The 71,928-nt window shown below is 47.1% G+C and overlaps 1 protein-coding gene and 1 pseudogene across 2 annotated transcripts; both read left to right on the top strand.

Moving 5' to 3' along the window:
• The first annotated feature begins 51,649 nt into the window (after positions 1–51,649).
• Positions 51,650–60,252, top strand: CXCL14 (C-X-C motif chemokine ligand 14). Its single transcript, XM_053566861.1, has 4 exons — positions 51,650–52,299; positions 52,468–52,573; positions 56,033–56,146; positions 59,083–60,252. The coding sequence occupies exons 1-4, from the start codon at positions 52,233–52,235 to the stop codon at positions 59,096–59,098; spliced, it is 303 nt and encodes a 100-aa protein (XP_053422836.1). The 5' UTR covers positions 51,650–52,232; the 3' UTR covers positions 59,099–60,252.
• LOC128568888 (uncharacterized) lies at positions 59,120–60,252 on the top strand (annotated as a pseudogene). Its single transcript, XR_008375240.1, has one exon. The product of XR_008375240.1 is annotated as an uncharacterized LOC128568888 (transcript).
• Positions 60,253–71,928: the final 11,676 nt, after the last annotated feature.

Genomic DNA, 71,928 nt, shown 5'->3' with positions numbered 1-71,928 from the left:
TGCTGTGGAAGTCTAACTATAGGTTCAAGCATGCTGTGAGATAAAAAAGGTTGAAAAACACTGCTCCAGATTGTCCTCATAAAAGGAACGTGGTTCCTGGCATGACCAGATGCCTCATAAATGTGGCTGGACCTACCCTTGGGAGAGTTAACCCCACACAGGCTGAGACAGTGTCTTCCATGACCTTGCTAAAGAGCCATCAGCACTGCAGAAGAGGGAGGCCCATGGGAGAGAGGCTACAATGAAAGTCATGGAGCCATCTTGACACCAAGAACCCACCAGCTTTACCACAAGCCGGAAGGTTCTTCCAGCAAAAGCAGCTGAGTGACAATCTGAGTTGGCCAACACGAAAGGTCTAGAGACTCAGCTCAGTCACCTCTTCCCAGGGCCTCCATGTTCAGCCCTGCACCAGGCTGGCTACAAATGCACAAAGAGCTGACAGGGCCCCACTCTCACAGAGGTTGCAGCTGTTCTCAGCTTTTTCCCCATCGCCCATCAGGAAACAACTAAGAAACATAATTGAGCAGCTATGGCTGTAAAAGGAACCTGTTTCAGAACAATATGCTGTGTCCGGCAAGGATGTGCTGCAGTCAGCTGATGGGACAGCTAACACACGTGATGGGGAGAAGAGGAGCCTGCTCAGTGCACTCCAGACGTTCTGACTGTTCTCCCTCCACTTCCCCACCTGTGTGCCAGGGTTCAGGAGTTGCTTTGCCATTTCCTCCAGCTCCCATTGGCCTGGGTCCCCTCCCTGGTAACCTGTGTGTGAGGTGGTCTCTTGATTCCTTTGTAGAGGCCCTAAGTGAGGTGCTCAGCTTCACGGATGCCATCCCCCCATTTCTGTCTGCTCTTGAGCAAGTGCCCATCAGAAGCCACATTTGAATCAGGACTTGCCAGCAGAGTTTTCTTCCCATCCTCAGTTTCCCTTTTGTCTGGATCCACTCACTGTGGGTCTCTGTGAGCGTGTAGTCACATTTGACCAAACTATTCTTACACATGTGTTGTTTTGAAAAATTAGCACAGAATCCAACACAATCCAATTCCCTTGGATTCCTCTTCTAAGCCAACAGAGAAACAGCTATTTCCAAAAAATAACACATTATTAACCAATGAATGAGAGCCAAGAAAACAATGTAGCCAACATATTTATTCCAAACAGCTTGTTTAGAATGCAAATTACAAACATATCTAATTCTACCAGGCTCTTTGGGGAACTATGCTGAAGACCTCTGACAGCCAGGAGAACTAAGAAAGTCACCTTGGTGCTCTGGGCCCTGCCCACCAGTCAGTGGCTGCCCAACACAGAGCCATCCTGGGTTCCAGATCAGAAGAACTTGCTCCATGCCAAAGGGCTCACTCTCAGAGCTCTGCTACTTCTCACACCTTCCACTGGAGAGCAATACAGCTTCACCCTGTGTTCTGCCATCACCTTGAGAGTAGCCATCTGGCCATAGTCATCACCACTACCCAAGAAGCTCCTCTCACAGGGGTGTCCAATCTGCCACCGGCGGGACTACATGCTAATTTTGTGAGGATTTTTTTTTTGCTTATCTGTGGTGTCAGATATCACAAAAAGTATGCATGGACCCTTTTTTGGCTAACTAGCTTTTGTTAATGTTTGTGTGTTTAATGTGTGGCCTAAGACAACTCTTCTTCCAATGTGTGGCAGAAAAGGGAAAAGGTTGGACACCCCTAAACAAAGGCAGTTTCTCCATGAGAAGAGAAAACTGAACACGGCTGTGACAGCCTCCATTAATAGATGTCAGAACTGGCCCTTCAATTTGTGAAGCTCCAAACCAATTTGATTTATGAAAAACAAGCAAACTTTCCAGTAGGCTTGGCACCTCCGCAGCATTGGAGAAAGGTCTTAATTATACTGTCTCTGCTCATTAAACAGATAAAATCTTAGCAGAGACAAGCTATGTTTTGTCTTCAGAAAAAAAATGTAAATCCATCTGTCTCCATATTTTATAGCAGTCATCAATGGCCTGAGGCCATACAAAATGTCCAGAGTTTTCATCTTCCCAGGTCTGGGGATGGAACAAGACATCCACATAAGAGCTCTGGGGCTGGCAGCACAGTGATGATAGTGGTGCATTGGAGAATTCCTGTCTCTACAGAGCCCCTGAGCCAAATATTGCGTGTGGACTAGATGAGACATCAAAGCCGAAAAAGCCAAACAAAGGAATGGCTCTGGAGTTTATCACAGAAATGCCTCCTGTTGGGCAAGCAATGGAAAAAAAGATCCATACTGACCCCTCTCTCAGATCACTGGGACCGATTCTAGGCACAAGCCTCTGAGTATTTACCGTCAGTCCTTGAACCTCATTTTTCTCTCTATCCTGATTCCTTAGAGGATTTCCTTGATCCAAGGGTTTTAAATGTCTTCTAAAATCTATTACTACATTTATATCTCCATGAAAGCCTTCTTCTACAAACGCTGGATTTTAGACACAACTGCCAACCTAGCATCTCAAACTTAACATGTCCCAAAGCATGCTGCTGGTTAATTTTGCATAGTGACCTGTGATGCTGCTAGATTAATCTATTAATTCTAGTATATTTTTCTACAGGTTCTTCAGGGTTTTCTACATAAAAGATTGTTTTGCCTCTGAATAAAAATAGTTCTATTTTTTTTCTGATTTATACAATAATTTCTTTTTCTTGCTTTATCTCACTGGCCATGACCTCCAATGCAATGTTGAATAGAAATGTTAAGAGTGGACTTCTTGTCTTGTTCCTGATCTTAATGAAAAATATTCAGTCTTTAATGATTAAGTGTAATGTTAGCAGTAGGTTTTTCATAGATGCCCTTTATCAGACGAAGAAAGTTCTCTTCTTAGTTTACTGAGTTTATTTTTGCTCATAAATGTGTATTGAATTTTTGTCAAATAATTTTCCTGCATTTTTTGAAATGACCACATGCTTTTTTCTTTTTTGTTCTTCTAATATGGTGAATTATGATGATTAATTTTTAAATGCTTATATTTCTGAAATAAATCCTTGTTTGTTGTAATGTTTAATACTATTTATATATTTCTGGGTTCAATTTTCTTATATTTTGTTATGTTTTTTTTTTCTGTTTCTCTATGTTCAGAGAGATATTTGTCTTTAGTTTCCTCTTTTATAATCTTTTCATCATGTTTTAGTATCAGGTGAAATTCTTTTTCTTTTTTTTCATTTGTTTTGAACAGCTTGACTATGATGTGCCTTAGCATGGGGATTAAAAAATGAATCCTGCCGGGCATTTGCTAATCTTTTGGGGACTGGGGTTGAAGTTTTCTGACAAATTTGGAAATTTGGGGACTTTTGAACCAATATTTCTTAAAGTATATTTCTACCCCATTCTCTCTCTTGTCCTTCAAGGCTTCCAGTTATTCACGTTAGGCTATTTGCTGTTGTCCCATAGAGAAATGAGTCTCCCTTCAATTTTTACACGCTTTATTTTCTCTGTTCTTCAGACTGAAACATCTCCAATCTTTTGTTAATCCAATCCAAGGAAATATTATACTTTTCCATTTTAAATTTCCATTTGTTTTTATAGTTTTCATTTATTTACTCATTAAGTCCATCTTTTCCTTTGAGAGACTGAACATATTTGTAATAGCAGTCTTTAAATCCCTGTCTACTAATTACACTATCTGAGTTGTCCAGTGGTTTTTATTTTTTATTGATTTACTATTTCTTTTTTTTTTGTAGAGACAGAGTCTCACTGTACCACCCTCGGGTAGAGTGCCGTGGCATCACAGGGCTCACAGCAACCTCTTAACTCTTGGGCTTACGCGATTTTCTTGCCTCAGCCTTCAGAGCAGCTAGGACTACAGGTGCCCGCCATAACGCCCAGCCATTTTTTGGTTGCGGTTTGGCCGGGGCCGGGTTTGAATCCGCCACCCTCGGCATATGGGGCCAGCGCCCTACTCACTGAGCCACAGGCGCCGCCCAATTTACTATTTCTTAATATGTCCAATAATTTTAATTGTGTTCCTGACTCTGTCCCTACCTTATGAGAGTCTGAATAATGTTGTCATCCTGTGGCCCATGGGCCATCTCACAGATTATGTGAAAACTTTTTGCTTATCTATGGTGGGGGATATCATGAAAATCACGCATGGAACTTTCTTTGTGCTCATCAACTGTCTTTACAGTTCGTATATTTAATGTGTGGCTCAAGATAACTCTTATTCTTCCAAAGTGGCACACAGAAGCCAAAGGTTGGACACCCATGCAGGGTATTACTGTTTGTTCTAGAAAAGACAATCAAATCATTCATGGATCCTCTTGATTCTATTGCTTTTTATTTTATTCTTTGTTAGGGCTGCTACAGTTCTGTTTTGTTCTGTTTTTTACTTAGTCTCAGGGTAGGGAACTGTAGAGCATGGTCCTTATTCCTAAGACATGATCTTTCCAGGATATCAACTGAATGCTAGAGATGCTCATTGAGTTCTCCCCATTCTGGCTTGACTATAATCTATCTTCCAGCTCTTTGAGACCTCTTATATTTTTATTCAGCTCTCAGACCATGAGCAGCCACTCTCTGCCAGGCTTTGTAGAGTCTCAACCTATAAATAAATGTTCCACGCCTCCATGAAGGATCCTCTAAGACTCCCATTTAAATTTCTAAACAGATTTTCTCCTAATACTTTACCCCTACAGCATCTCGAAGTTCTGATTTCTGCCTCATTTGTCAATTTGGGTTTGCTATGTTTTATTTTTTAAGCTGGTAATAAGTTTTGTGGAATATAAAGCTTTCTGAACAACACAGTACTGTGAAATTGGAAGTTTTTATTGTCTGACCTCTCCCTGGCTATGCTGTAGCCTTTAATACCCCAAGGTGACTTTTTTCTGGATCTTAGGTCTATTAGAAAAGGCAAAGTTGGTAGGTATTTGGCAGCCCTGGCCTTGCCAAATAACTCTTGCCTGAGAAATATATTGAATGGGATTTTCATACCTGCTGTTAGCATTTTTGGGAGCCCCACATTTTCCTTATTCTAGCTGGTTGTTTGATCACCTGATTCTACTTAAGATCATTGACTCTGTCAACCCAGCTTAAAATTTATGTTATCTAATCCTTTTTGTTAAAGAAATGGGTAGATTGAGAAGAGGATAAGAGCAGAAATTTGAACAAAATCAGAGTCATTTAAATTTAAGGTTGTGTTTTGTTATTGAGAGCATGGTACCCCATGTACCCCATCACTGGCTTTCTTGGCAAGATGCAGAGGAAAGGTCCACAGAGTACTTATGTAGAGTTGAAGCAAGGTGCTCCATGATTTCTACAAACAATGATGTGTGCGGATTTTGGGCGTTCATTAACAGTATGATCATGTGATTGTAATACATTATTATTTTTGGAACCTCAATTAAACTATGACTTGATACCTTATCAATAGCCAGGTGCACATAAACTCAGTCACTTTGGGGCGGCGCCTGTGGCTCAGTGAGTAGGGCGCCGGCCCCATATGCCGAAGGTGGCGGGTTCAAACCCAGCCCCGGCCAAACTGCAACAAAAACAAAAAAAATAGCCGGGCGTTGTGGCGGGCGCCTGTAGTCCCAGCTGCTCGGGAGGCTGAGGCAAGAGAATCACAAAAGCCCAAGAGCTGGAGGTTGCTGTGAGCCGTGTGACGCCACGGCACTTTACCAAGTACAGTAAAGTGAGACTCTGTCTCTACAAAAAAAAAAAAAAAAAAACAAAACTCAGTCACTTTAAAATTATCATCCTATCCTTGAGGATTTCATATTTCTCTTGCCTTTAGTAGCATGACTTAGCAACTGAAGCACAACTCATGCACACAACTCAGTATCAAAACGAGCACAGCTTTATCCACTTGTGGCTAACTTCCTTTCTTAGGCCTTGTAAAGTTTCGTTACTCAGTGTGTGGTCTGAACCTGCACTGACTAACCTGGATGCTGGTGCCAGAAAAGAACCACCGGCACCCCTCCCCCACCAACTGAATATTTTCAACAGGATTTCCAGGTGACTGGTTTGCATATTAAAGATTAAGCAGCATTTTCATAAAATACTTGGTTATTGTTTTGCAGGAAAACATGGAGTTTTGGTCATTTCTCCAGTGACAAATATTTGTTTCATTCTCAGTTTTATAAACCTCTGCTGGTTTTGCTATTGCTCCAATACTAACGTATGCTTTTTCTAAAACATTATAAATGTCAATTAAACATAACACATGTAGTAACAAAGTACACACAACTTTATAACTCAATTGTAGTGAACATATCAACAGCTAAGACCAAGTCTCTACACACATAGACAATGACAACTATGTCCTACTCGGCTGACACTAACTGTGAAATACCATTAATTTCATAAATGTTAATGTGGAAAATAAGGGGGAAAATGCATCCTAAAATTGGTGAAATAGGATAAGGGACAAAAAAACATACTCATTCTTGATCTAGATTTGAGTTTTTTTGGCACCAGGAATCAAGGCACTTGGTTTCAACAAGTGCCATGTAAGCGTGCAGCGCTCCCCCTGTCTGTGTGGCCCCCCTGCTCCATGGAGAGCCTCCCACTGCCTTCCTGAAAACTGACAGGAGGCTGAAGGTGCCTCCTCACAAAGAACAGAGGTCGAGCCCTGTCACCCACTTTGTAACCAGGCAGACTGTGCTGCTGGTGGAAGTGATTTTCTTTGCCTTGCTGCCTACCAGGGTCTTCAGCGCTCTCCCATTTCTCTCTTGATGGAAAGATTCATTTGCCAAAGAAGAAGACTTCCACCATATTATATGAAATTGCTATTCTCCTCACCTTGATTTTTAGCATAAAAATACTAACCAGTTAGGAGCCATGAATGAATGAAGCCCTCCCCAATTTTTCATCCAATTTTCCCTGACTGGCTTCAACTTCCTTAAAGAGCAAGAGTGATATCTCGCTCTTCTTTGTGTCCCTGTGTGCTTGGTAAGTGTCGGCTGAACATCCCTTTCCAAAGGATACCGGGAGAGGCAGAGGAGGTGGAAGAGGCAGGGGAGGCGGGAGGGCAGGACAGAGAGCTAATTAGGATCTGGCAGCATTCACTTATTGACGCAGCCTTCCCCTCCTGCTTCGACTCCAGCAGGAGGATATGCTTTCACGGCGTGAGTTGTTTTGCCACTTCATAGCCAGCACGTGATAGAAATTTTACTTGTTGGTTATTTGTATTGACCATATTCATGATAAATTAGAAACTGTGAAGGTCAGAGATGGGGTTAGTTTAACTCACCCTGTATCAACTCCAAATCCAAATGACTAGTAAACAAATGCCAGTGATTGCATTTGTTCACAGGAGCTGGCTTCTAAAGGTCATCTTTAATATTTCCACTCTACTCCTAATAGATGCTCACACTTCCTCCCATCCCTCTGCACTAAGCAGTATAGAAGCTGGAAAATTTTTCCTGGATCCCATGGGAAGCAGACCACACTTCAGCTGAGACACAGGACATGGCCTGGCTTGGCCAGCAACAGCCCACACATTTCCTGGTATGTGAATATGGCATTGCTCAACCTCAGGGGTAATGGAAGTCGAAAATTGGCACCCAGAGTCCAACATCCAAAGACTTGTCTATTGTACGTGCAGTTTTTACAGAACATATTTCTAATACAAGAACTGTAAGCTTGTTCTATTCCGCATACTAAGCTATTGACCAAGATTAACAACAGTGCTGTTAAATCTGCTGCCAGTCACTGAAACATGGGCAGATAAGGAAGCTATCCAGAACTTCATGGGGAAAGTGCTGTCTGCTCTAAGGAGTCAGCAATGCTAATCGGTCCCTTTCCATAGCACAGACACCAGAAGCAGCAAACCAAAAGCATTGCAGCAACTTACAGATGACTGCCACCAAGGCTGAAAATTTCACGTCATCTTCTTTGACTGTCCCGTCAACAGTGACCTCTTCACAACTGGAAACCCCAGAATACACCCTCTGCGCCTCTCTACTAGAACAAAGCATTTAAATCTTGGCTGACTTCTTTCTCTCATTTACTGAACAGCAAGTCCCTTAGGACCTGAGATGTGTCGCACTCACCATTTCCCACGGTGCTGGCAAAGTACATGCTTCATTGTGATTGTCGAGTGAAGTTAATTAGAAACATAATGAGATAGATATGAAGTGACCTGTGTGGGCAATCTGAAGGTCAGTAGAAGATCATTATCTAAGACAAGTAAATACATTTTTTTTTACTATAATCACTGTCCTCTAATCCTCAAGTTCCTCTTGTTCCTTACATATCTGTAGAAATAGGACCCAGGAATGGGAATTGGGGGAAGGGAAGTACTTGTTAATGTGAAAGTATGACAGATTCTGGCTTGATATAATTTTCTACTGGGCTTATTTTGGTCCTCAAAGGAGGATGAAATCTGACAGGCCCAAGCCAGAAGGAAGGATGAGTAAAGTGATAGTATGTCACTGGAAGTATCCCATAAAAGGCAGTGGTCTGAGGGTCTGGCTCAGACTTTCTCCTGAGAACCATCTGTGAGTGTCTCTTCTCAACTCTGCATTCACAAATATCATGTTGATCACTTGAAAACAGACATGGTGGGACTATTTATACCATGGAAACTGACAAACTACAAGTCTTTCTTTAGCTTTTACCAGCACGCCACTAATTAAAGGTTAAATGGCCAGTATTAAGGAAATTTGTATGTGAGATGCTGCACTGAAACATCTCAGCGAGATAACTTTTAAGGTCTCTCTTGTGCCAAGATCTTAAAGCATCTCTTATTCCACCTGGAGAGAATGGCCCCAGGCCTGAGAGGGTTGTTGTTGTTGTTGTTGCTGGCATCACCACCAGGTTCCCAGGCCTGGTTACCCACCAATTTATCAAGAATTCTTTTGGGACTTAGCTCAAGGTCTGGGTGCCCAACACCAGCACTATCATTACAACCAGACCCCAGCTCAATAAATGGAACTTCAGCAGCTGGCAGGCAATCCCACTCAGAGCACTGAGCTGGCAGACCTCTTGGGATGGTGTCCTGATCTGTGGCATGAGAACTTTTTCTAAGCCCCACTGCAGATGTGGAGCAACCCTAGATTCCACATGCCCGTGCACCAGCAGAGGCCACAGGGCTAGGTCAGCAGGTACCACCATAGACCAGTCCCAGGGATTCCATTCCCCAACAGTGACCCAGCAGGAGGAGGGATGTGTACTGGAGTCAGAGGAGACACAGGCAGAGGCAATTAGCAGTTGTCACAAAACAAAGCTGTAGCAACAGCAGCACTTACTGCCTAGGGGACACTTGGCCTTCCATGAATAAGGAATTCATCTGGCTCCAGTTTTCTTGGTCTTTAGAGCCCCCACTGGTCTGGAGAAATGACTCTTCCCCTATGCAGCTGTGGCTACCAGCTTTCTCCTTTCCATGGGGCATGGCCCAGGACTAGCACGCAGTAGATAGCCATAAAGTATTTGCTGAGTGAGCAAAAAAACTACCTTATTTCCCCAAAACTAAGACATCCTCCAAAAATAAGACCTACTCACAGGAAAGATAAGACGTCCCCTGAAAATAAGACCTAGGGCATCTTTGGGAGCACACCTTAATATAAGACACTGTCTTATTTTTGGGGAAACAGGATAGGTAACCATGGGAGCTCTGCTTTAGGCCTCTCAGATGTCACCAACCTTGGAGGGCCCAAACAAGTCCACCTCCTCCAAAAGGCCTTCTCAGTGTCAACCATGTCATCAACACCCTGAACCCCAAATCACTCCTTTCTTTAGTCAAAAATTTCCCAATGCAAGTCAACCTGTAAGGAGCCTCTTTAGGCTTGTCTCATTACTTTAGGGAAATTGTGAGCTCCTTGAGGGCAGGATCCAGCCTTTCTCTTTCTCTAGTGTCCTTCTGTGGTGTCAAGCTCAAGGTTCCTGAGCTAGACATGGTGTAGAAGCCCCATTGTCCCAAGATGATAGTCACTGGTCAGAACTTCCATTTACCGAATCACAGGTCTGTTCTTTGCCAGTGTTGCCTCCCTACAGGTTAACAGAAAAGGCAGCCACATTGCCACTGAGGAAGCAGCACAGCCTGCAGCCCAAGCACACACAAGCGCCCCCACATCATCAGGTAAGGCTGACTTGGCCCTGCCTTCTTACCTTATTCCTGGAGAGCAAATTGGACTGGTAAAAGGTGGAGCCATGGGCAAGGTACCCCCACAATGGTAGGAGCAGAAAGTACTTAGCCTTGGCCTTCCTCAATTTTAACTTAGTTTCAGAAAACAGCTCAAACTCTGGGAGGAATGCTTGTACTCGCCCTGCTACCAACAGAATTTAGAAGTCATGTGAGGAATATTTTAGCCATTTGCCAATTTAGGATTTAAATTAAGTTTTAATTTTTTTTTAGCATTCATGTTTATGCAGATTCTAAAATTGAGCAAACAAGATATTTGCCACTTTGTTGTAGCAAAAAGAGGAAAGTCTCCCCCCCCCCATTAGACTAAAAATCTAAATCCAGAATGATTTGTTTTTATTCTAATTCTAAACTTGGTACCAAATAAAATGTTGTTTTTAGATCATCTTCACATCTATGTATCTATCTTAGTCTGCCTGGGCTGCCATAACCAAATACCATAGACTGTGTGGCCTAAACAATAGGAATTCCTTTCTTACAATTATGGAAGCTAGAAGTCCAAGGTCAGGAAGCCATCATGGTTCTGGAGAGGACTCTCTTCCTGGTTTGCCGCCAGCTGCCTTCTTGCTCACATAGACTTTCCAGGTGTAAGTACAGGAGGCAGGGAGGGAAGTTTCTCTTGTTATAAGGTCACCAATCCTTTTGAATTAGGACTCCACCCTTACTTATAATTTCATTTACCTTCATTACTTCCTGAAAGCCTACATGTCCAAATACAACCATATTGGGGGTTAGGGCTTTAACATATGAATGGGGGGGTTACAAATACCATTCAGTCCAAAGCAATATCCATGTTGAGTTTCACTGTGCCTCAAGTACAGTGTTCCTTCCGCCAGGGATCTTCCTCATGGGAAGTGTGTCTGTGATTAAACTGTGCAGCCCACTTGCTCACAAGAAACCTATAAAAATAATCCCCATCCACAGTCTGTCATCCTGCATTGCTCAGATCAGCAACACCCCCCCCCACTTGCAATCACCATTAAACCACAGAGATAATTGCTTGTCTGAGGGCAGCAGTCCTCCCACATAACCTGAAGCCATTGCCATTTGTCACAAGGGATCATTTCTTGAACTCTGACAGCCAGCCTCGAAGCAGGAAGAATGCTTATTTCCCTCACCCTGCCAGAGCTTCAGAAAGAACTCAGCTCAAAATAGATGCTATTGAAGCAGGAGGCACACCGAGGAGGCACCAGCCTATCCGTACCTCACGGCTCCCTCCAATCCTATTGACCGTGTGAGAGCCACTGCTGGAGGCTTTGTAATCTAAAACCATCAAGTATTCATGGGGCGGGCAACCACAAAAAGAAAATGAATTGGATCGCTCTCTTTCAAATTAGTATAATGACATTATCTGGGAAATGATGATAAAAAGTGGTTCAAAATATTGGTTTGAATTTTCTTCCCACTGTTCTCACTGTTTTTCACAAAACCTTCCTCCCGGTGTTTTGGAGACCCTTGTGTTCAGTGGCATGTTTCCAAAAATGAGAGAGGTGGAGTCAAACTTGACTTTGCACACCATTGTTTTCTAGCCAGGAGCGAGGCTCTTCCTACTGCATTTCATAATCTAAAATTGACCTCCTAGACATTTCTTGACCGTGCTCTCTTCTGTTTTCCATCCACCCCTCCTCTTTTCCAGGCTGCCACTTCTCTCCCACCTGGGCAAACACACCTGCCCGCTCACAGGTCTGTGCACCTCCCCAGGTTCCTTCTGGAGTCCACCCTCCAAACAGAGCCTGCGTCGGCCTTTTGAGACACAGTAGTTCTTTGCCATTCCTCTCATGAAATGTTCCGGTGGCTCCCCAAGGCCCTTGGGACAAAGCATACACATTGCAGTATGGCAGGCCAGGCTTTGTATGATTTGTCACCCTATAACGATGTCCCACCAGGCCTCTAGAAGACACTGGGAAAGGCAATCAAGCCACCTAAGCTGTCCCCCTGATGTTAGCCTTACATAAACCTCTTTAGTCCTACCCTCAAGAAGCCAGTCATTACCCAGGTGGGGGATCTCAAGAGATACAACTTGTGGCCCTTGTCTCTAGGCAGAAGGCGTCTAAATCAGAGCAGAGAGGGAGTGACACTGTCTCAAAGTTTGCCCCTCCCCTGGATTTGACTTGAAAGCTCCCAGGCGCAGTGGCTCACGCCTATAATCCCAGCACTCTGGGCGGCCGAGGCAGGTGGATTGCTGGAGCTCAGGAGTTTGCAACCAGCCTGAGCAAGAGCAAGACTCTACTCTCCTAAAAAATATATAGAAAGAAAAACAAAAATAAAGAAAGGCACTCCTCTGCCAAGCAGTGCTTTAGATAAAGAGAAAAAATACCCCACAGGAAGTTATACCCATTTAAATTCACACTGATGATAGGATGGAGAAACTTCAAATCATGTGGCTATCTTCCATGTGGGGACGGACTGCAAAGCCACCTCATAGAACCACGCTTTAAATGAATCATCCTCCAAACAGAGTCTCCTCTCCAGAGCAGCTCTATTCCATTCATCTGCAATAACAGTTGTCATTCGCACAACATGAGAATAACTTTGACAGTTATGCTGATCCGGGAAGAGGAAAGGGGACAAGTCGAGCAGGACAGATTAGTTCTGGAAAATCAGGCATTTGCTGGGTCACCCTGGAGCTTTCAGCTTTGAATCTGGCCTCCTGGAGCATTAAGTGGGCCTGAAATCTTTCTAAAATGAGAACCGTTACACTGCCAGTTCCGCAGAGCAATTCCTGAGCTGCCGAACAGATGGGAGCCGTGTGGAGATCAAAGGCTGCACGAGCCACGGCTCCACCTCTGTATCTCTGAACACGAGAATCAGTGTATGAACTGGGCATGCTAAGCCCCCTTCTCAGGAAGCTCAGCAGTCTACGGAGGGACTCACCATAGGAATGTAGAGCCACTCGATGATTTGAATGAGGAAGCCCCGCTCACGGTCTGTTTTTCCCTCCTTTGTTTTCCACTCTTTACTCTCCTGACCAAACTATGCCCAGAACACCACACTCAGCAAGGCAGGCTATAACCATCATCACACTAGCCGCAAATTCTCTCCAAAGGAAACATACATGTGCCCTAACTGGAGGCTTCCTGCTAGAAGTTCAGAGACTACACAAGAAGGCCTGTGCTCAGAGCCCTGATACTTCCCCTGTCTTCTATCCTGGCCTGTCTTTCATACATAAATTGTACAGCAGTGCAGAAATGGTGCTGCCAGCTTCAGGCCAAACCCAGCTCCTGGTGCCCTGGCTGGGTACCCAGCATGCATGCATTGGAGTGCTGCTCAGCCTGACAGTCTCTCCCCTCAACTCTTACCTTCCCACCCTGAGCCCCAGAAGGGAGAGAAATGTTGAATTTCTAAAATTCCATCCATTGGCTTCATCCTAAGATCCTCGGCCCTACTCAAGTCAAGGCTGGCACAGTCTTCACTGGAGTTGTGGATTCCTCACCCCGTGAGAAGGAGCATAGCCGTGGCAGTTTTCTCTTAGTGTCCCTCGGGGTGCGGGGCGCTCAATTCTTAAGGCCAAGGAAGAGTTTAGTTGTTAGGGAGCAGAAGACAGCCTTCAAGGAGGCCTCCAGGGCCTCCAGCAGACTCAGGAGGAAGCTAGCCAAGCCCACATTTCTATCTGAAGGAGTCAGCTGGGCGCAGGAGCACCCTCCACCTCAGACAGGCTGCACATCAGCAAAAATCACTCTGCAGAAAGGTGACGATGGCCCGACTCCCAGAACACTCTACCTGAGTCATTCATTCCTTGGCAGAAGCAGGCTCCCTTCCCAAGTCCCCAGTGAGAACAAAACCCCTGGTGAAGATGAGGGGAATCGTCCACTTGGCTTCCTGGCAGGTTTGGGGTCTTGGCTCCTGTGGCAGTCACTGTTGTCCCCTGCCCATTTCCCCTGAACATGCTGTACTTCTGTCAAGCCTATGGCTTCCAACTGCTTTAGCAAGCTCCTGAAGTCCTCACCCTAGGGTTTTATCTGGCTAGTGGGGGCCACTCGGTCCATGTACAGAACAGGCCAGAGTATGGGGAGGTAACATGCCCACCCCTGGGAGTGGCCCTCCACCACGGTGATGAGGAGTTGAGGGATCAATGCCCCAGCTCCCTCACCCCTTGGCTACAATAACTCTGGGCTCATTCTATCCCGTCTGCCAGAGTTCTCGAGTCTGGGGCATCCTCAGCTGCCACAGAGTTAGCCTGGCAGGTGGCACACCTTTAGTGACTTCCTTCCTTCCCTCTCACTTCCCCACTCCCCACCCTCAAGCTCCAGTATCTCTCAGTACGAGAAACCACGTCTATGTGGCTCCAAAGCTCCCAATCTTTCCACGACACCAGGCTGACAATCACCCCCAACCTTTCTGTACCCGGCGACCCGCAGAGGCAGCTGGTGGAGCAGGGCCGTGTCCTCAGGGCTCACACTGACCCAGAGACAGTCGCTTGTCTGCAGGGGCAGCATTCTTGGCATTCTGTGTCTGTTTTCTGCATTCGGGTTCCAGCCCAGGTGTTTGGCTGTATATCCAAAGTCCAGAAGGTTTCTTTCTTTCTTTCTTTCTTTCTTTAAGCTGGGCTGCTAAAAAAGAAAAAAAAAAAAAGGCTCTAATGGTAGAAACTCTGGCACGGGATGCCCCTCAGATCCATTCTAGCCCCATGTTTCTGTGAAATGATCCACAGCAGCCCAAGGCAGAATTGGAAATAGAATAAAATTTCTCCCCCTTAAAAAACTCACAGTTTAATGGCTGCTCTAATTGTTGGGGACTTTATGAAAAGAGACCGCAGCCTAATTTTGGAAATTAACCTAGCACCAGCTGCAGCTCCTTGGCCCCAGCACCGTGAACATATATCCTTGTCTTCACACATGCGCTCATCTGGTCATGGGTGGCCTCAGGGGGCTGAGGCATGCAAGATGAAATCCCACAAATCTCCATTATTAAATCCATGAGATATTTCAAATCCTGCCCTCCATGTTGGTAATGACACCTTTGACATCCCTCCAAAGTAGGAGGGAGGAAGGAAGGGTGGAAGGGAAAGACGGAGAGAGAGTCTCCCTTTGTTTGTCCCATATCCACCGGCCTCCTTTCTGTCATGTTTGTGAGGACACATAGGGGTGTCCACCCTCTGAGATAGGTAATCTGCCCAGCCCCAAGGAGGGTCCCTCAGTGTTCCACTGACTGGTATAAATCTGCCCAGCTTCCTCTCCCTTCAGTGTTATATCCTCAGGCTGCCTCCAACCAGTCCAGACCGGCTGGGATGATCTCCCCAGAAGACCCCGGGGGCCCACATGGTCCTAGTCCTCTGCCAAGCTCCTCCACTCCAACAAGTTACCTTTGTCGCTCTCCCCACACAGATCTACGGAAGGCAACCTAAATCCCATGTGGGGTTCATCTGAGGATAACTCTGCCCCAAACAGGGACTTGCTTTCTACACTTGCCTAAAACCTCCTAGCATTATCCCCAGGCTCCTCCGGGTATGGAGGGACCCCCTTCTGTAGTGGCAGTGCCTCCACAGAAAGATTTGGAGAGTCTTTACCAAGGTACCATGGGAATTTGGAAGATCAGCAGTTATTGAGAGAAACTGGAAGCCTTAGATTCCGCCTCTAACTTTTGAATCTCTGTCATGAGTAATATCCCTGCAATCAACTCCCTAGATCCTACCCATCCCTCAAAACCCGGCCGAACACCACCTCCTCTAAAAACTCCTGCCCAATTCCCTATGCCAAAGGAGGCCTCCCTTCTCACACCTCTCTGAGCCTCTTCCACGGTGGTGGCACATCACCCTCATTTATGCACTTATACCCAGCTGTCTCAGCATGCAGTAGGTTGGGGCCGGGGGGCCTGTCTCCTTCATCTCAGGCCCCTGTCCCTACTTGCAACATCAGCAGAGTCTTCTTGCTGAAAAGAGATGCCCAGCGAATGTTAAAGGAGGAAGATGGGTACAGGAATAACGGTTCAGGCCTCCTCGTGACAATGCCCGCTTCCTGAGACATGAACACCAACGTCCACTGTGTATGTACAATACAGGAATAACGGGCTGGGGCCTCCACCACTGCTCACACCACAGCCAGCTCACTCTGCAAATGTCAACTTCTCAGCAAAATGGAGAGGGGGACAGAAAGAGCAGGAGCATGAGGAGGAGGAAGAGGAATGCTCGTCCCCATAAGAATCCAGTCCGAGTCGAGTGCTTCAGTAGAAGCTTATGAGGGGAAAGTTCCAGAGAGACTGGAAAAGCAGAAAGGCCAGACAGGGCAAGGGGAGGCCCCCAGAGATGAGCACAGTGAGGAATCTGCTGCCACTCCTGGGCTGGAAGGTCAAAGGAAGGAAGTAGCACCACCAGGGCCGGGAGCCAAAGCCACCAGTCAGGACCCGCGCCCGCAGAGACAGGACCGGGGACAGGAACCACGTGGGAAAGGCAGCCTTTGCCCTGGGCACTGCCGCAGATAGAGGGGAGGAGAAACACCGGCTTCCTCCTTCCTCCTGCCCTCCTACCTCCAGCTACTGCCTCCCACTGGCCAAACACAGCCAGACACCAAAGTCAAAGGGACCTGAGAAATGCACTTGGAGTTGTCGGCCGCCCCGGGGGGGGGGGGGGGGGGGGGGGCAGATGGAGCGGGGATGAGGAGGACCTGAGAGGTGCCGTCTGTCCCAGGACCCGCACTCTTGTCTCATTTCTCCCGCAGTAAGCACCTCTCTCCCTCCTCGTGGTCTGGGGTCCTCCCCCTTTCACAGGCAGGCTCCTTTGTCCATGTGCTCTTCCCACCCCTGTGCCATGAGTGGGGGCTACTTCCCTGAGTCTGTTTCAAGAGGACAACCAGCCGAGCCCAACAGATGGCTGCCCTGGCCTGGCCAGTCTGAGATTGAGGGCAGTGTAGGCAACAAGAATCACACGGGCTTGGTAACAGGCCCGGGGCACTCGGAACTGCCCGGCTCCCTCATGTTCCAGTGGGCCCATTAAGTCAGCTCTCTCGGGGCTCAAGGGAAGGCCCAGACCTGGGGGCACTACCCTCTAATTCGTTTTGAAGAGAAACACCAGAGTGGTTTGGTCCACAAGAGGAAGGAATTAGGAAGCCTGTTCTGCAGAAATGCACGCCCGTGCACATTTTCCCGAAGTTCTCCTTAAAAATGATTATGTTTTCCCCTTGATAAGCCAAGGATATGGCTTGAGGGCCCAATGTTCTAACATGAAAAAGCCACTGTTCAGAAAAACCACTCTTCAAAATCTGGAAGCCAGTGACCAGTAATGCTGGGAACAACTAACTCTGACATTTAAGTAGAGTTCATGCGCCCATGAATGTTTATAGGACGACATGGAAGAAATCCCACTTTTCAGAGAAACAGCTGCGTATATAAAAGTTTTGTTTATATTCAAGCATTTGCCCCAGGAATCTGACACGTTAAATAAACTCATTGCCACCCACCTTGTCTAAACGTTCATCAGAGAAATGGAAAAGGGCTGGTAAGGGCAGGTAGAACTGGCCGCACATCCCTCGGCCCTGGAAGCCTTAGCCTCCCCTCCACATTGGCCTGCCCCTGTCCCCACCCCCACCATCTTGAGATTTTTTTTAACCAAAATTCAGCCTTGGTTTTAAGGTCTTCCATAGGAGAATCCAAGGCATGTCCAAACCCACAGAAGATGGGGCAGTTAGAAACTCAAAAGCCTGTCGTGGCAGGTCAGCTCACATGAAGGAAGTTATTCTTGGGGCCCGTGGATACCTGGGAGTTATCCGCTGAATCAGACGCATTCCAGAAGGTGCCCACACCCACCCTCACCAGGATATGAAGGCTGACCTGTGACACCCTGAAGTTCTCTTCCTGGCATTTGTCACAGCCAGCACTGGCAGGGGAGAGAGTCTAGGGAGGTTTGCCTCCTACATTTCTGCTGCCTTTATCAATGACCTTCTCCTCTGTTCTGTCTGGGGCACCCTAAAGCACATCAAATCCCATCAAGCCTGCTGTTGGCATTTTGGGAGCAGATGACCACCAGCAGGAAACTCTGAAGCCACAGAGCAAAACTCCCAGGTGAGATTGCAGAGTGGGGTGGTCCATGTTAGGGCTCTGCCACTCCATGTCCCACCCCTCAGGGAGTATCCTGTTTTGCCTGGAGGGCCTCATAATATCCCTCAGAGTCTGTGGGAGAACAGTCCCTGGGGGTGGACAAGAAGGACTTGCTCTGTGGGGAATCACGACCCCTCAGACCATCCCAACAACCCTCCAGCTTCTTCTCTGCTGGCCCTACTGCACAGCCCTCATGTGCGGGGCTCCCAGGGCCCCTCAGTGTTCAGAGTTCACAGCGGGGCTCCGTCATGCTGTGCGGCCTCTGTGTCTTTGCCCATGCCCTTCCTCCTCGGGGCTCTTCCCCACCTGGAAAACGCTTCAGCAACCGGGTCAACCATCAGTTCTTCCATGAGGCCCTCCCGGTCTCAGTTTCCTCTACCACATTGGGCAATCCCTCCTTCCTCTCACTTCCATGGCTGCTCCAGGCCTTGTCTGAAGTAAAGAACAGCAGAGACCTTTGAGCACGTGGCTCATTGTCCCCAGTGGACGGAGAGCCCCACAAGGACAGAGACCAGAATGTGTCACCAAACCTGGGCTCGGCACACTTAAAGTCCACAAGTCAGTTCACATGAAAAGAAGCCACAACATTTAATGATATTAGCAATGCTTTGTCCCCTTATTTGGATGAACAATACTATTCCCCACATCTGGCCTGTTGGCCCCAGGCAAAAAAAGGCAGAAATCTCCTTCATCATCTGATCTAGCCAGGAAAATGCCACCAGCCAAAAACATACCCCATCTTTTCTGTGTATCTACACACCAAGACACCCTTGAAACAAGCACCGAGTTGGAAACATTTGATAAATTTTCCTCTGGGTTTGGACTAATTTAATGGATTCTCCATTTTGCCACTACTCATTTAAGAAGACCCATGAAAATGGACAAATTAGAGAGGCCATGTTAAGTTGTAGGAGACTGTGACAGTTGCCAAGCGGTCTTTCCCCTACCCTCTCCCAATTTCTGCCATCATCTATTTACTACCTGTGTTGTTGCATATTTTAAACTTTTCTTCATAGTGACACTGAAATACCTCTCATTTACTTAAATTTAGTTCTACTCTTTCAATGCACTTTATTTTTCTTAACACCCACTAAACCGATCACAAATAAACATTTCTGGTTATTAACAGAATTAACATTTCTAGAAGAGACTCTTTTTGTCTCCCCCTCAGGTCCTGCATGCCCTACTTGGCGGTGGCCTGGTTTGCTCCAGCTGCTGCCTGATGCTGGGATCTCAAAGTTACCACTGCTCCACTCTACCAGGGACCGGCTTGCTTACCTCCTAGGCTCTCAGGATGACTCCTGGAGGGCCTGGAGGGCCTCATAATGTCCCTGCCCAGGTACTGCCCGGGGCCAGCTAAGACAATGACTCAGAGCAGATGACAGAAAGGCAAAGCCAGGCTGTGTGTTCATTTCCGGAATCACCCCACCTGCCTGGCCATTTGCTTTCCATAGAACCACCCCTCCAGACAAGAGAAGGGAGCCCTTTCTCACGCAGATCCAAAGAGCTGTAGCCCTGTTGAGGGTGGCGCTGGGGCTGGAGAAATTTGTCATCTCCTCATAGGCTACCTGGCGGGGCAGCAGCAAGAATAATGACAACTTAATTCCTGGAGGTCTTGCTGCACACACCAAGTTCACTTTGTACAGCACCGGCACTATACGCAGTTGGGTAACAGCTGACCTTCCACAAGGCTAGGGGAGAACAGAAAGGCCGTAATAATGACTGTGATTTATGGGGCACCCTCTCTATGAAAGGATGGGATAAATGCTTGCATACATTTGCTTATTTAAGCTTCACATGGCATCTCAGGGTACTTATTAGCAAAGGGAACATGTGTACAGAAGGGGCTTGAAGCTCAGACCACGGAAGGGAAGGGACAGCCCACAGTCACAGGGACCCTTCATGTTTGGACGGCTGGACGTGTCGACACCCGGCCTACATGGCTCCAACAGCCATCAGCCTTCTGCTGCTTGTCCAAACCAGTCTGAGACCAGCCTTCTCAGACATGTTGGTAGCCTCAGGCAGAGAGACACTCTTGGCCATCCCAAATGGCCAAGACAGATCACACTTTCCCAAGCCTTGAGTGCCACACCAATGGGGAAACACCTTTCCCAGAATCCCCCCCAGCTGTTCTGAGTCAGTGACCCACCAGGTTCCTGAGACTAGAGGAGAGAAAGCTTAGCCTGGGAACTATGTCCACAACCTCAGGGCTTCCCAAGAGCAAGTCCTTTGTATCAATAAAAACCTTTTCCTTTTAAAGCAACAGAACCAAAAAGAGTTGTCCACACACCATATTCCTTTGCTGAAGCATCGTGTTCAGAGGTATTAATAGCTGAACACTGCGCAGTGGGCGCCTTGAGATGCAGGTTTCACTTCTGCCTGATCCAGGCGGTCTGCAGGGAGGGTGCCTGGGAAAGGGTTGGGCCTCTCTGAGAAGCTCTGGCTCCCTGTGAGCCCCCACACACTCTGCTCTCCTGCCTGGTCCTCCTCACAGCCCCTGCCCCTCCTCCCAATCAGGTTCTGTGTGTCTGTTCCGCTTCACTGAGCTTTCTATCAAATCCAGAACCACAGGCTTTTTATTATTACCATTTTTTTTTTAGTAAAACTCATTTCAAAATCTGTTTCCCAGTCTCATCTATTTTATTATCTTTTCACTAACACTTTTCTCATTGCAAATATAACCCACTGGGGAAAAAGAGGGGGATTGATGTGCTCCCACCTAATGGGCACAGTGTAAGGATATGTAACACATCTCCTGGGTGTGGGACACAACTACAACAGGGGCTTTACCTAACGAACGCAAACGTAACCTAATCATTTATACCCTCGTATTAACCTGAAATGAAATTTAAAAAAACCCAAATACATCCCATGGACATTGCCCAAAGTGGGAAAATCTAAAAAGTATAAAGAACAAAAGATTCCTAAATCCAACCATCCAGACATAAGTACCACTAACATATTGGTATAAGGGAAAAATATATACGTATTTTCTTTCTTTCCATCTTTTTCCTATGTCTCTGATTATTTTTAAGAAAAAAAAGTCGTGCTATATATAACGTCGATCCTGGTGTTTTCACTTAATACATTGTGAGCGTTTTCTCATGTCATTTAATGACAGGATTTTTCAAAAACATGATTTCTAATGACCACAGAATATTCATCAAATGGATGGGCCACTATTTATTTAAGTGTTACCATATTGTTGGACATTTCAGCTGTTTCCAATTTCTCCTGTTGAACTAATGCTCCAACAAATATCTGCATACGCACATACCAGTCTGTATGTGAAGATCTGATTCGTCCTCATTCACAGAAGATGAATGCATTGGCCCCTAGATATGGGTACTTTTCAGGCTCTCAGTACAAAGCATTTCAGAAAGCTAGTTCAAAACACTCACCTGTCACCTGACTGTCAAAGTGTCCATATCACTCTGTCCTCAGCGTCACTCCATCTTATAGTTTTTTAAGTACATTCTCTCTTGAAATACAAAAAAAAGATACATTGTTTTAATGTGCATTTTTTTTAATGTTAGTGCAGTTTGGCATTTTTCCATATGCTCACGAGCCTTTTCCTTTCTTCTCTATGGTTTAGTTATTCACGTCCTTTGCCCTTCGTTGTATTGTGCATTCATATTTCCCTTACAAACTATAAAATATCTTACATTAAAAATATGGAAGGTAATGTAAACATTCCCTTATAGTGTCTTTCGCTTTTAGATGGCAATTTTGACATTGATCCCTTTTATTCATCTGGAACATATTTGATGTATGATATAGAACAGCAGTTCCCAAGCACTGGTGGGAATTAGGTATCCTTCCCTGCACCCTGGGGTGGAATATTTTAAGAAGTACTCCAAGGAACCCTGATGCCTGTGAATACACTTTGAGAAACACAGATATAGAGTGAGAACGTAATTTGGGAGTGAGGGATAAGGTATGAATTGCTCAGCATGTTTATTAAATAATCCTTCCCTAACAATTACTGTGAAATTCTGAATAATAAGCTATATTCCTATACCTACTTGGGCTATTGGTAAACTTTATTATTCATTGATTTGTCTTTCAATTCTGTGTCATTTTAAGATTATTAAGACCTTGGAATATACATAACTATATAGACATAGAAATATACCTACTCCTTTTATTTCCCAATATTGTCTTGACCATTTTTGCCAACTTGTTAATTATCGGATAAAACCTATAAGTTTCTTCCAAAAATCCTCTTAGAACTTCGTTTGATATTCCCAGAAACTGAAAACATAGTTTAGAGAAATTACTATCAAAATGACACCCAGTGTCTATTGAGCCATTCCTATGTGGCAGGCACTACTCTAAGCACTTCACACATATTAACATACCTTATCAGGCAGATGTTGTTATTATCTCTGTTTTATAGATGGGAAAATCGAAGCTCAAAATCATTTAGCAACTTGACCAAGATTATCCATTCAGTAAGCAATAAAGCTGTCACATCTATCTAGGTAATTTAACTGTAACACTATTCCTTTTAACCTGCATGCAGAACAGTCTCGTATACCTTCAAAACACACAGTCGTCTAATTCATGAACATGGTATGCTTTTCCATGGATTCAGATGACCTTTAATAACTTTCAGTCAATATTTCATAGTTTTTATAGTAAGTGTCAAACTTATTTCTTATTTAGTTTATTCCTAGGTGTTTTATATGTTAAAATATTAAAATGAGATCTTCTGTATTAAATATTTTTCCAACTGGCTATTATCAATACATAGAAAAGGTACAGCATACATATAAAGCATTTATGTTGTCTGTTCACCTCACTGAACTCTCTTATTAATACTAATAATAGTATTATTAGTAGAGCACTAGCCACATACACTGGATTCGCAGATTCAAACTGGCCAGGGCCCGCCAAACAACAATGACAACTACAACCAAAAAATAGCTGGGCATTGTGGCAGGTGCCTGTAGTCCCAGCTACTTGGGAGACTGAGGCAAGAGAATTACTTAAGCCCAAGTGTTTGGGGTTGATGCAAGCTGTGATGACATAGTGAGACTCTATCTCAAAAAAAAATTTTTTTTAACTATTTATATTTTAAAAGACTTTCTAAAATGTTTGGCTTGTATCTTTTTTCAACAGAAGATTCTTAATACCATTTACATTGAAGATTCAGGATCATTGATTATATATCCATCACTAACTTTAAGATACATGGAACCCTCCTGTCCTCATCTTAATGAATCCCCTTATGCTTTTTTGCTTGCAAGTCTCTGCTTTGTGTGTGTTTTTTCCTGTGTTCTTAGACTTTCATTTCTTGCAGGTGTCCTTACCTATGACTCTACCTTTCCAAATTTTTCTAAACATATAAATTAGAATCCGGTACTTAAATGCAAGTTATGTGTAAAGTGAGAATAAGCTCTGAGAAAGAAAGTTCTATATGAGTAATCACGAAAGTGTCATTACATAATAAACCTTGGGCCATTTGGACTGTTCATCATATTTCTCCTTTTATCCGGGGGTTGTCAGCTCTATTCTGGAAAGAAAAAGATTACAAGCAGCTAAAGCATTAGGCAGGAACGAAAACATAATCATGCCTTGAGAAAAGGAGTAAACCAGACAGTAAAACAGAAAACTAAATTAACTTCAACACTCATTTTGCAATCATTCAGTGAGCTTTCAATACATTTACTAGAAGGTTTTATCCTAATCCATGATGAAAGTTATGTTATCAATGTCTTTACTGCCCTGGAAAAAGCATGGAAGAGGAGGGATAAACACTCCATCAGGGCAAGTGAGTATTTGTTACGTATGTTCCACTTGCTAAGTAATGATACCTCATAAGGCCTAAGGCTCTATGCTAGGAACTCTGGAGGTGTAATCCTATAAGGGAATTGAATGTGCACATAAAAGGCAGCACATGTGTGAAGTGGGAGCTCTGATTTTCAGGCACAAAGAAACACATTCAGTCAGTTCAGGCGAACATGTCAGGAAGGGAAAATGAGCACCCCTGTCATATGCAGTGAGAAGAAAGGCCATGGAAATGTGCCTGTGCCTGTGTGGATGGGTGCCTGGGTCACTGCACGCCCTTTTCCTGGGCTCTCCATGCTGGAGCTGGCCCCAGGCCCATCCATCCTCGGTTCCAGGCCTGGCTTATTTTCCTGGCACCTGAAAGATTTCACATACACCTACCCTCCTTTTATACCTTTTGTTACCAAATGGCCTACAGATATTTACTTTAAATAGGAATACAATTTTTAAATGATTCAGTTTTTCATTCTAAAGTATTATATGCATGTGGTTAAAAAATAAAAAAACAGAAAAAATAGATATGTAGTTAATTGAGTCTCCCTTCTACCCAGGCACCAAGACTCCCTTCCTCAAGTGCAACCATAAATTTCTGATGCAGCCTTCTAGGGATATCTGCAAATGTGCATGCACATATGAAGACACAGACATCCTCCTTTCTAAATGGGTGGTAGCTATGCATCCTATTATCTATCTAATCACCAATCTTAGAGATAACCCTCAACTCAATGAGCCCAGGTTACCTCCCATGATCCTTAGAAGGAAGATTTGTAAATCACGTATCAGAGATGGCCATGGGACTCCCATTGCGTCCCTCTGCCTGGAATGTGGTTCTGCAACTCTGTACAGCCGCCTCCTCCATAAGGAGGTCTCTCCATAAGGTTATCCACAGACAGCACCTCATCTAAAGAGTACCCTCCCTTCCCACATCTGGGTACCTTCTTGTTTAACTCAGAACTTTGTAGGTTTTCTCCAGACTGCATAACTCAGTATCCAACTCTTGTATTTGCCCATTTATTTACTGGTTCACCATTAATCTCTTCCCATGAACCAGCTGCTCCAGGAGGCCCAGGCTGTGACTATTGCACTGGCCCCTTCCACGTTCTGCCACACAACAAGTGCTCAGTATCAACTCACCAAGCAAAAGGTAACGTTGTGACTTTGTAAAGCTCCTTAACCTCCTGAGGGATGAGGGGACATAAAATGACAAGGGAAGAATTAACCCCAATTTACAGATGGAAAGACAGGTTTGGGGAGGAAACATAACTTGTCGCAGGCCACATCATGGATCAGTGGTGTAGCCAAAGTCACAACCCAGACATTGTGATTCCAAGACCAGGCCCCTTCCTCCTCCAAGAAATGCCATGTAATGTTGATTGAATCTCAGCTTCCAAAATGCCAGCCCTTGTTTTCAAATAAGACCCTAGCTTGACAGATGTCCACAGAAAGACAGCCAAGACCCCCTCATGCTCCTTCCTCTGTTTAAGATATAAGGCTGTGTCCCAGGTCATCCCAGAAAGCAGCAAGTTCCTCAAGGAACACAAACTATCCTTTCCACATTTGACAGTGTTCGGGGCCCTCAGGCACCAGGGAGGGACAATCCACTAATTTCCTTTCACTCTTGCTTGGAGTGAAAAGGGTGGGTATGGAAGAAGACACCTTACACTTTCCATCCAGCCCACTGGCTTCCGTCAGTCAATGTGCCAGCCATGGCCCAAATCCACCACATCACTGCCCCTCTAGCCACTACTGACCTGTAATCTTCAGCATGTGCCCTGTCACTGCATAGCCAAGGTTGGAGAGGGGAGAAGACAAATGCAGCCTAACGTGGAAATCTGCCCTTTCTCAAATGGATCCAGCTTTCTGGGAAGCACCTCTTTAACTCACCCATTTGGAGACATCCTTAGCCAACTGCAGAGTCTTCCCTCTTGGTAAATAAAGGGCTACTTCCCTAGACAGCAGCTGTTCACCTCTGACCTGGGCTATGTAGACTCAAGCCCTGATCTTCATGGTTTGTGCTGGTCTCATTCTGACCACCAGCATTTGATGAACCTAAAACATAATGGCAGAATTCATTACTACGTAGGCCAAGGTTAGCGTTCCACTTAGTTCAAGTTCTCTGTAAATAGAAGACCATATGATTTACTTCTAAACCAAGACAGTCTTGAGAATAAAAGAGGAGAGAAATCTTAATACTTATGCCAGAATTTGGGGCATGAATCAAGACTCTCCAGGGAAAACCAGGCATATGTCACCCTAACTAAGGCAACAAGTTTGCTAGTCCTATGTTCCTGAACACATCTCCGAGTTTGCTGAAAGACTCAAGTGCACATCTTCCATTTCCTTGTATTTATTTTAAAAATTATCATGCATGCATGTTCCCATCCACATAATATTCTTATGAACGGTGAAAACAAATATAAGATCCACTTTAAAAATGAAGACACACTATCTTCAGGTGTCTGTCATGGCAAACACTTGTAGTCCCAGCTGTTAGGGAGGCTGAGACAAGATTGCTTGAGGATTGTTGTGGCATGATGAAGCCATAGCACTCTACCTAGTGTGACAGAGTGAGACTCTGTTCTTAAAAAAAAAAGTTAAAGGCACAGAGGCTCAGTAAGGTAAGGAGACTTGTCCAAGATTCCACAGAAGTAAGTAGCAGAGATGGAACTAGAATTCAAATGCCCTGACTTCAGTCCAGAAATAAACCAATTCTATCTCCTTCTACTGTTAGCCGGTGCTGATTTACATAATGATCAGAGTATAAATGGGCCGCTTTTGACGTCACAGGATGAGTTTCCACAAGGACCTAAGAAATCAATATTTGGTAAGAAATCCTGAGCTCAGGATATTTCTATTTTCCTAATAGAATTTCCAGTGAGTTTAACCTATTTCACATAGAAGCAGGAAATCATTTATACATAGAGACACAAGTACACACCTCTTCTAAAAACACTCACCAACAGAATGTGTACCCTACACTTTTCTGTTTGAAGCATGTCTCAGTCTAGCATGTAGTTTGGGGCATCTCTCCTCTTAGAGGTAAGAATCAGGGCTGTTTTCATCATTACACTCCTCCACCTCTTGGCATGGCATCTGGCACAGCATGTGCTCAAATTCCACGGATGGAGGGGTGCACGCAGGAAGAGGTGTGTACATGGCTGCATGCACGCGTGCAGAGAAATGAGCCGGTCCCCTTTGATTGGAGATCGGCTATATTTACAGATATATTTAGAACTTGATAAGTAGATCATGGTTATGTTTGACTTTGGATGTCCACTGTTTTCCCCATTAATAATTCAAGGGCAACAGTGTAAGAACATAGGAGAAGGAAAGGGGCTGGAGAACATTCTAACCCAAACCAGTGAAAAAGGTGAATTCAGGAAACCAAGCTTTTGAGCGGCAGTGCCCTTTTGAGCGGCAGCCACAGGGCTTGGGAAGGAGGAGACAAGCTGACTCTGGACACTGAGAGGCTCCTCTGGGTAAGAGGCCCCCGGGCCAGGCGAGCCCAGGAGCGGTGAAGGCTGGACACATGATGAAGAGGGGAGAATGTGCGGAATGGAAGAGGATCGTGGCTTCACCCGCAAGGAATTCTAACTCACTCTCTCACGAGCAGCAGTGGTAATTCTAACCCAGGCATCCTCAAACTGCGGCCCACGGGCCACCTGAAGCAGTGTGAATTATATTTGTTCCTGTTTTGTTTTTTACTTCAAAATAAGATATGTGCAGTGTGCATAGGAATTTGTTCATAGTTTGTTTTTTTTAAACTATAGTCCGGCCCTCCAACGGTCTGAGGGACAGTGAATTGGCCCCCTGTTTAAAAAGTTTGAGGACGCCTGTTCTAACCATTTTATTGTTCCTCTGAACTATAAAAGCAAACCAAATTCATGTTCAAGGCCACTTCTCTGGGCCTGGAAAACCTCTCCTTTATAGTTGGGGAGGTTTGTCCAGAGGCAGAAACAAAGGCACCTCAAATACTGATCGTATTTTTCCAAGTAACTCCCTTCCCGGTATTCTATTGAGCACACACCCCAGTAAATTTCACTGGCCTAGGAAGGGAACAAGCCCTGTGTACTGGGAAAGACAGCCTACGTGTTTTGGAGACAAAAGAGCTGGGTTCTAGTTCAGGGTCTACCACTCATTAGACAGGGACCCTTAGCCAAGACACTTGCCTTCTCCAAGTTGTGGTTACCCACCTGTTGAAGAAACCTGACAATGGTGCTGCCTCCCAGGGCTGCAGGGTGGGTAATAAGAGCCCACCACAGAGCACAGATGGTCCCTTTGTGACCTTGAAGGGCTCTGCAGGTGCACAGTGATAGGAGGCTAAGGCGAGAGGATCACTTGAGCCCCAGATTTTGATGTTGCTGTGAGCTAAGATGACACCATAGAACTCTACCCAGGGTGACAGAGTGAGACTCTGTCTTAAAAAAAAAAAATTTTAAATATGTTTGTAGATGAATGCTTCTCAAACATTTAAAACAAGAAGACGAAAAACAAAGTCAGATACAGGTAAAATGATTACCATTTCCAGGGTCCCAATTTAACTTTGAGTTTAACCCAACTAATATATTCCCCTGCCATGTCATGACAGACCTACAACCCAGACCACCCCAAACACATTTTAGGTGGAAGAAAAATATAAGCCCAGTAGAGTGGGAGCCAGTACAATTGGTAGGGTCTCTGTCCAGAAGCAGGCCCAGGCCTGACTTAGCTGCATGTCAGAGCAAATCCAGGAGGCCAGATTTTTTTAAAAAGAAAAATAATTTAGTCTAAGTCACATAGTTGTGTGTCTGCTGAGGTATCTGCTGATACAGGGTAGGCTCAGTGAATTTGATTACTTCCAGCTACAAATAGAGCTATGAGTTTCCTTCAGGTCTGCTTAGGACGCATTATTTTAAGACCCAGGTTGAAGGGTTAGTGACTACCTGAGGAACAGTTACTTTCCCGTAACTGATAGGGAGAGCTGCAAAAGACAACTCCAATTCCACACACACATTTTAAGCCTCTACCCATCTCACATCTACTAACGCTTCATTGCCTACAGAAAGATGCGTGGCTGACCCGGCTGATAAAATAACCCTCCCTTCCATGGAAGGGGGAAAGAGAGTGAATATTTTTGAAAAAATAATCTATACTGGGCATGATATGAGAGTGTGCAGCATAGTCCCTGGGTGAGGGGTTCTTTTACAACTGGAACTTTACCTTGGAAATGAGAACAATGTAATCTAAAATTTGTGCCCTCATATTAATTTGAAATAAAAAATAAATAAAAATAGAACTATCATATGACTCGGAAAAAAAATAATAATCTAATCCACCAGAATGCCTGTGTGCAGATATGTGGCTTTTCTATCTATAAAAGCAGTTAGAAATTTAATACTTTTCATGACATCCTAGGAAATATATCCTTAGCTCGCTCGACGGTGATTTTATACTAGATCCCATCAGTACATTTCAAACATTTCTGACCTGCCAAATCTAGCTCTGTCTTACAAAAAATGTCAATGTTGTTTCCCGTAGACCGGGATTCATTTCAAAGGTTTAGATTTCTTTGCCACATTTTCTTTTCAAAGGAAACTATCCACTTCCGTGGGGGTGTGACTTTCATCTACCCCCTTCCTCTTATCCATATCAAGCTTCCCCCTTCTGCTATCATCTTTCTGCAAAAGACATGCAAACGTTTCTTTTGGGGTCTATGAAATTCTTATACCAAACATTTTTTATTTCATTATATTACATAATTTTTTATTATTTTACTTTGTATTTTATAATGCTGGTGTCTCTTTTTATTTTTTACTTATTTATGGATTTATTTTTGCAGTTTTTGGCCGGGGGCTGGGTTTGAACCCACCACCTCCGGCACCCTACCCCTTTGAGCCATAGGCACCGCCCTTGGTGTATCTTTTTAAATAAAGAAAACTGAAAATGGATAGATGTAAAATGATTATCTGAAGGTCATGGCCTCTGCAAGGGGTACAACTATGACTGTGGCACAATTATTCTAATTCTTAAAACCCATGTAATGTAACCTAATACTCTCAGAATGAGAGTATTTAATTACTATAATTTCATACAGAAGAACCGAAGATTACTGGAGTGTAAAATTTTAAAAATGGGAGATGTTTTATTATAAAAACTGAGACCTATTCCAAATATGAGCTGATAAAACATCATGTAATAATTTAACATTTAATGTGCTAAAATCTGTATTTAAGCTAATTTATTAACAGATTTTCTCCCCTAGGTCTAACATTGTTCTCACATTCCTAAGGATGGCAGTGCTTAGGAGAGAATCTAACTCATGTGAGGTACTCCGTACACATGTCTTGAATAGAATTTTAAATCTGAATATAACAAGTAACATGTGAAATGCTGGGCTCAGGCAGCAAACTTCTCTTTGACAATATCCTCCCAAGCTAGGGGTCTATCTCCCCACAACTTGCATTTTCTGTAACAGCATAAATATTTCTCTGCTCATCTCTGGTGCTGTGGTAAAATCAGCATTTTCCCCAGTGACCCAAGACTGGACAGAAGTATCTCACCCAGCCGGAGACTTTATAAGGGCACCAAACTTAGGACAATTTCCAAGTTCACTACTACTTCCAAAGTTAGGTATTTTAGAATGGCCAGACTCCCAGCAAGAAAGTTGTGCAGTAAAGAAGATGTTAAGTGCTCATGTTTCTGGAAAGCAAGTACCCAGGGTAAGCTAAAGCAAGAGTATCCACTGTCTATATGGGTACCTGAGGTATTTCTGCAGAGGATGGGGACTACCCAGGCGAGATGAGACCCCGGAAAAGGCAGACCACAGCCAGTGGCTCTCTCTGAGCATTCTGACCATGAGAGGGCAAGGTAGCCAAACAAGCACGACCCAAACCCGCCCACCAGATCCTCACACTCACAGGATCAAATGTCTTTAGATGTTTCCAAACGAGAACTCCCAACTTTTCAGAGGAGCACAATATTCCTCATTTAGAACTGATCTGATCATGGGAATAGGGGCAAGAGCCCGGCATGAGGAGGGATATTTGTTTTGTATTTTTTTCCAAAGTCTTTTTTTTTTGGATTTTTGGCCGGGGCTAGGTTTGAACCCGCCACCTCTGGCATATGGGACTGGCGCCCTACTCCTTGAGCCACAGGGGCCACCCCGTTTTGTATTTTTTTAATATAAGTTTTAGTAGTATAAAGAAATTCATGTTCATTGCAGAAAACAGAGAAAAAAATAGAACACTATAAAGAAAGAAAAGCCATCCAAATTTCCATGAGAAATTTCCATAGAGATAATCATTAACATCTATGAAAATGAATTCATATAAATAAAATTAAAAGCATAACATCTATAATTTTGCATCTCACCATTCTCACCTAAAATTACTTAAAAGCATTTTTGAATGACATTCAATGTTTAGATTCCACGAACACCCATGCAACACTTACTCTGTGCCAGAAACTTCTCTAAGTGCCTCACCAGCATTAGCTTCCACACAGCAGCCTGTGAGGTGAGTGTTGTTACTACCCCACTTTTAGTTGAGGACCCTGAGGGATCACAAAGCAGGCAAGTGGCACAGATGGAGCTCACGGCTGGCGTTCTGCCTTCAAAGACTACGCTCTTGACCACTACCCTGGACTGCCATTCTGGACTTTGGACACTTGACTTTGTGACGCCATAATATTCCAGTTTGGCCTAGCCGGTGCAAGGCTACATTCAATGCCTCAAAGTCCCCTCCAGTCTAGTTCCCTCCAGCTCTCTGAGTTGCTCTGGTATCAACTATAGGAGAAAGCTTCTCCCCAATTATCAGTTACCTCAACTGTTGCCTACAAAGTTGGGGTGGCCCTTGAGGCAGGCTATTCATAGAGAGCAGAGGGAGAACCCGGAGCATCGCCATGGCTGCTCGGCCCCCGCCTCCTGCCTCCCACCCCTCTGGCCCCCAAGGACCAGCTGCTTCTCCACTCACTGCTCAGGCAAGGCTTGGTTTACCTGAGCTTCATTTCTCATTAATAAAACAGGGCGCTTATACCTGCCTGTCAGGATGTCTGGGAGGATTAAGGAGACAGAGAGATGCTTATCAAGCACCTGGCGCAAGCTGGCCCAGGGCTGGGGAAAGTACAGGCTGCCTTTTGTTTGGTTTTGTTGTTAATTTATTTGTTCATACAGTTGAATATCCACTCGTGCCTCACCCACTGGGATGGAAAGGACAGATTCCGCATCAGACAGCCTGGGATTATTTGTTTCTTTGCTCATTTCCGCACTGTCTGCTGTCACCTATGCTCATTTCCCTGGCCTCTCTACACAGGTGGAGCCTGGAAAGGGAGCAGGGAAAACACCAACAAGGCCGAGTCTGGGAAAAAAGAACTCTTGAAGAATCGGGGTCCTGGCAGAGGTCAGAGACCTGGTCCCCCACATCCCCTCTCACCTTCAAAGTGGAGGTGACGAGGTGTTTTTGCCAGGGTCATAGCACACTTCCCTGCTCCAGAGAACCATTGACCCTTTATTTCTAAAGAAACCGCCTTCTTTCAGCAAGCAAGTCCAGGGAGCTGTATCCTACCCTGAGGCTGAGCACCCGGTTTCCACCGGGAGTGAGGCATGCAGGAAGTTGGCTGCCACCTGCAAGCCTGCACCTCCAGTGACCAGGCTCTCTGGGGCTCTGAGCTGGCAGTGTCCCCAGAGACACAGGTAGGGGGATGGGGATCTGAGGGATGTGGCCAAAGGCAGGGCTGGGCCTGCCAGGAGGCCTGTCTTGCCTCATCAGGATTTCCACTCAGCCCCTGGGCTGACAGGGAGGAACCGGGGCTCCTCAAAGCCAGCGCAGTAATCACAGGTGGCATTAAGCTTAATTGGGCTAATCACCTGCCCCAAGTCATTAACCATCAACCTCCTAAAAGCATTTTCAGAAAACAATCCCACAGCAGCTGTGGAGCTGGAGGGTGCAGGTGGAGGGTTCTGGAGCTGGTGTCTGGGATTCCTAAGAGAACTCCAACCTGGTCTCAGGCGTCTTAGAAGGGCGGCAAAGGGAATCAGGTCAATCTATGGCAGAGACAGGCAAAAAGGGGAACTTCTGGAAAATTAGCCGCAAGTGAAGACGTCGGCCTAGATTGGGGGTTAGAGGTAATTTTTCTGTTTTTCCTCTGAGCCTGTTTGACTTGGTCAGTAGGCCCGACTAAGGGAACCCACATGTGCACTGGTTCCCATAGGTGTCCACTGTTCAGCTACGTCACCCCCATGCAATAGCCTCATGGTGGCTGGGGCTGGACGGGCAGGCAGTGGTGTTTAAACTCGTGCAACCAATAAACATGTCAGACAGACATGGATGTGGAACAGCTCTTTACTCAGAAGATTGCAAGCAAGGGTTTGATGGATTCAAAGTCCATTTGAGAATGAAAAATATTTTGCAACAAGAAAATAAAATATTCTACTTAGTAACCAAATAGAATCCCATAACTCAAACCTCATAACTCAAAATTTGCAGGGAGAGGACCAAACCAGTGTGCATGAACCCACTTAGGATGACTAGGGTAGGGGGGAAACACCTGGAAGCTGGTTCCATTCCCAGGTCTGCAGAAGTCCACCCGCCTATAGACCCGATTTTTACCATGTTAGAGGCTCGCTTTATTGGCTGTGGTACTGGCCTTGTAGACACTGTTTACAAAAAAATTAAGAGATAGGACTTTTATGGATCAATACCTGCCATGTGCTGGAGAGAGAAGCATAATTCTTTCTGAGCCCCTACTAAGCTTCAGGCACTGAGCGTGTGGTTGACATTGAAGTTGCTCCTCACAGTAAACCTGTGGAGTAGGCATTAACTGTGTTTTATAAAAAGAAGAAACCAAGGCCCAGAAACATAAGTGACTGCTCAGGATCACTGAGCAAGTGAGCCTACCACTGAGTCAAACTCAGGTCTTCTGCCATCAAAACCTACACACGTGCCATCCCCAGGAATTTGAGACTGGAATTTTCTCTGGCCCAGCTAGGCCTGTTGAGAGTGAACAGATAGGAGAAGGCAGAGGCTGAGGGCCGCAGTCTAGCAGGAGATGGCTTGGGTAGCAGCGGGGTGAGTCTGGAGGGAGAGAGATATAAGGAAGTGAAAAACTTGGGTAGGGAGGGAAATTTCTTCAAATATGGGTTCCACTCATGATGGGGAGAGGGAAGAGCCACACTTTCTCCTAGGGAAGAAGACAAGGTAAAGACAATTTTTTTAAGTGCACATGAGTAGCTCAAGTATATAAGAACATTTTCCTGAAGATTCCCAGAGATGTTCAGGGAAGTGAGACATTGAGGAAAGCCAGATTCCTCTGGATGGCAGCAGGAGGTGCTGTGGGAAGAGCAGCCCTCAGCAAGCTCTCGCATGTGCACAAAACACCATGCAAAGTGTTCTTACAGGGCTCCTCCGGAGTCCTATGAGGACAGCAGGCAGGCAGAGGTTATCGTCATGAACACTTTGGTGTTTACAGTATTAAATGACTTACCTCCCCCATAGATGGGGTGGTCCCAGCAGTCAGAATTTCCCTAATTACACCCACCCCACCATGATCAGCCCCCCTTCTCTGGTGTCTTCTGTGGTTGGTTTTTTGACTTCCCATCCATGTGACCAACTCTGTGAAGCCAGGGAAGGGTCACTTTGTTCATTCATCTATTCTGTTAGTCAGTCAACAAACACTTGAGTGCCTTCTATGTGCTGGGCACCATGCTTGGTGCTGGGGATACCATAGTGAAAAATAGATGCAATCCCTGCAGGGAAAAGAAAGATGCAGTCCCAAGTAGAAAGAATAAGGAGGGCAGAGGTGGGGACTACAAAAGGGTAGGACTCTGGAGAAAGTTAGTCAGGGAGATGGCAAGAGGCACAACTCCGTGCAAGGTAAGAGAAGAGGTGTTGCCTCCCAGCCCAGCCACTTCATTGAGAATACAGCTGGGTCCCAGGGTACACCACACAAAAGACTCCAGCTTCACTGCCCCTGACCTGTTGATCCTCAGGTCCACAAACAAACAGCCCTGAGGCTTGGGTGGTGAGCCTAAGAGAAGGCAGGGATGGGGCCGAGTACACGGAACAAGAGAACATATTACTCAGCTGTTCCCCGAGCTGTTCCATACGGGTTTCTCTGCCATCACCAACTCACATCAGAGCCCTGAAGGCCCTGGAAAAGCCCCATCTACCTTATTACTTTAACCTACTTTTAATCAATCAAAAACCACACCCAAAGACACCGTTCCCAGCATGGGAAGCTGTAATGAGGCCAGCAGAGGTATCCCTGACAACTTCAACACAGCGCAAGTGCTGAGTGATCTATTGAGCCCCGAGGGGTTGGCTAAGGGAGTGAGGAGCATGGAGAAATACAGACGGACTTTTTTCCTTAGGTATGTTATGGCAGGGACAGAAATCGACTCCTTTTCTCAAGGTCATTGCATGTACTAACTTCCCAAAAAGTTTCTGAAGTCCTACAACCTTTCTGGAAAGGCAGCGCCTTGCTCTGCCCTGAGTAAGCCTGGGGACTGGGACTGAGGCTGCTTCAAACCCCACATGTTCTGGGAGTGCCCACTCAGACAGTCTGGGGAGGGATTTGTACAGCCACAGAATCCGACAAGGGTCCCCAACATTAGAAGTAAGCATAACTATCCAGGTGAACCACAACCTTAGAAGCTGGGAGGCCAGAGAGAAGGAGGCAGGTACCCTGTCCAGCTCCAAGATTATGGTGACAACTTGACAAAGCCCTAGCAATGGGCTAAGGGATGGGTTGGCACGCCTTTGCAAGAGCCATACAAAGCTTGGTGAGTGGCTGAATGAGCACATTGGTGGTGAGAGAGAACAAGTCAGAGTGATCCAGGTTCCTGGCACAGACAGTACGGCAGAGGGAGAAACAATGACACCATTCAGTGAAATGATGCATCAGGGCAAACCCCTGGGCGAGGGAGGCCCCTAACTAGAAAGGAACCCTTAACAATGTTTCATAGGAGCTGATCAATTAGTGAGTCCTCCTGCAGCCAGATCGCCTTCGACAGCCAGGAAAATAGTGACAATGATAATACCCTAATTGTGTCACATATTTTGGACACTTGCAGTCATCCTAACAGGTAGCACTTTGCATAGGATTCTCTCCCCTCCATTCTACTCTCCTGGCCATGGAGGTGGAAAAGCTAAACACATTTCGCAGACTTTCAGACTCTTTTGCAGCTAAAGTTTGAGATGTGAACCAGGTGCCACCAATTGGGTGCAGATTTGGGGAGCAGATGTGAGGTGGAGTCTGTCTTCCCATCTCCTTTGGTTGTTCCTATTGGCAAACAGGGTCCTTTGCCGCTGTTACCAGTGTTCATCGTGCAGCCTCTGAGTGGAACTGCCACAGCAGTGGGGTCTTGATTCTAGCTGACTGGGACCTGGATTCCAGCTACAAGAAGGAGCCTTGTGCTCTTAATTCCAGTATCCATGGGAACGTGGAAGCAGAGAGCCCTACCCAGTTCTTAATTTTCCTGAGAACCCCTTCAAGGGTCGATGAGGGACCCACTCCTTCAGCCCTTCCAGCCATTTGTAGCACCTCATTCCCCATATCCAATCCATTCTTACTCACATCAATAATTTTGTTTCTGTTTCCTGCATTGAATCTAGACAAAGATATAGATACAGGTACAGGTATGAGCCTGGCACTACTCTATGAGTTTTAAATACACTACCTCATTCAATCCCCAACCTTATAAGGTTAAGTCCGACCTTGGTCAAATCACCTTCCCTCCATGTGGGGTTAACAACCCCCCCCCAACCCTGTGTGCTAGGCACTGTGCTCAGGCTTTTATATGCTTTATCTCCTCACAGTAGACCTGCTGTTAACATTAGCTCCTTTTTCAAAAGAGGACTGAGGTGCTAAGTAACTCACCCAAGGTCACACAGCCAGTAAGTGATGGAACTTGGTTCCAGCCCACTGCCAAGTACATCCCCAACCACCACACTATGCTGCATTAGGGGAACCACCTCCCAAAGGCTGTTGTATGGGCATTGGGAGGCTACTGAAATGATAGTGCAATGATACAGAGGGGCACTCAGAGGGACCATCTAGTTAAAAGTGCAGCATGAAGCTCTGCTTTGCTTAGCAGTATACACAGGATGAGAACATTCCCCTGGTTCATATTAGAGAATGGAGGGGAGTAGCAGATGGAGATTACAGGCAAGAAGGAAGGGGATGACGGCCACTCACTTCTCAGCAACCGCATAGACAACTAAGCACGTCTGGTCATTTCAGTGCCCATGTCTACAAGCTCTGGCCCAGTAGGTCAGATGGTGGAAGCGAAGAGAGTAAGATATACCTAGCTTTCAGGGCTGCAGACCCTAACCCCTTGGGCCCAGCCCAAGTTTCTCCCAAAAGCCCAACCTCTTGCTAGGGGCCATGGTTTTGCTGTTAAGCCTTTGCTAATCCTTTTCCTCCTCCCGGAGATTTTTCCTTGGCTGCTTAGCCCCTGAGTGAAGTCATGTGTCTTTATGCATAAGTTCAACAACTGTAATTTGCAGGGAGTTAATTACCTTCATACTTTGATCTGCTGGATTTCATCTCTATGGTTACCAGTTGAGTATAAACAGTCATCACTTGTCTCCTTTATATAAAATATTCTTGAAAAATACCCCTAGGGCTCCAATCATGAAAATAGAATACACAGAATGTTCATAGAACCTTTTTTAAATGTCTATATGAAATTCCTCTTCACACAAAAATAAATCAAATTGGGTGATTATTGGCTATAAATAATAATGCAAGGGTTTTGCAGGCTTGTGTTTTAATTCTTAACCTCCAAGTAAGAGCGTTAGGGTCTCCTAAGTAAGGCAGATCTGGTGAGGGTAAGGAGCTGGTTGAATGGCAGGTGAGAGTGTCCAGAAAACAATGTCCAACACTTGATGATGTTCACTCTGGGGGTGCCTGGTTCTCACGAGGACCATTCAGATAGGTGACTGCTTAGTTATTGTGCTTGCTGATCATGCCTACTTGGGGCCTGATACTGATGCCTGTGTGAGCAGATGCAACCTCCCTTGAATGAATGAATGATGATAATGAAAGTTAATATGTATCAAGTGTGTACCATGTGCTTTACAAGTATTTCTTCATCTGATCCTAACAATGTCACTATGAGATAGATATTATGTCCAATTTACAAATGAGAAAAGGGGGCTCAGAGAGGTCACTCACCTAGAAAAGATAGAGCAGGATGTATGTCTCAGCCCATCTCAACTCAAAGCATCTGTTTCCTCCACCCCCTCCTCTGCTGCCACAATAGTCCCAAAAACATCAATGTTATGTATACCCAGCAAACTCCCAAGTGTTCAAAGTTACGGGCATGACAGTTTATCGAACCCGCCAAGAGGGCGCTCCCTGGATGGTGAGCCCATGAGCCTGGTCTATGGTGACCACCCATTAGTAACTCTGTGTCCCTGGTGAGCCTGTCCATTGGTAGCTTTCATCCAATGTGGGCCCCTTAACAGCTCTGACCTCTGGGAGCCCATGAGGTGGAACAGAGTCACCATGTCACACAACCCAGGGGGCATACAACGGGAATGCTAATGCCCAGTGGACTCATGCAACGCTACATCCCTGCCCATAAAATTTTGTCTCCAAATGGAGCAGGTGACAGGGCTACATGGGGGTGGAGCTGGGTGAGGGAGTGAGGGGCGTCACCAGACTGACACTGCCTCAGGATGGAGGGCTGCACCTGCCTCCACCAAGGACTGTTTAGAAATCGTCCTAAGGCATTGCAGACCCACGAGCCTGATGTATGTTCCCTGCTCTCTGCACCTCAGTTTCCTTATCTGTGAAATGATTATAATAATCACAGTGCCTCCTGCCTAATGGGAAGGCAAAGAGTCTCACCTAAGATCATGTGCAAATGTGCTGTCACAGAGCAAAGTGCTATGTGAGAGCTGATGCCGGGGGACAAGCTGAGGCTGGCCCAGCCTGTGTATCAGTCGCTCCCTGTCACTGATCCCTCCAGCAGTGATGACATCCTTGGGGCCTACTGGTCTACTTTTGCTCTTCTCATTGAGAGCCAAACTGGGAAAGAGTAATTGGATTTAGTTCCACCATGACACCCCTCCCACCCCGCCACAGACCAGATCCCTCCCACACGCCAGGCACCAGGGTAAACGCTGTCAACACCATCTCATGTGATTGTCACGGTCATCCTCTGAGGGCACTGACCTGGCTCCATTTTACAGATTAGGAAACTGAAATCAAAGAGGTTAAATGACTTGTCCAAAGTCACACAGCTAGACAGGGAGATGGCAGGATTTGAACCTACTGCTGTGTGGCCACGAAGCCCCAGATTTCCCACCACATTGTGCTGCCTCTTGCTGCCCTCTGGATTGTAATGGAATTTGGGGGACGGAATGTGTTAGGTTTCACCAAACCTCTTGTTCTATCCAAGAATCCCCAACTGAAGCCACTTTCTCCCAAGGGAAATTTAAATAAAGAGCCACTTTGCAACTAAACAGATGTCTATCCCAGAAACCACTAAAGCCTAAAAAAAGCTGAATTTTAAACTCAAGTCATAAATTAGAAATGAAGCCATTGCAGCAAGCCCTCCAATTCTCCAACCACTAATGTGGCAGGGTTTGGGAGTTTCTCTGTTGCTCTTTACTGAGCCTTGTGTTCCTTAGCTGCAGCAATCTGCCTAGGGAAGTGTCTCTTCATTCTATAATTATTTAGTGGCCCCTACTGTGTATCAGGCATGTACCAGGCAAACAAAATGACTCAATCCCTGTAGTCACAAAGCACTTGGTCCAGTCTAGCCAGTGGCCAGGGGGCTGGTCCTAGAAGTTATTAAGTCTTAACACCAACATTTATCTGATTCCTAATTCCAAAAAGAATGCCAATGGCCCCATTAATTCTTCCCACCATTTTCAGAATATGCATCTGCCATATAGTTTGTTAATTTTTATAACTAAAGCTTTGATCAGACTTCAAAGGCACATTGATTACATCTCTAAGAGCCAAAATCTGGGCATAGATGCAATAAAGGAACAGGCTATCCAGAGTGAAGACTACTCCTCCAAGCCCTGGATTTCAGGTTCCCACAGAAATGGGCCCCTGCAGAGGTCTGGGCTTATCAGCCAGTCCCTCAAGACACTGCCCTCCATCTTCTTTGTGGGGACTTTGGAACTTTGTCTATGGTGCTGGAAACTGCAGATGCTGCTTAATCAACTGCAAATGCTACGTAATTAAACAGAATCACCTCCCCAGATTCCTATTCTGATTGAATCTGCCAGAGGTTAGAAACACTAAATGCCCACTGAGTGTTGACCTGGGGTCAGGACACCCTGGTTGTGACTGAGGTTGACTCAGGGTTGCAGCACCGGGGACCAGCTGTAAGGGAGTCTCTCCAGGAACAAGCCAACAGGTCCTCCTGGTTGCCCAGCATCTCTCCCTGGGGGTGGCTGTGTGCTCAGGTCTTTGGATCCCAAGATAAGCAGCCCTGGCTGCTGACCTCAGGAATGGAGGATGCTGAGGACCACAGTAGCCATGACCAGAAATGGGAGGGACTGGTCTGTCAAGTGTGCAGGGGGCAGCAGAGCTGCAGGAGCTCTTGTTGCAATATAACCTTGAGAGCCTGGACACTGTGCCCTGAGCCCCTGATTGTTGAGGAGTCAGAGAACTGGGGAGCCCAGTCCTTGGTGAGAAGCTTCTCCTGGCTGATGCTAAACTCCAGGACCATGGGTGGCAGCCCAGGGTGACCGATGATATTCATATGAGTAACAGAATGTCTCTACCAGGCTTCTCTCCCTCCCAAGCCCCATCGCCCACTGCACTCTTTCTGTCTCCAGGGCTGAGAGTTCTGCCAAAAGGCATTGGTGCTTTGGGGGCTTTCAGAGTTTCTGGAAGCCCTTCCTGCTTTCCAGGGCCATCTCTAGGCCATTTCACGACACAAGTGCATTCTCTCCCACCCTCCCTCCCCCCGACACGCACAAGCACACACTCACTCCATCATCCCCAACTAGCCTTCCTCTTCTTTTCCGCAGAAGTCACACCCAGCATCCTTCCTCTTCCATGCGACTTACCCTTCCATGCCCTATTCCCTTGGTCCTGCCCCCTGAGCCCTTAGCAGACCCTGTCCTATGATGGTGTGCACTTGCCAGTGACACTTGTTAAGGCACATCTAGAGCTACAATGCCAGGGTATCAGTCTGATGAGGACTTTAACACATACCAAGGGTGTGAACATCTAATAATGGACTTTCAGAGACAGGACAGAGGCAGGATGTTTTAGGAGTAAAAGAGCACCCCAGAGCAGCCGGCAGGGTCTGTCCCTGGGGCTGGGCTCAGTCAGGCATCCCCGACAAGGCTGGGAACTCAGTAAGTGTGCAGCACGTTCTAGCTGTGCTTTCCTGCCCCTGTGCCCAGGGGAGCCATAGAGCTGCTTCTTATTCTGGATCCTAGTCTTCAAGCCAGGATGCCAGCTCCATTCCTGCCCTGGCACTGAGGGACCTTAGGCAAGTCAGTTCCCTAGCTCAGCCTTGGTCTCTGTGGGCCGGGGTGGGTGGTTCTCAAGGGCCCTTTGTGCCATCAGTCTCTGGCTCCAGCACCTCCCAGGCTCTGCCCTCACAGAGCCTGAACAGTTTATTTGGGAAGAAGCCCAGGCAAGAAGAGTGAGGGAGACGAAGGAGAAAAGGTCATCATCAAGATCATGGGTTTAGGTTGGCGCCTGTGGCTCAAGGAGTAGGGTGCCGGCCCCATGTACTAGAGGTGGCCAAAAACTGCAAAAAAAAAAAAAAAGAAGAAGATCATGGGTTTAGGCAATGGGGGACCCAATTTTGCCACAGCTTCTGAAAGTGTGTGGGCACCTCCTGGAAGTGCCCCTGGAAAGGCAGGGCACCCCCAGCTCCCACTCCCACTGCCTGGGCTCTGCCCCCAGGGGTGTGCACTGGCACCTCCCACCCCTTCCACGGCTCCAGGATACATTTTGAGTGGTGGGATCTCTGTAGGCTGGAGAGAGAAAGCAGAGGACGCACGGAGCTTTAGAGGTGAGTCAGAACTGTCCAACGCAGCTGCCACTGAAATGGGAGGTGGGCACGGGCCTGTGCTCCTGCCTCCTGGTCCTTGGTCGCACTCCATGCCTCGGAAGGACCATCCCAAGAACATCTAAGTGATGCTAGACACTGTGCTAGGCATCAGGCAAATACCTGGGAACAAACTGTCCCAACTCCTGTGACCTAAGCAAGTCCCTTCTCTATTCTGTGCCTTAGTTCTTTATCTCCTAAAAGGTGGTCAGAATGCCTGCCCTCCAAGGGTGGCATGAAAACATCCGCAGGGGCACAGCGCGGCTCTCCATGCTTTGCACTTGCACCTTCAAGGGGCTGGGGACACACTTTCCGCTAGAGATATGCGGTCTGGTGTTGGATCACATGCACCCTGTGGGTAGGGGAAAGCTCTGGAGAGAAGGCAGCCTGGTTGCGCAGACACCTGAGGCTCCTGCCTGCTGCGCATCAGGCAGCACTGGGGGCAGTGTGACACTGTGGCCACAAAGGCCTGGGGTCAGGGGGAGGTGTGGCTCACAGGCAGGCCATTCCTGCATGCTGGCTGGCTTTAGAAATGAGGCATATGCCTCACATCAGGCTAGAGCAAGGACTCAGACCAGCGTCAGTAAAGCGCCAGGCACATGAGAGCCCTCCAGTCAATGCCCTCTAGGCAATGGGGGACCCAATTTTGCCAGAGCTTCTGGATCCTGCAAAGCCAGGCTTTTACCTTCCCATGAAGCCTGCCATCCCCATCACAGGATGGGGAGCAGTGCAGCCCCCCAGCTCAGGTGTCGGGGTGAGGTGGGGATGGGCCAGCAGCAGCCCTGGAAACGTTCAAGCTTTACAGTCCCTCAGCAGGTCTCTGTTCTCCTGCACCAGCTCAGCCCAGCCCTCAGAGAAGCCCAGAGCTTAAGGGAACCAGGTGCCGTCAGTTAAAAAAAAAAAAATCTACAAATAAAGGGTGATTTTGCAAGGGGAGTGTGGTGCATTCTTGGGTGCTCCAAACACTTTTATAGGCCCAGACACAGACCAAAAGCACTCGGGGGCCATGCAAAGCTCCCAGGCCCTGCAGGCTGGCTGGAGCCCAGGGCCTGTGGGCACAGAGGTGTGGGAAAGGCCTTCCTCCTGCACCTCACAACCCCCACAACTGCAACCCAGCAGCGCCTGCTCAGTGGCTTCCTCTGCACAGTGACGGGGAAGAGACCAGGAGGTCCTGCTCACCAGGAGTGCATTTGCACAAGCTTTCCACACTAGAGGTCCTATGTGCACAAGGACAACAAGCGAGGAAAGTGCTTTACCATGCCCAGATGTGGGACAGGTATATGGGAGTCCTGAGTGAGAACATCCCAAATCCCTACTCTCCAGGCACTCCCAGAGATGTGGTCCCTTTCTCTGTCTCTCCCAAAAGCAAATCCAGGAATTTACAGTATCAGGAAAGCCAACAGACTGGATTAAAATGTATCTATAAAATTTTCCATTTGTGCAAGACCACATGGGACATCCAAACGTCCCAGTGCTTGAGACCATGTCAACCATCAAACACACTGGCAATGGACAGGCTTAGCAAGACTCAGGCCCATAAATATTAGTAGCCTTTACTGAAAGATCAATTATAAAAATTTTGTTGTGGTGCCTTCAGCATATTGACTTTTGGAAAATTAACCTGGAGCCCCTACAGGACAGGACCCAGGTCTCGGTCAGGGTCCAGGCAGACCATGGCCCAGCTCACTTTTCACAGCATGACAAGGACACGTGGTTGAGTGAATGTGGGAGCAATGCCCCAAGGCCATCCCACACCACTGCCTGTATCAACTAGAGAGACTTTTAGGGAGCCCCAAATTTAAAACCACTGAGTTGGCCATTGTTCGTGTTTCAGAAGGTCTGTATTCATGCCAAGGTCCTTGAAAGCACCGTAGGCATGTAAAGCGATTACAGAGGGCTGGGAGGGTTTGTGAGATGATGTGTACCAAAGAAAGACGCAGGGACTGCGCAGGATGGCTGGGAAGTAGGAAGGTCCCTGTGTGTGGCCACAGCCTGGACTTGTTCTGGGAAGGTTGGAAGCTTCCATGGTGCCCTTTTTACTCTTCAGTTTTGCTGAGCTGTTTTCAGAATGATGCATCTTGTCTGGTTTTTCACTCGTATTTTGCTTTTTTGATTGTTTAAGAAATGAGAGTTGAAATGGCCTCAAACAGACGTAGACACCAAATTCAATGTTCTAGTCAAATTGATTACAAGTCCCTGACACCAGGGGGCTCTCCCCAGTGCCCCTTGCTGCCCACACTCCCCACTTGTGGTCTGCCTTCCCCTCAAACCAGCTACTCCAGGACCCAGCCCACACCCACACATTCTGCCCGGCAGGTTTTTCTGTGTTGCTCTGTCCCTGTGGGTCACCTTCACTCATCCCTTCTCTGCTTTTGCAATCTTCCACATTCTTCAATGTCTGTTTCAACAACCTGCTTCAGGGAAGTTCTCCTGATCCACCGGCGTGGGACTGCCCTGCGGCCACCCCTGGAACCCCAGGCATTGGTCAGTAACTCACTGACAGTGTTCTCCCCAGCCAGCGGCCTCAGGCCCCTCTCCACTGCAGACACCGTGCTCAACGGCTGGCCCACAGCCCTGCAGCCCTGGCCCGGGGCCGGGTACAGAGCTCAGTGAGGCCTCAGCGTGATGTTTTCAGAAGATTTTGCCCATCACAATAAAAAAAAAAATTCCTCCTTCCAGGCCAAGGATGGCAACTCAAATACACGTTTTACCTCAATCCAAATGGATTTCCACGTGTCTTAGTAGCTTTTTTCCACTATGAGATAAATAAATTTAGTCTTTTTGTAATATCAAAAATAAATGTTTAAGGAACTACCCCAAATGTTGTGTTTTCAACAATAAACTCGTAAGAAACTTCTGTTAGTCCACCCAAAGGAGCAGCAACCAGCAACTGTAACTCAGTGGGTGCTTTTACCAGTAACAGTTACAGTCAGGGGGACAAAGACCTACAAGATTCAAAGATGTGAATCTTTGGCCTCTGCCTTCTCCTTCCATCCCTGGACCTCCCAGCCCTGGCACTTGGGAGCAAACCCACCCTGCTTCCTATGGCCCGAGCCTCACGAATCAGGGTCTCTGCCAACAGGCAGAGGAAGCACCCACCTTAGCACCAGGGTCCTTTCTCAGCATCTCAGCGCCAAGCTCTCCTGCCCTCTCTCTCTCCAGCATCCACATCTGGTTTCCCTTCAGCACAAGTTCCACAACGGACAGATTTTGCACTTCGAGGATTTATGGTTCCTGCCGCCCCTCCTTGCTTTTGATATGATTCCATTATGTGCTTAAAATCTGGGCCGCGCTCTTGGCTCCAGGGAGCTGTTTATGACAATTCTTTTATGGCCTTAAATCGCTCACTGTTAAGAATCTGGTCGTGTTTAGAAGCAACGACTAGTTGCAAAGGCAGAAAATTGCAACACATCTCAGACGGTTGCTTGAAAAGTTTTCTTCATAGAAGATTAATTAAGGCTGGCGTTTGCATGGCAGGTAAATCCTCTGAGCAACACCCGTGACCCTGTTCTCCATTGGCCACCTGAAACACTGATTTAAAAGCAAATTAGTCACAACCCTCTCACCCCAAACCCAATCCCTTCCTCCCTTCTGCTGTGCCACAGACCCCACTGACAGAAGTAGTTGCTAAAAATAAAAACACCAACATCACAAACACCTCCCTCTCGGTAACAAATGAAACTGAGAACCATTTTTCTTTCCCATCTCTGAATTGTATTTTCAGGAGGCAAAGAATTCCAGGAATAAGGAGACAAAGCATTTATCCCCTGACCTTTGGACAAGGTCTTCCCTTGACCAGAGTTCTTCTCGCCTCCCAACTCCCTCTCTACCATCCCTCCCTCATCCACTATCAGGAGAAGTTTTCCTATGAGGCAAAAACTAATCATCTAACTCTCTGGCTTGAAATTCTCTAAAGGATGCCAATCCTTTTCTCACCTGGATTTTCTCACAATCCAGGTGAGAAAGCCCAAATGCCTCCACCCAGGACCTGCACACTTGGCGCTAATCTACATACACAGCTGTGTCATGATCCCTGGCCCACGTGCACAGCGCTCGTTAGCATCCTGGAGTACCCCTGACCTTCCCATCCTGGAGCAGTTGCTTAAGCTGTTGCCCTTCCCATGACAGCATGAATGCCCACTTAGGCATACAAGAGACTAATAGTGTGCCTAGCCTCCCTCTCCCCATCCTCTGCCCATAGCAGACACCAAGAGGCTCCAAGTCTGTGAGTCAGACTTCACTGCAGAAAGAAGGTGGCCCCAAACACCATTACTACCCTCTGTACTGAACGTAATGTAGCCAGTTAAAATACAGGCATCGAGGTAACTGTGAATTTCAGATAAACAACGAACAATTTTTAGTGTAAGTATGCCCCAAATATTGCATGGGCACCTTGTACACATATTTTTGTTGCTAAATCTGACAACCTTAGCTGGTTGAGAACGCTGGGACACCTTCCAAGGGCAGATGAGGACCAGGCGGCAGCACAGAGGCAGGCAGTGGAAAGGTCTAGGCCAAGGTGGGAGTGTCCCCCACCAACGCCCTCCTCCTGGGACTCCAGAGCCAGACCCCTTGCACTTGAATCTCGCCTCTGCCACTTGCTAGTTCTCTGGGGAAGGGACACACCTTCTCCATGCTTCAGCTTCCCCATCTGTAAAATGGAGATAACCTATTTCATGTGCTTGTTATAAGAATTAAATAAATTGGCTCGGCACCCGTAGCACAGTGGTTACGGTGCCAGCCACATACACCGAGGCCGTCTGGTTCGAACCCAGCCTGGGCCAGCTAAAAAAAAAAAAACAATGACAACTGCAATAAAAAATAGCCAAGCGTTGTGGCAGGCACCTGTAGTCCCAGCTACTTGGGAGGCTAAGGCAAGAGAATCGCTTAAGCCCAAGAGTTGGAGGTTGCTGTGAACTGTGACACCACAGCATTCTACTGAGGGCAACATAGCAAGACTCTTTCTCAAAAAAGAATTAAGTAAATTAACATTAGTATAGCACTTAGTACAGTTCTGACACCTACTAAGTGTTGTATAAGCATTTCATAAATATAAAGCAAAAGGCATTGGCCAAGCGAACCCCCAGATGGGGAGGGGGTGAGCCTTGGGAGGCCAGGTGAGGCAGGACAAGGCAGGGTGAGGCTGGGTGGGAGGGCTGGTGAGCCATGCTGAGCAGAGGCAGACAGCCCTGAAGACAGGGCCTGAGCCCTCACCATCAGACTCTCCTGACCCCACGGACCCCACCTGCTTCCTGCAGTGCTGGCCACACTGCACAATGTCTTTGTGGTAAAATGATTTTTGTTCTTCTGGGTAAATACCTAGTAATGGGATTACAGGGTCAAAAGGAAGGTCTACTTTTTGAGGATTCTCCATCCTTCTCTCCAAAAGGGTTGTATTAGTTTACAATCTCAGAAAATATTTTTTAAATGAAGTTCCCTGTTCCACCCCTCCAAGGGAAGGAGGTTTATATCTCTTTCTTGTCATCCTTTATACAGTAGTTGCTACTTCACATACTTGTAATCACAATATTTACACAAACTTGTGTTTTTTTCTCCTTACTGCGTAAGTATTTACTCCATGGTATTCCACAGTCTGCAATCACAAATCTTCATACCAGCATAATAGTTCACTTAGGTCTTTCATTGTTTACTTAATCCCCTATTGGTGGGTATTGAAGTTAACTCTTTATTTTTAATAAGGACTGTCTTTGCACATGGCATTTCTCTGTTATCAGATTTGTTTGTTTGTTTTTTTTTTTTGAGACTGAGTCTCACTCTGCTGCCCAGGCTACAGTGCCATGACATCAGACTAGCTCACAGCAACCTTAAACTCCTGGGTTCAAGTGATCCTCCTGCCTCACCCTTCCCAGTAGCTGGGACTACAGGCACCCACCATGATGCCCAGCTAGTTTTTCTGTTTTTAATAGAGAAGGGAGCTCAGCACCTATAGCACAGTGATTACGGCGCCAGCCACATACACTAAAGTTGTTGGGTTTGAAACCAGCCTGGGCCAGCTAAAACAACAATGACAACTGCAACAAAAAATAGCTGGCCATTGTGGCAGGTGCCTGTAGTCCCAGCTACTTGGGAGGCTGAGGCAAGAGAATTGCTTAAGCCGGGCGGCGCCTGTGGCTCAGCGGGTAGGGTGCTGGTCCCATATGCCAGAGGTGGCGGGTGCAAACCCAGCCCCGGCCAAAAAAAAAAAAAAAAGAGAATTGCTTAAGCCAAAGAGTTTGAGGTTGCTGTGAGCTGTGATGCCACGGCACTCTACCCAGGGCAACGTGGGACTGTTTCTCAAAAAAAAGAAAGAGAAAGAAAGAAAGAAATAGAGAAGGGGTCTTGCTCTTATTCAGGCTGGACTCAAACTTTTGAGTTCAAGGCATTTTCCTGCCTTGGCCTCCCAGTGTGGGAGGATTACAGGTGTGAGTCACAGTATCCTAGCCCTTTACCAGATTTTTAAATAGATTTTTCTGAACTGATGAATGGGGTGAAACGGTTTACTTTAAGCACTCTGGATACCATACTATAAATATGATTCCCCAAAATCTTATACCAATTGATAGTCCCTTCAGCAATACTTAAATGCTCCTTCCTCACTTTACCATTATCAGCTTTGGACATTACTATTCAAAATAAACGTTTCCTTAATGAGAAGGACCAAAACCCCAATGCCATGAAACTGCAGCACTAATGTGCTTTTCTTTATTATGAATTGGTTAATAGCTGCTTTTCTTTATTTTGTGCCCTGAATTTTCCTTTGGTGTTTTTGCTCATTTATATGTTAGAGCTTTCTTTGGAGGGGATCAGTGAGCAGGAATGTAGCTAAAAGAGAACCAGAAGAGGAAGCAGCTGGCTGCCCAGGCTTCCACAGGCTGGGGCTGACCGGCAGCTGGGTGGAGAGGAAGGAGCACTCACCAGGCTCAGATGCAGAGCCAGCAGCCACCAACCCAATGGAAGCAGTATGCGGATGACCCACCATGTCCATGAGTGGTGACAGGGCCAGAGAGGTTGCTGGAGCCTAGGATCTTGCTCTGGCCTTAACAACTAAGTACAGGACAGGAGGCCTGGCTGATATTAAAGCACTGAATGCAACCGACCCCTGGTGTGCAATCAGCCCCACTTCTGGGCCTCGGTTTCCTCATGTGTACAGTGAGGGCCAGATAGAGTCTCAGCATCTACCACTTCAGGATTCTAGAATTCCTGTCCTGTCAGGAAAGTGAAAGGGGCTCTCCTTCTGAGAAGGACAGTCATGGGAAGAACTAAAGGGGGAAGGCACTGTTGGGTCTCCTGGCTCCCAGGGCCTTGACCAGTGTGCCCCCAGACAGCTGTGGGATTTTCTGGAAAAAATCTGCAAGTGTTGTCCTTCACTGCACCCCAAGGCACCTTCTTGAAGCAAGCAGTGCCACCTGACCTATCCCCAACTCATCCTGCCTCCACATCTGCTCAAAAACCCTGGCTAGGGCTACTGCACCCTGGAGACATGCCAAAGATCAAGCCCCCTCCTTCGCTCAGTTGGGCAGTGCCCCCCAGAGACCAGCTGGCGGCAGGTGCTTAGAGAAGCTTGGTAGTTAAGAAATTCCTTTCACAAGATAAAATGTATCATATTTGGGGGAGGGCAATTGGCTATTTATGTTAAAGCCTTAAAACAGCCATGTCTCGTGGCCCAGTGATTCATTTCTTAGACCTGATCCAATTTATAAAGAGTAGCCCCCAAATTAAGCTGTGTGAATATTTGTCACACTGCACTACTTGTAAGACCATATGGTTGAAAACAATCCAAACGTCTAACAGGGAGTAATCAGCTGAATTAGTTGTGGCACATCTGTAGAATGGAATATTCTGCACCCAAAATAATGGTAATAACAACAGCACTTACTAAACACTCTGTGCTGAAAGAGCTCACAGGAGCAGGGGTCCATTCTGTTTGTAAAGACACAAGGGCTTTCTGCAGTGGCTTTCTGAAAACCAGAGACCAGCATGGTCTGGGAAGCACAGCACCTCATTTAACTCTGTCTATGCTGTGGGTACCATTATCTTTTCCACCTCACAGATGAGGAAATCAATGAGTTAAGTCATCTGCCCAAAGCCACACAGCTAGTAAGTAGCTAGGTTCACATACACGCAGCTTGACGGTAGTCACCCTCCTCCTGGCCATTACACACCCGGCCTCAAATGATGCTATTATGGGAGGTACTACAGAAGCAAGACTAGGCACAGGATGATGTTCTTCATATGCTGATAAGTACACAAGCAGGTTATTAAACAGTACACACTGCCTGATCCCATTTGTACACATGCATGCAAAGCAAAGAGAAAGGGATTTGGAAGGCAACACCGCCGGCATCTTGGTAGAGATCTCAGAGGGGGTGGAAGTGCTTGTGTTTCTCATCTTCCTTCTGTGTGTGTTTTCTGATTTTTCTGAAACAAACACGTGCTGGTTCCGTATTAAGAAAAATTAATTTTAGATTTCAAAAAATTAACATAAATTGCCCAAAGCACTTGCGCTTTTCTTCTGCACAAATGCAAATGTCCCACCAACAGCCTCCATTTAGGTATAGGCTCATGCACCGCTGCCACTGGAGGCAGCAAAAGCGCCCCAAGTGGAGAGAAACAGCCACTCTGCCCCTCAGCAGACTGTGCCCCACCCAGAGGCCCCTCTGAGCACCTGCACCCCCAGGGAGCTTCCAGGCCGACCGTACAGCTTGAGATGCTCTATCCCTGCCCCTGGGTCTCTCGGGGCAGCACAAGAAATGAAGGGCCAAGGGCCACCAGGCCCGAAGGCACCAGAGTGGCCCAGGAGCAGGTGTGTCCTCAGTTCTATAGCCACATAGACAGGGGACCTTCCCGGCCTACTCAACTGCTTCCTGGCTCTGTGACCTCATGCAAGTGCTTTCTTCTCTGAGTCTGTTTTCATGCCTGTGAAACAAAGAAAAGAAATACCACCTTGGAAGAAAAGTACAAATTTTTAGGTATCAAAATAATACATAAAAATATATACATAATTCTGACCTCAAACAGCTTAAAGGGAAAAAGATAAAATACGTATGTGCATAATCCTGCTGCCGGCAAGAAAGACTTCTGGGTGTTGTCTACAGGTCAGTCAACCTGTTAACCACCTTTTAATGCATGATCTTCTGTAGTTCTCACAGACACCCTATGACAGGCACTGTGACTTTCTGCACTTTCCAGATGATAAAATGAAGGCTTAGAGTGGCAAAGTCACTTGCACCAGTAAACAGTGGGGCAGGGACTTCTGCTGCCAGGGCTGGATCCACACCAGGACACCATGAAGCCTGGCACAATGTCTGGGACATAGGAGGACCTTCGTCCAGATGGGTACCATTGGCACTGCTCCCTGGCCTCTGCCTGCTTTGGAAAATAGTGGGACAATGAGGAGGCTCCCCTGGTTTTCCCCAGCCCCTGGACACTCACACAGCCACTAGGCCACAGGCTCACTTCAGGGAGCCTTCCTCTGGGAGTGACCCAAACTCCCCACTTTCCCTGAGTCAGTTCCAGGGACCGCAGGCAATGTCTTCGCTGCTGTACAGTCTATGACAAACCCCTGTCCAGACCTGGCCAGGCACTCTGGCCACCAGGGCTGCTGGCCCAACAGAGACTGCCCACACCCTAGGGGTCAGGCCTGCTGGCGCTCACACTTGGCACCTACCCCAAAACCCTTTCAGGCCTTTACTGAGATCTGGGCCCCCGGCCTGGGTCTCCCAGCCTCTCAAAACCCTTGGCCTGTCTGGCCGAGAAGGACCCGCAAGAGTCGGAGAGCTTGTCCACCGTCTGGGCTCCCGAAAGACAAAGCCTGGCACTGGAAGTGCGTGAGCGCTGTAGTCTGGGTGAGCAAGTGTGTGAGCTCCAGAGGGTGTCGGATGTGAGTGTGTGAGTGTGTGACTGTGCGTGTGCACGCGTGGCTGCGATGGCGATCGCGGTCCGGTCCCGTGGCGGGCCGGCTGGGAAGGTCTCCTCCCCCCACCACATTGAGAAATCTCTGTGAGTCACCGAGTGGTTCTGCATATTAATGAGCGAGCTCTCTGCGAGGGCAGGAGCGGATTTAAAAGAGGCCAGGGCGGGCGGAGGGAGGCTGTGGAGAGAGCGGGAGCCGAGCGCGGAGTGCAGCGCGCGGCGACAGAAAGCCCCCGGCACCCACCGACGGTGCAGCCCGAGAGAGCCAAGCCCAGCCGGGAGACGGTGCAGCCCGAGAGAGCCGAGCCGGGAGGTGTCTCGGGCCGCCGCACGGACGGGCCGGCGTCCTCCCCGCGTCCCTGCTCCCGCGCCGCGCCCCTCCGGCCAGCATGAGGCTCCTGGCGGCCGCGCTGCTGCTGCTGCTGCTCCTGGCGCTGTGCGCCTCGCGCGTAGACGGTGAGTGCCGGGAGGGCCCCTTGTCGCCTCCCAGTCCTGTCCTGGAGAACCCCAACGGCACCTTCTAGGCATTCTGGGCCCCCGGAGGCTGTGGGTGGGTACCGAGGGCGATGGAGGCTCAGGAGACCCTTCGGCGCAACTGAGCGGTCCCGGCACGCTCTTCCGCAGGCTCCAAATGCAAGTGCTCTCGGAAGGGGCCCAAGATCCGCTACAGCGACGTGAAGAAGCTGGAAATGAAGCCAAAATACCCGCACTGCGAGGAGAAGATGGTTATGTGAGTTATCACTCCTCACGTTGAGCATTCAGCGTGCTCTTACCAGAGCTGGGGCACAGCCTGGGGCCGGGGAGGGAAACAAACATTTCCCTCTGCCTTTGTCAAGGCCTTGGGAAGACGTGGTCATTGCCCAGCGAGTCCTCTGGACGCTGGCACTATACTCTGGAAGACAGGCTGGAAAAGGGGGTCCGTGTCCCTCACTCTGGAAACAGCCTCTGAAGCTCACCTGTGCTATGGAGTCGGAGGGGTAGCCTCCCAGGTGTACTGTGGCAGCCCACTCTGCTAGGGCCAGCAAGGGTTAAATGGCTTGGAGGCTAACTTAGACCGCCTAGATAGAAATCAGAGCCTCACACCCACCTGAGGCCGCTTGCTGCCCTCCTGTCACTGGACAGCAGAGGATTAACCCAGACATTATCTTAAATCCTGACTCTCCCTCCACAGCCTCTCCCAGTCAGAGAGCAGAGGACCACAGGGTTTTGTCTCTTAGAGACTCATTTTGGGAATGCTCAGCTCTTTCCCTACCAGCTGTGCTCCTGTGGCTCAAGGATCCTGAGCAGTCCTGGGGAGAGTGCTCTGCTGGGGTTAATGTGCCACATGGCTGGAGCCCTGTGTGGTGGGGATGGTGGAATGCTTTAAAAACTGGGGCAGCGTGAGGGAACACTGAGTTTCCTCACTCCTCTGCCTTCCCATTAACCACTTGAGGCCAGCACTGCTGTTTCCCCATCAATACACTCTTGGCCAGGAAAGGAAGCCCTTGGCAAAGCAACTACCAAATATTTGCCATGGACCATTGGGCCCTCTTCCCCTCCCCCAGAAACAGGATACACTTTATTCTCAGTCTGGGCAATTGCCTTCCACGGCTGGCCCTGCTGGCCCTGCTGGCCCTGGTGGCCCTGCGGCCCAAAGGCCTTCACACAGTGTCTGCGGAGGCAGGGCTCACCCCCACTGGCTCCCGCATCCCCCGCCTAGGGACCGCACAGTCAGGTTGAAGTTAGGGGAATTTGAAAAGCCACTGGCCTGAGCTAACCCCACTGCCTTCCTTCAGAGGCACCTAAATTAACCTCCTTGTCCCTGCCCCTTGCCTTTTCAGACCAAGTCCACAAAAGCAGCTGAAAAATAAACTGGATGAGGAGCTAGAGACCCTTGGGGTTGGGGGGTGGGGGGCTGGAAATGACAGGAGGCATTGCAAGTTAAAGTTCATTCCTCTAAGAGCTGAAAAACACCCCCTATACTAAGCAAGTTTCTGAGATCTTTCAGGGGAAGAAAGCAGGGTATGGAGTGTAGTAATACCCTAAAAGCAAGTAAACAGGCTTGCTCTTTTCCTGGCTAAACTTTTCCAAATATAGAGGAAGTTCATGAGAAGGCTTTATGTTGCCTTGTGAAAACTTGCACACAAGAGATCAGCACACAGTCACCCTGTCCTAAACCTCCAACCCCCACCCCATCCTTGAAGGGCTGGAAGCTCCTCTCCCCTCACAAGATCCTAAAACTCTCTAGATCAGACAAGGGGCCAGCACTTTTTGCCAAAGCAGGTTTTCAGCCACAAAGTCTGAACAAAAGCGAGTTTCCCAGCTCACCCTGAGTCACCCAGAAATCCTTGCTGAGGCTAGGGGTGTGGGGATGGAGTGGAGCAGTGTGCTTCGGGAGTGGGAGTCCTTGCACCCAGAAGGATCTAGAAGGGTCCAGATCCTAGAAAGGGCAGTTTGCATCATACATCCACTGAGCTCTCACTAAAACCCTCAGCACCCCAAGAACTGCTGAGGACAGGTCACAGGACTCAGAATTCTGATATTGCTGGGGTCACAAATCCTTCTGTGTGCCTTCCAAAACTGATTTCCATAATCCCAGTCAGATGACACAGCATTTGAGCACTGTGGTGGGAGGACCAGCGTCCCTCTCTGCTCTCCCTGACCTTCAGGATTTCGGATGCTCAACCTGCACGCTGACTGACTGAGAAGGGAGTTTTCATTAGGCATCGCCTCGTCCTTTCCTTCAGAGTGCAGAAGCAGCCTCGTAGGCAGAGAAAAGCATTTCCTAAATTCCTGCAGGATGACTGGGTACAATGGCACACTCTGAAGCCTGGCCCATGCTCAAGGCCCAGAGGGGTCTAGTGATGGCAGCACTCAGTCACTCAGCATGAGCAGAAAGCCCATCCCTGCCCCTAGGAGCTCTGGCCCTGGTGGGGACCAAAAACTCAGAGCACAGAGAAGGGAAGAGAACAGCTCACCCAGAAACATTCTCTCCCCATTCTGATGGCAAGATCTGATGTTCTCTCTCCATCACTCGGGAGACTGAGATGACAGCAATCATGCCCCCTTCTAGAACTTGGCCCATCAGCCCTGACACTTTAAACTTGTTACCTGTGGAGAACTAACTGGCCTCTCCCTTTCCTCTGACACTTTCTACTTTCACCCCCAAGCTTCCCTCTTTGCCCCAACATCCAGTCTGCCATAAGACATTGTGGCAGAGGCATAAGACTGTGCCTCTCGGGAAGTGGCATCCTCACTTCACACCTTGTATTTTGCCAAGCACCCCAGAAACACCATCCTTCCTCCCTCACCCAGAAGCTTCCTCCTAATTCCTACCACCCCTGTGACCCAGCCCTGGCTGCAAGGGCAGAAGGCTTGCCTCCATCTCCAGATGGGGGCACACATGCTAAGGCTACTCTTTCTCCGTGGCCATCTCACCTTCCAGGACTAATTCCTAATAACAGTAAATATCATGGTGTTTCTGCCAGGTTCTCAGATTATATACTTTGATCATCCCAATAGTCCTATGAGATGGGACCTGTTATTGCTTCCATTTTACAGATGGGCAAACTGGATTCAGAGAGGTTGCCCAAGGTCCCATAGCCAAACTTGGGATTCAATCCCAGGCCCTATACCCTGTAAGGTGCTATCCTGCTTCTCTTCCACATGACCAGGCTTCCCATAGGTGTCAGAATATTGTTCTGAGATCTTCAGGCTATAAAGAAAAGAGGTCTTATTTGTCTAAGATAACTGGGACCTGACACTCAAGAGTGAAAATGAGCTTCCAGGCCCAGTAAGACTTTGCTTCAGAATCCAGGAATGGCCAGCCCTGGGCAACCTGCAGAGGGTTAGGGGAACTGGAGTTGAGGAGGCTTCTGTAGGGCATGTCTGAGCCTATCATGGCTGAGAGCCTATCATGATCTGAGCTCCTCAAATCCAAAGTCACTTCATTCCAGATTTTGAGTCTAAGGAGAAAGGTGAGGGCTGCTCACTCCATACAGGGTTAGACCCTAATGTAGAGTCAGAGAATAAGGGGACATCAAGAACCTTCCAAAGACCCAGTCAGGGAGTGAGCACATAGGTAGGCTCCCTTGAGAGGAGGAAGGAGGCCACAGTCTCTCAGTGCCCTGATTCAGTCCAGGGCCACCTACAGGCCATATGAGGGGCTGTTATTCAGGCTCCTCAACCTGCCTGTCCCGCTCCATTTCAGCATCACCACCAAGAGTGTGTCCAGGTACCGAGGTCAGGAGCACTGCCTGCACCCCAAGCTGCAGAGCACCAAGCGGTTCATCAAGTGGTACAACGCCTGGAACGAGAAGCGCAGGTACACCCACCCTTCCACCCTCCTCCCACCTCCCCAGACCCAGGGGAGAACCCTCAGCCAAATCAGCTCATCTAACCCCAGGTACACCTACCTCCTCTCTACCCTCCTCCCACCTCCCCAAGCCCAGCTGTGCTCCCAGGATGGGGGGGGACCCTTAGCCAAATCAGGTCATCTAACCCCATCTAATAGGTGAAAACATACCACAATATCTACAACCAGCAGATGCCCTGACACTGCTTACATATCCCCAGGGCCAAAGAACTCAGCACGGTATAAAAGCAGACTCTCCTGTACAGTGGGAAGCATTGGAGGCTTATCCTTTTGTGAACTGAAGTCTATCTCACTCTAGCATTGACATTGTAGTCTTAATTCCTCTTTTTATTTAAATCACTTAAGCTGTCAAAGGGCTGGGTAAGTGCCTGGCATGGCTATCTCTTGTGGTTCTTACAGGATGAAATGTGACCACTTAAGCGACCATGGATGTTAACTATAAAACTGTGGGCACATCCACAAGCTGATGCCAGTGACTCCTTGCCAACAACTATCTCCCCTCCATGACGCCTCACACCCCTTGCTTCCCAGAAACCTGACAAACTCCTTGGGTCTGACCTTTTAAAATTGAAGTCACTCCTAACCAAGGGGGGCAGTAGTGGTGAGATGACCAGTGCCCTGGACCAGACCCCTGTGCTAACTGAGCTCTGTTTTCCCATAATTTTTTTTTTTTTTTTTTTTGAGACCGAGTCTCATTTGGTCACCTTGGTAGAGTGCCATGGCATCTTAGCTCACAGCAACCTCAAACTCTCGGGTTCAAACAATTCTCTTGCCTCAGCCTCCCAGATAGCTGGGATTACAGGCACCTGCCACAACACCTAGCTATTTTTTAGAGACAAAGTCTTGCTGTTGCTCAGATTGGTCTTGAACTTGTGAGCTCAGGCAACCACCCACCTCTGCCTCCCAAGTACTGGGATTACTGCCATGAGCCACCATGCCCGGCCTGTTTTCCCATAATTAGAAGGTGACTTCCCAGCTATGACCCCTGAGGTTCCTGTGTCTGGCCTCAGACAGAGAGGCCACGTCCTGGCTTCTCTGTATCATGTGAAGATGAGCCTGTCGTGGTGCAGGCCCATCCTCGAACACTCAGGGCCTGTTTATACTTTTACCTGTGTGGCATGACCAGGGAAGTGCAAGAACACACACACGCAGGTAACCTCCCCAGGAACTGGTATCAAGGAACTGTTTGAAGTCCTCTTTGCAGAGAGAGAGAGAGAGTACTGGGTCCAGGGTAGAGGAAGGAAAAGCGTATACAGTGCCCAGACCTATGGGGGTCAGATGAGGGAGCACCTCCTGCAGAGGAGAACCAAGGCTAAGTGGGAGTGGGAAGTGACTTGCCTGGGAGCACAGGGCAAAGCCAGGGCAGAAAAGGGACCTCCTGGCACCAACCCCCTCTCTCCAGTGCCAAAAGCACAGCTACAGTGGGTGCCTGCAGTGCCCTCCCCATCACCCTGCCCAGCCCTCCTGTAGCCAGTACTCAGCCCCATGCCCTGTACCTAAGCCTTTTCTGCTACCTCCAAAACTGCCTCGTCTGCAGTTGCTTGAAATAGAAAGTGATGAGAGTGAGATTATTTTCTATAAATCTGATGGGAATGAACCCTCTTTCTGGTCAGGCCAGGGAGCTCACGTGGCAGAAACAGAGCCTGCCTGTTCCACCCACTGTCTGTTACCCTCCAGGCCCTATGTCATCAAAAGTGGAACAAGGCTGACCCCAGGCCAGCTCATGAAGGAGATTGAGGCCACCTTGATCTGACTGTGGGGAGATGCTCAAACCTTTGCCCACCTTGCTCCCCACCACCACCTGGACCGTAGCTTGGAAGAAGAGGCACCTTGGGTCTAACCATGGCCTTGCTCTTTTCTATTTCTACAAACTCCAATAGTGAAAGCATCGTGCCTCTCTGTTGCCAGGCCTTCCCCCACTTCCTTAGTTCCCCCCACTTCCTTGGAGTGCTGAGGTGTCTTGGGAGAGGAAGGAGGCATGCCCTTGTCCCCTCCTCTCTCCCTGATAAAAGCTTGAAAATGTCTTTGAATGTAAAGTGGAGATAAAGGAACTGTTTAAAGTCCTCTTCACAGAGGAAGAGAATACTGACCCTGGTGGAAGAAGGAGAAATGTATATGGCAGGCCCAGACCGGTGGGGTGCAAGGGAGCTCCGAGCACCTCAGAGACCAGAGCTTCCAGTGGCCACAGGAAGCTATGGCATCAAGCATTGTATTTCAGCTCATAATTAGGTGGTCTTGCTCAGAAATCAGGAACAAGGAAGAGAAAGTGATGGGCTGAGTATGAAGTGTGGCCCGGGAGTGGCCAAGGGGCAGAAACCGAAGGAAGTAAAATGCCTAAATGGAGACAGCATGAGAGGGGAGGGGAGGGCAGGCCGAGGGCCAGCCCCACTGACCACCACCGCCGTCTGCAGGTGGCAGCTTCTAGAACCGCCAATTTTGGAGAACAGGCATTCTTTGGGCAAAATACAAAGATACGAGCCTCAGTCACGGGGGAGAATGCCTCTTCAGGCCCACTATTTTCTGTAGAAAGATGTGGGAGCAGCCCACCATGGCAGGGAAAGAGTTCTCATTCTCTCTACCAACAGCCCATGGCCATTAGGTACATCCTGAGTCTGTGGTGCCTCAGTTTCCTCAGGTGCAAAGAGGGCTTGCTCCATAGAGTAAAATGAGATTGCAGAGTGAAAGACAGCCGGAAAAGACAAAGGCAAGCCTGTGTGGGCCTTTGCAGTCCCTGTGCTCACGTCCTCCGAGAAGTCCCTGCCCCTTCCCCTGCGATCTGGGAGAGGGGCTCTCCCTGCACATGAGGGTGAAGCCCTTGCGCCAGCTGCTCGTGAATTAGCTGCCTCATGTCCTGAGCCACTCACACGTGTGTTTTCTCTTCCCAGGGTCTACGAAGAATAGGGTGAAAAGTCTCTGATAGGAAAACTCCAGACCAGTTGGGAGACTTGAGCAAAGGACACTGCAGATTTAAAAAAGAAAAAAAAAAAACACCTTCCTTTCTCACAGGCATAAGACACAAATTATATATTGTTACGAAGCACTTTTTATCAAGGGTCAGTTTTTACATTTTATAGCTGTGTGAGAAAGGCTTCCAGATGTGAGACCATCCCTCTTGTGCTCCAGACTTCATCACAGGCTGCTTTGTACTGAAAAGGGGGAAATTCTTGCCTTTCCTTTAAAAAAAAAAATGCTTTTTGTATTTGTCCATACGTCCCTATCCATCTGAGCTTTATAAGCGCCTGGGAGGAACAGCGAGCTTGGTGGAGGCATTTCATTGCAGGGCTGCTCCATTCCTAGCTCGGAAAGCTTCCGCTCAGAGGTCCTGGCGCCTCGGCACAGCTGCCACGGGCTCTCCTGGGCTTGTGACACAGTCACAGCCTCAGTGTGACTCCGCCGTGGCCCCTGCAGCCGGGCAAGCAGGAGCAGGTCTCTTTGCATCTGTTATTTGAGGAACTCAAGTTTGGTTGCCAGAAAAATGTGCTTCATTCCCCCCTGGTTAATTTTTACACACTCTAGGAATCATTTCCAAGATCCTGTGATGGCGAGGCAAATGATCCTTAAAGAAGGTGTGGGATCTTTCCTCCAACCAGAGGGTTTCCGAAAGGTTCACTGCTTCAATATTTAATGTTTTGGAAGCATGTGAGGTTCCCAACACTGAGCGAAAACCTTAGGAGAAAACTTAAAAATATATGAATACATGCACAGTTCATAGCAACAGCCGCGCATTCTGTTGACAAGGGAAAACCTTCAAAGCATGTTTCTTTCCCCCACCGCAATGGGACATGCAGTATCAAGCAATATATTCAGGCCTCCCCCATAACTCTTCCATGGTAAACCATGCAGTCCCCTACTGAAAGCTCAGATGGCCGCGCGCCCTTTCCTGTGTACATACACCCCTGAGAGCGCCCTCCACACACTGCCCTTCCGCGTTTGCCGCGTGTACCGCTGTGTCACATGCCATGTACATGTCAGAAACCATTAGCATTGCATGCAGGTTTCATATTCTTTCTAAGACAAAGAGAAAAGTAATAAAATATATTTGAAATGTACCAAAATTCCAGGCTACTGACTTTTTTCTATTTAATGAAGCTAGGATGACACTCAACTATTCGTTACATCCTGAATAAACAGAGACAAATGTATCGGGAAAGAAAATTGGTGTTTCCCACATACCTGTTACCACCGTCGCCCTCTGTGGAATGCGTAGAGCTGTGTGACATCCCGAAGCCAGGCTGAGGCACTTTTCCTACCTGACTCCCACACCTGCTGCAGGTTGATGGGAACGAGCAGGTTGCTGCGTCCCATGTAGAAAGGACGTAGATGGGTCAGGCAAGGTGCAGTGCAGCCCAGCACTCCAAGATGGCTGGGGCGGGAGGTGGCGAAAGACCGGAAGTGCCCAGCTGGAGGGCCCTGGAGCCAAGCTACCTGGGAGATGCAGAGGCTCTGTTGCTGTCAAATGGACATGACAATAGTGCACACCTCAGTGCTCTGGAGACCTAGCAGGGTAATCCACAGAAAACACTAAGAAGGACACCAGGGCACAGGGAGGACTCCCTACATGGGAGCTATCGTCACATTCACAAGACTAGGCCACTGTGCACGTCACACGAACTACCCGCCATCCTGTGTCTTACCATATCCTAAGTCAGCCAGGCACTGACACAGGCCTCTCTGTCCCTGCTCTGGGTCCCCCACACCCAGCAGCACCGTTCAAGGGGACACGCCTCTACCCTGCCTGCTACACTAGCAGCCAGGAGCCACTTACTCCCTTCACCTCCTCAGACATTATCCTGACAGGTTGGCTCTGCACACACTCTCTAGAGTGCACTGTGTGTGTGCACTCTGTCCTAGCATGTCCCTCACAGGGTGCCACTGCAAACCCTCTCTCATCATAGTCCTATTTCCTCCTGGTGAAACTGAGGACCAGAGAGGTTAAGAAAGTTGCCCAAGGTCACAAAGCCACCATTCTTCACACTCTCCAGTAGCCTGACAGCTAGGGTTGGAGGAGGGGACAGACTGAAGCCACGCTGGGCTGGAGACTGTGAAAGTGTAGGATCCATCTTACCATTCCCTTCTTTGTTATAGAGAAAGAAGGTAGTCTGGACAGGGAGCCTCAGGGACATCAGAATAGAGTGGGAGAGTCTCCGGGGAGAGGGCAGGGCAGGGGACAGCAGTGGCTAAGCCCCACTTCTTGGACCCTGAACCTCCCTGGCCCCAAAGTAACACCATGTGGGCTCAGAAGGGAAAGACCAGTGTTAAGAAGATGGCTAAAAGAGCCCCTGCTGCCACCTGGGCATGGGATGTCCTGTGCTATGAGAGTTTCAGCTCCCTGCACACCTTCCACTTGCCCTAAACATGCCACAGTCTTCTTGTCCTTGTCGGAGAGGAGGCACCCTCGGGCTCTCCTCTGCCTGCCTGTGGCTCTAGTGCCAGCCCACCCTCCTCCAGTTCTGCTGGCCCGTATAGTCCCTCCCTTCCCTGACCTCCCACGTCACAGACTGGATTATGAATAACTGTGACAACTGTGCCAGGCCCAGGGAAGAATCCCCTTTTCGGAGGTTGCAGAGCCATTTCCCATTTTTTTCTCTTCTGGGTTTCCCAGTAGCTCTATGAAGTGTCCACCCGCCACACTTCAGAAAGGGCAGTGATTGTAGGCAGCAAATGGAGGCCAGGCGGCCTTCCTAAGTGAGACCTGCAGTTGTAGCTCTCGAGGACCGCCCAGAGTTGGGAGGAGCTTACTCCTCTGCACGTAGGCCAGACCCAGCCCACCTGCAGGCTTGGCTCCACCTTCATCAGGAACCACCAGCCTAACAAGGCAGGCCCACATTAGATCCCAATGCCACTGCCCCCAACTGCCCACAGGTACGTCCTGGCCAGGCCTCATGCTGCAAAGGGCCTGCCACCAAACATCCATGACCTCAAAGAGCTCCAGGCTGGCCTTGCCGCTCATCTCCTCCACCTTCCCAGGGCCCCTCCACTTGGAGCTTCTCCTGGTCACCCCCAACCTTGCTTCAGAACTGGCTGCATAGTTTGTGGGGACTGAAGCAAAAAATAGATTTGAGGCTCCTTGTTCAAAAATTATTAAGAATTACAAGATGTCTCCTATGATGTGATAGGTTAAAAAAAAAAAAAAGGAAAGAAAATGAATTACAAGGTGGCAATAGCAGAGATTTAAACCAAGCATAGTGCCCTCTCCAGACATGCCCCGTGTTACTCACACGTGGCAAGTCCATGAAGGCAGCCCTACCTCCAGCTCAGCTCCAATACCCACCTAGATGACTCCCTTTAGCCCTGAATTACTACAGAACTTACTCTACAATTTAACAGTTTTAAGTTAGATTTTAACTTGAACATCTAACAGGATATGTTCTTAGAAGCCAGGGACTGTGTCTTACACTTCTCAGTAAAAAGCTCTCAGAATCTATGATAGTATTTATAAAGATCATCAAGCACAATCAATTAATTAATTAATCAGTTAGTACAGTATTAGGATCTTAGGGAGCTCCCTGAGAACATGCTTTCTTCACTCATTCCAGAGCCACCACGGTGTACAAAGCTCTGCTGAGCACCCCTAGGGATAGAGGTTTGGTCAGGTGTGGCCCCGTCTCCTCAAGGACAGAGTCCAATCAGTCATTCACCCAGCCACTGTGTCACTATTAAACACTGACCGTGTGTCACACATCACACACCGTGCGGGATGCTGGAGATGGCCCCTCCGGAAACTCAGTGTACAAGGGAAGCAAAGAAGCTGCCTGAAGTTGTGTGTTGGTCTAATCTTTGGAGAGACACACAGCAGGCTCTTGGGGCACGCAAAGGGGCACCTCACCCAGGCTCAGGGGAAGGGTCTTCTGATCAAGACATCTGTCAGTCCTGGGAGGGTTCATGGCACATTGCAAGTTGTTTCAGTCAACACAAAATGGCACTGATTCCATCCTGGCTCTGTCACGGCCCATGGCCCACCGTGTGACCACACACTATGAGACACCGCATACAAGGCAGAGAGCCAAGGGTAGAGAAGTGGGATCATCAGCCATGCCCCAGGTGGACGTCCAGGGAGACCAGCCCAGCCCCAGCCTCTGCTCCCATCTCCTCCAGCTCCCTTTCTCTCCTCCGTCACCACTGCCTGCCTGTCCCAGCAAAAACTGTGGCTGGGGTCTCCCCAGCCTCTCCTGTTCAACCTCTCACTCAAGGAAGACAATGAGGTGCCTCTAGAGCACACCTCATGGCGTGTTTTCCACTCCTTCTGTTTTTGAAAAGCTAAACTGACAGCCTTGGAGGTCATCAGGACACCAATAAAACCCTAGCTTTTTTCTTGCTTTCAAGGTACCATCTCCCAACTTCCTCTCTATTATACAGCTCTGAGCCTCGCAACTAGAGGGCGGCAAAGAGCCTGTGCACCTCCGTCAGTGGCTCCCCAAGGTCCCAGGAAAGGCATGAGATCAGTGACAGCAGTGATTAGTTATTGTCAGCCAGGCCTTGTGCTGGGAGCCTTATCTTGTTGAATCCTGGTAAGGGCCACAGCAGGGGGGTTTCTGTCACAGCTCCATTTTACAGATGAGGAACTGAGGCTCAGTGAGGCAAATACGATATCTGTATTCACACAGCTAGCAGGTGGTAGAGACAGCGTTCAAGACCAGGTGTATCTGGCTCCCAGCAGGTTTTTTGCTCCCTGAAGTAGGCATCATCTTACAGCTCCCATCCACCCCAGCCCCCAGGACACCCCACTGTGCTTTCAAGATCCAGCTGCCAGGGCCTAACTCTGGGCTTACCTCTAGTTCACTAAGTAGAGATCACTCCTCCAGTTCACGTGCGCCACGCAGACCATCAGCCTTGGCTTCTTGTGCTGTTGTCTGCTTTCATTTTAAAGGAAAAGGAAGACTGCAGAAATCTCATGCAACTCTAGGTTTCCTCCAGGATCCCAGACAGGGAGCCCTGGAACTGGGAAGCAGCTCACACCCAGCAGACACAAATTCTGCTTGAGTAGAAGCAGCCAGGAAGCTGTCCACCTAGCACCAGATAAACTAAATAAGCAAAGTGACTATGATGTCATCAAATTCAACTCAGTGTTTTCATTCGAAACAAGTTGAAAACATCAAGCTGTTAGTTAAAAAAATTAATTCAAATTAGATTTAAAATAATCCGCTTTTCACAATGAGGACAGAATTGATATTCCAGGATGAGTGCTAGGCAGGTCTAATTAGATGCAGATGAGACTCATCTAATATTCAAAGTTATTCCCCAAGGCAAATGGGAAGGTGAAGCAACAGGCTCTTTCTTTCAACCCATTGTTATATAAAGGCAGGTTTAAAACAAGAATCATTCCTAAATTACAAAAGCTTTTCCCCCTGAAATAGAGGCCTGCAAAGGCAGGCTGAATTATGCATTTGCACTGGTACAGCCAAAAAAGTGTTATAAGCCAAGAAAATGATGAGACAAAGCATATCCTTCAGTTCCTTTACAGCTGCTGAGATACCAATCCTGTGATTTCACATATTTTGAGGGAATCAAAGTTTAACAAATTAACTGCCATGTGAGTTGTATTTAATTCATGCTAGTTTTGAGCCCAGAGCCTCTTGAAGCATATGTAACTCACATGTCTCTTGATCAAATAAAAGATGGACCCACCGGGCGCAGTGGCTCACGCCTGTAATCCCAGCACTGTGGGAGGCTGAGGAGGGAGAATTGCTTGAGCTCAGGAGTTTGAGACTCGCCTGAGCAACAGTGAGACCCCGACTCATGAAAAAAATGGAAAAACCCAGCCGGGCGCAGCGGGGAGCGCCTGTAATCCCAGTGGCTTGAGGCTGAGGCAGCGGGGTGCCCGCAGCCCCAGTCTGAGGTTGTGGTGAGCTACCACGCCCACTGCACTCTGCTCAGGGGCATAGGGTGGGACCCTGTCTCAACAAAAAAAAAACATAAATAAATAAATAAAAAATAAGCAACAAAATAAAATTAAAAAAAAAAAAAAAGATGGACCCAAGGAAAAATAGAAACAATAGCAACAACCACAACTTTCTCAACAAACTCCACTATTAGTCCCATTTTACTGATGAAGAAGTTAAAGCTTACAGATGCTAAGTGACTTGTCCAAGGTCACTCCCTAGCCAAGTGGCCATGGGCAGTGTTAACCTCTTTGATTGGACATGCCTAGGTAAGATGACCACATATCCTGGTTTGCTTGGGACAGTCCCAGTTTATGGTAGTTGTTTCAGTGTAATCAGGAGGACTGTTCCCTTTCACTCTGAAAAGAGCCCTAGTACGGTCGGTGTGTTATATGGTCACCCCACTTACAGGGCCTGACAGAAAGGACACAGGTGTGAGATTGTGCAATGTCTAGGGAATGATTAGTCACCTTCACTCCTAGGATGACCTATTTCTTTTTTTTTTTTTTCAGATTAGTATGCGGGTACAAACAGGTTACAATGTTCGCGTCTGTTACGTAAGGTCCCTGTTGTAGTTGTGCCCCTCACCCAGGAGGTATGCCAATACCCTTACATTGTGCCCATTAGTGGAGAGCACACCAGTCTCCCTCCCGCCTCCCCCCAATTTGAATTAAATTGGGTTTTTCTCTAGTGTGGCTGTGTATTAGTTCATCAACTGGCTTCATATTAGTACTGAATATGTATTAGTATGATTTTTCCATTCTTGTGATAATTTACAAAAGAGAATGTTCTCCAACTCTATCCAGGTTAATACAAAAGATGTGAAGTCTTCACCTTTTTATGGCTGAATAGTATTCCATGGTAGACATATACTACAGTTTTTTAATCCATTCTTGGGTTGATAGGCACTTGAGTTGATTCCACATCTTGGAGATTGCAAATTGAGCTATGATAAACAATCTAATGCAAATGTCCTTATGATAAAAAAGTTTTTTTTCCCCTTGGGATGACCTATTCCTAATGAAGCAATGGTAACTCTTCAACCCCACAGAGCACCCTGCTCTATGGCTAGCCCCTGGTTTTCCCTGTTCCATCCTGCGCTGCCTTTCCTGCCAGACAAGGATTGGGTCTGACGCAGGGCACGCTGGAGACCCACCTGTTGGGTAAAGACCTAAACCAATAACACTGTACCCCTCCGCATGTGTCTATCAGCTCAACACACTCTAGACAATTAAAGTATCAGGTTCTGGTTTCAAGAGAACAAAAGTCAGCCAAGCAGCTGTGCTTCCAAGATGATGGAGGAAAACCTTTCCTTGACAATTTGGTTGCCATGTGCTTTAGGTGGAGGATTAGCCACTTCAGAGGAGTGTAATAGGATATGGGCCTTTGACGTGCTATTCCAATTCAAGGGGGGCACACTGGGAGCTAGGGGATCAGCGGAGACTCACAGGCACAGCTCCCTCTCAGTCTCACCTGACCACAGGAAGTGTTCACTTGCTCCTTTCCTTGAGCCTGAAAAGAGCTGGTGTGGGAGAGAGGGCAGCAACCCAAATCACAGACCGGGGGACCCTGCTGGTGCCATAGCCACTCTGAGCCACTGCAGGCTCAGTGCAGCTCTGGAGTGGCACCCCAGCCCTGCAGGCTCTCTGACTCTTTTTACCTCTCCTTGGGCCAGCATCCTACTCTGTCTGCCCTGGATGTCACCTCACCCCAGGTTCTAAGAGGGTTTCCGCACTTCCCTGAAAGTCGATTCAAATGCTCCTCACGAGAATAGATACTCAGAAGGGGCCCGGGCCCCTGCTCACTGTCCTACCCCCAGGTATCTGCAGAGCTTTCCTGGCTCCTCTCCTTAACAGTCCAGAGACCATGGGCAAGTTACTTCATTTCCCCAGTCCAAACTTTACAGCTATAGTGAATAATAAATGACATAAAAGTCTCAATGCAGACAGTAAGCAGCCAATAATAAATGGCAGTTGCTAATTATTATCATCCTGCCTTTAAAATTTCTAAGAGAAGCTACAGTTTGATAACCCATGCTGACCTACCTGGATTAGTATTATATTTATTAGGCATAAAAAGGCCAAACTTGAGGCACATACCTGCCAAGAGAAGAACGTAGAAACATCTCTGTCCTTGGGCAAACTTCCATGCCTCAGTTTTATCCCTGTAAAATAGGAATAATAATGGCATTTAATCTCGAAGACTCTTTGGAGACATAAGGTAATGTAAGCACAACGTGTGAAATTTTGTACATAATAAGCACACAGTAATTGTAGTTAACAATAACAATAAATCCCTGTTACTCACAAGAACGTATATTTCACAATCTAAAGAATCTTAAACCTGGGGGAAAATACCTTGACTTCTAGTCCCAACTTCTATATAACAGAAAATTTTCTTTGAAGTTGTGAATTTTTTTTTAACTGCTTTTGAACTCCAGACTCTCTCAAAACCTGATGCATACTATCATTCCCTTTCCATGAAAAAAATACATACAATATTTTGCAAACAATTTCAGGAGATTCTTGGACTCCCCTGAAGTCATCCTATGGTTCCTTAGACCCTGTGTAATCCCTGCCTTAGACCATCCCTGGCAAGGCACCTGGAGGCAGCTTGAATACCTGAAGTAACAGGAGACTAAGGACTCTTAAAATGCTCTATAGCTGGAAAAGTCCAAGCGCTAAAAAGCATTAATCAGGAGGACACTACAATATGCTTCTGGGTTCCATCCCCCCAGCCACACAGAGGTAGCACAACACCTTCTTCCGGTGGCAGTCGTGGGTGAGTTCAGGAGCAGAAGCCATATTGCGACATATCTTTTTCCAGACAAACCCTTGGTCCTCTCAGCCATTCCAGGTGACAACTTCCAGGCCCTTGGCCTCCCAGGTCACCCTCCCAAGCCACCTCTTATGTGGCTGTGGCTCAGTTCCTTTGTCTTAGACACAGTAATTTTATTAACCCCATCTGAGTCTGTGCTAATGTTCTCAGCCATTTTATCATGTCTGTCAAGCAGGCATTCCCCTGACCCAAAGGCTTCGTCATGTAAGAGCAGAGTCTCATGCCACACAACCTCCACTCCAATCTCACCCATGGGCATTTGACCCTTTGAACCTAAGCCTACCACTTTACATTTGTCCCCATTAAATGTAGTCTCACTGATTTCTTCCCTATCATTCCAAACATTGGGAAGCATTTCGAATTCACATTCTATCTCCCAGTTCTGCCTCTGAGCTTTGAGACATTTGCAAATCCCGTAGAGCAGGGGTCTTCAAACTTTTTAAACAGGGGGCCAGTTCACTGTCCCTCAAACCATTGGAGGGCCAGACTATAGTTTAAAAAAAAAAAAACTATGAACAAATCCCTATGCACACTGCACATATCTTATTTTGAAGTAAAAAAACAAAATGGGAACAAATACAATATTTAAAATGAAGAACAAGTAAAGTTAAATCAACAAACTTAGCAGCATTTCAATGGGAACTATGGGCCTGCTTTTGGCTAATGAGATGGTTAATGTCGGGTTCCATATTTGTCACTGCTAGTCGTAACAAGTGATGCAAGTGTGCATCAGTTAGTCTAGATCTGGTTGGAGATTTCAGATGTTTCATTCTGGAAAAAGTCTGTTCACAGACATAAGTGCTGCCAAAGATGGTTGCCGTTTTGAGTACATGGTTCCTGAGATTAGGGTATGTCTCAGAGGGGAGAGATGCATAGAAATTAGGAAGGCTGCTTGACTTGAATGCGTCTTTCAGAGAGTCACAGTTCTGCAGTTCAGCCAGTTCCATTTGGTAAATCGTATCCACATTTTCAATGTCAATAGAAAATGGGTTACAGAAAAGCTGTATGTCCTGTTCATGGAGATGAAGCTCTTGAAATCTAAATTGGAAGTCCTTTTGCAGCTTTTCCAGTGAATCCACACGTTTTATTTGGGAATGCGACCAATGGATTTTCTACTAACAGATTTTGAGTTGTGGGGAGATGGCAGAAATTTTCCTCCTTCACTTGTTTGATGAGGAGGCCTAATTTTACTTCAGTAAAGTGCTTTCACATGTGATTGCATATCACAGAAGAGCTTCCCCTTTCCTTGAAGCTTCCCCTTCACATTGAAACTGTTGAGCAGCTCTGTTACATCTGTCAGAAAGGCAAGGTGCCATTTCCATTCTGCATCATTGAGCTCTGGTACTTCTTTGTTTTTTGAAAGCAGAAAAGCTGTAATCTGTGGAAATAAGTCATAGAAATGTTTCAAAACTCTCCCTCGATTCAGCCAAAGGACTTCTGTGTGGTACAGAACATCTTCACAGGCAACATTTAGCTCAGACAGAAATTCCTGAAATTGTCTGTGGTTTAGTGCATTACCTGTAATGAAGTTAACACAAGACACCACAGTTGTCATAAGAGTCCCACTTCAGTGATTTACTACACAGCATTTGTTAGTGGATGAGGCAGTTTATGGCTATTGGATGAGAATGGTTATGTTTGTCCATCTCTTGGTTAATGTGAGCAATTACTCCTTTCTTAGACCCCACCGTGCTAGGAGCACCATCAGTTGTCACACTGGCTAGTTTTGCCCAGTCCAGCTCCAAACTATTCACAGTTTGGCAAAACTTTTCATAAAAATTCTCTCCTGTAGTTGCTCCTTCGATGCTTTGCAGTGCAGCAAGCTCTTCTGTGACTTTGAAATAGTCATTCGTCCCACGAATAAAAATGAGAAGTTGTGCAGAATCACGAACATCATTACTTTCGTCGAGTGCCAAGGAAAAATAGGAAAGGTTTTTGCGGAGTTTTGCAAATGCTGATGCAAATTGTCTCCCATTTCTTCAATCCTTCGTGTAATTGAGGGTCCTGAAAGACTCACTGTACTAAATAAATCGGCCTTCCCTGGACACATCTCTTTGGCAACAGAAAGAAGGCATTCTTTAACAAATTCTCCCTACATGAATGGTCTGCCAGTGCACGCTATTAGCTTGGCAACTTGAAAACTTGCTTGCAGTGATAGAGTATTTAGCTGTTTCTGCTTCACAAAAGTATTTTGCTGAGTTGTCAATGTATATTTCAGTTTTAATATTTTATCTTTTCTCACTTCTCTGACCAAACAATCATATGTATCTTTATGTTGAGTTTGATAGTGTCAACGCGAATTGTATTCTTAGAACACAGACACTATATTCTGGTATATCAAACACACAGCTCTTTCCTTGTACTACATGAAAAGGTAATCATAAGTCCACTGTTCTTTGACTATCCTACACTCCAACTCAATTTTTCTCTTTCTTGATATCATTGATTCCTAGGGATTCCAAATTGCTATTAGTAAAATACCAATATACATATATATATACAGCGCTCCAAAAACAATATACCAGCAATAACCCACACAGAGACATATAGACTGCACTGCCCATCCATGCAGTCTGCTCAGTGTCCATCAATGCATTCTGCTCAGTGTCCATCAATGCAGTCTGATCAGTGCCCATCAATGCAGTCTGATCAGTGCCCATCAATGCAGTCTGCTCAGTGTCCATCAATGCAGCCTTGCCAGTCCACATCATTTCAGCCTCACCAGTGCCCATATGGTGGAACTCTGCTTTTACCTCAGGCTCACACTGGTGCAATGTGGGAAAGGGCACAATTACAGAGCCAGTTCCTCCACCACCTTTCCAGTTCACACTACCCTGTGCAAACCGCACTGTGATCTGTGAACTCGCACAGGAATTTGTTCGCATGGGTCTTCTCACCCATGCAATCAGATTCCACTGCAGGAAAAAAGAAGGTACATATGCCTTTTTTTCTTCCGAATCTAATGCAAGTTCAGCCATACAAGCATATGGCTAAACTTGCACAGCTCAGAAATCACAACAGTGTGAACCGGGCCTTACACAGCACACAACATAAAACATCATACACAACTGAATAGCAATCAGAATATAAATGCCCTTACTGTCAATTAAATTGGGTTTCCTACTCCTTGGTTGTCTGTAAAGCCAGATTAAGTTCCCATGGGGTCCTGGGAAGATTACCAGTTTGGAGCCCCCATGCGATAACACTGAGCACTGACCATTTGCATTAATACTGACCGCTGACCATTTGTGATAACACTGAACACTGACCATTTGCATTAATACTGACCGCTGACCATTTGTGGTAACACTGAGCACTGACCGTTTGCATTAATACTGACCACTGACCATTTGTGATAACACTGAGCACTGACCATTTGCATTAACAGTGACCGCTGACAATTTGCATTAATACTGAGCGCTAACAATTTGCATTAACACTGAGCACTTACAATTATCATTACCACTTAGCACTGACTATTTGCATTACCTCTGAGCTCTGACCATTTGCATTACCTCTGAGCTCTGACCATTTGCATTAGCACTGAGCGCTGACTATTTGCGTTATCACTGTGATGCAACCCCCCTAGAAACCACCCCCAACCAACTAACCAACTTAAAAAAAAAAGCTCTCCTAACTTCGAAAAAAAAAGGCCCTTCTAACTTCAAAAAAAGGTGTCCCCATCTGCAAAAAAAGACCTCCTAACTTCAAGAAAAAAAGGCCTCCCTTAACCGAAAAAAAGGCCCTACTAACTGCAAAAATTAAAAAAAAAAAAATAGACCTCCTAACTTCAAAAAAAAAACCCTAATTTGTTCTTACCTCGGTCCTTAGGCAGCAGCAGGCTCTGCACAGGCAACCTGGTGACTCCTCCGATTACACCAGAGACTGAGAGGAGGAGTCGAGAGACAGAGAGTAGGAGGGGCGGGGAGAGACAGAGAGGAGTGGGGTCAGAAAGTTGGTGCACATTCCACACATGCACACTGTGGCCTGGGACAGGCAGCTGTGGCAAAAACA

Source organism: Nycticebus coucang, chromosome 17, assembly GCF_027406575.1.
Source record: "Nycticebus coucang isolate mNycCou1 chromosome 17, mNycCou1.pri, whole genome shotgun sequence".
In the NCBI taxonomy this organism is placed as follows: domain Eukaryota; kingdom Metazoa; phylum Chordata; class Mammalia; order Primates; family Lorisidae; genus Nycticebus; species Nycticebus coucang.
This window is presented reverse-complemented; position numbering and strand designations above follow the sequence as displayed.

Bases quoted from the DNA above. Each gene is read 5' to 3' on its own strand.
- CXCL14 (XM_053566861.1), top strand. From the start codon at position 52,233: ATGAGGCTCCTGGCGGCCGCGCTGCTGCTGCTGCTGCTCCTGGCGCTG. The intron at 52,300-52,467 runs GTGAGTGCCGGG...GCTCTTCCGCAG, and splicing joins GTGCGCCTCGCGCGTAGACG to GCTCCAAATGCAAGTGCTCT. The intron at 52,574-56,032 runs GTGAGTTATCAC...GCTCCATTTCAG, and splicing joins TGCGAGGAGAAGATGGTTAT to CATCACCACCAAGAGTGTGT.